Below are 72,089 nucleotides of genomic sequence, written 5' to 3' on the forward strand. Positions count from 1 at the left end.
AAAGCAATACCATTGCAAAGAAATGGTTCAAACTACCAGAATAAGTACTTAAATTCATCGAAAAGCCAGTTAGTATTGAAAGTGCCCCTGGACTGCTTTGAGACACGAACATTCTTGAAATTACATGTCGTATTTTTTCGCAAATAAATATGCTTTTATGATCATGAAAAATGTATATTGGAGTTTTCAGTACAACTCAGTGTCAGTTGTGAGGAATGGTAAATGATGGTTAGAGCTGTTACATTATTTTTGTTTATAGTGCGAAATTTTGATTCCTTATATCTTTATTTTCAATAATTCAACTGATAAATTTTCACTACAATTTTGTTATTCAAAAATACAGTTGCTCTTGGTGATGCTTCGAGTATAATATGAATATGAATTATATAAGAAATCTATTTTCTCACTACTAGGAGGATTACTTGATGTATTCATATACCATCCAACGTTTATCTCACGAGTGAACGCATTGCTCAATCCAACGGGTAAATACATCAACTCTGGACAATGAGGGTGGATGTAGCGTAGCTGGTGAATCGATTGCCTTGTACGCAGCGCACCTGGGTTCAAGTCCTGACCCCGCACATAGGGTTAGAAATTTTTCATAAGAGATTTTTCTAACCCGAAGAGGCAACCTTAAAATTAAAACCTCTTTAATCGAAATAAAAAAAAACTCTGGACAAATTTGCTTTTTGAAGTGAATTTACACATTATTTTGTCTTTGAAATGAACTTGCTTATTAATTTTTGAGAAATAGGTAATTGATTATTAAGTAAATTCACAAAATGTTTTCGGAATCAAAATCCTTGAATCACGCAGATGTGTTTGCATACCAGGATATTCAAAATCGTTTTAGTTTTGACCCTAAAAAATCAGTAAAGCAATACTCTGTATGGAACGGTCTCATTTTTAGTTAGCGGAAATTGGTAAGTGAAGAATGAAAATACAAAATGTTTAATATCTCCACCGCTCGTGAACGGATTTTGACAATCTATAGCTTGTTAGAAAGGTATTTTCATAAGATTTTTGTTTCTGTTTATTTCACGCGATATAGTTGCCTTGTTCGAATGTTATTCGCTTCAAACCAGCCCTGTTTTGACAAAATTACCCATATCTCAGAAAGTAAACAACATATCGAAAAACAAAAATAATAGTGTCAAATGGGAGTGTTGGGCCTTTCATTTGAAACTAGTTTCATTAAGATCGGTTCAGCCATTGCTGAGATAATTACATGACATTTTGTACATACATACATACACACATACACACACACATACAGACATTGTCTCAATTTGTCGAGCTGAGTCGATTGGTATATGAAACTCGGCCCTCCGGGCCTCGGAAAACGTTTTCAAAGTTTGAGCGAATCCTATACATTTCTTTTGTAAGAAATGTAAAACATTTTCATTTGTAAAAATATGGTTTGCATTATTTTAACAGTGTGCTCAGAAGAACCTGAATGAGGTGTGCGCCGATGCATTTTTAATCGGCGGCGGCGTAAGCGAAATATTTGGCCGGCGGCGGCGGCGTTGGCGGCGTCATGCCGTTGGACCCTATCGGCGGCGTGTGACAGCGTGACGCCTATGTAACTAAAAAAAATTCTTGGCAGTACAATTCCTTTCCCAAATTTTTGGTTTCTATTGTATCAGGCACATACAAGCAGACGTTACAGCTTGAAGAAAATTCTAAAAAAATTATCGCCCGCAATGTACTAGCGACATCTGTTGAACACATTGCACAAAATGTAATTCTCGCAACCACATCATTTGTTTAACTGAAGCTCTAATAGTGCCCACCCTGCTTGCGAAATGCAAGATAATAAATGAAAGGTGGAACTATTTTTACAGTTGTTAAATTTGAAGAACGAAATAGAAAAATTGTCGATGTCGCATACTACGACTTCGCATGAAATAATGATTGCAATGGACAAATTTGAAGAATGCATAATTATTTATTGTTCTATATTTGGGAAATTAAGCAACAGTAAAACAGATTTTGTTTTGCTTGAGGAAATTAATTCTTGTTGTCGTTTCATTGATTTTTGTTTCTATTTAGTCTTCTTTACCGTCGCTCTTTTAGAATCCCGCATATATCAGGTACCCTAACACGATGCGTTATTAATAGCATTACTGCGCAGAAATGTCACTTTTAATGATCGTGTAAGGACACCTTTCAAGACATCCCATTTAAGCTCAGCCGGAATTGAACCGGGATTCTGGCTGGTTCCAGTTCGTATTCCTGCTCCAGTGACACAACCGATTGTAGTTAGAATCGGTTGTGCCACTGGATCCCGTGTACGAACTGGAACCACCCAAGTAACCAATAAGCATTATAACGTAGCCTAATATCTGCTTTAGATCCACATATAAAGCTGTCCTAAAAAGCCATGAAGCCCTAAATACTTATTTAATGCCGATATTATTCCAGAAAAGGCGAAATATAGTGCTATTACTGTGCGGAGTTTGACAGCTCGTTTCTGCAGTACTAGTGCTATTATATAGCAAAAGCGCACAAATGTCAAATTTGAAAGCCTTATATTGGCACTACTAATGCTATTAAAAAGCTTCAGTTGGTTGTCATTGTCCGCCATGGTTTTAAAACCATTTCTTATGTTTCCTTTCGGTATGATGAGCAAAAAAGAAAAATTTTAAAATGAAATATTCTGTTTAAAACCGTAATTGACTCTGTTCTAATGCATTGTAATGAATATCCTTAATGGGTTTTCGTTCTCACATGATATGAATGTTTACGAAAATTACCTTTAGTAAGTCTCGAACTGAGGTACCTTGCCTCGTCCTTCACGGTAAGTGCGCTGCGTTTGCTTCCTGGACTATATTGCATATGTTCGATTGAAATGAAATATGCCGAAAATAATCTTCAAGAAGAGTTGCATAACAAATAAACCCACAGCATTACAATAGCATTATATCAGCTTTTTATATGCTCTATAATGGCATTAAATGCACTTGTAAAGCTTACATGCTTTAAAGATACTTGAAGCATGTACGCGTTATATCAGCTTTATATACGCATATAGAGCAAGCTATAATGCTATATGTCGGCTGTGCAGTTATTCATTATTGATGCTAATAAAGAGCTTTATTGCGTTGTTAATGCTGTAATGGAGTTTCAATGCAACATTAGTGCAAATGTATAGCCAATATAGTGCAACGGCTTAATGCTTATGGTTACTTGGGCAGCCAGATTTCCAGTTCAATTCCGGCTGAACTTTACTGGGATTACTTCATTTTCCAGGCTGGTGTTTACTTTTACTTCTTGTAAGTACAAAATCACCGCGATGATAAAGCATATATGATTCCATGGCACTACATTTTTTTCAACGTAAGATTTGCTTCTATCTTGAATGCAAAGTATGCTCGATGTGCTGGAATCATACAGATCTACACCCTGACGAAACCTAAATATACAGTTACTATCATTCATAATTCCACGACTTGATGTTTTAGCTCCTGTTGGGTTGAAACTGATCACTAAACAAGCCTGATTGAAAATGGTCTGAGCGTATCTCTAGTTTTCGTTACACCTGCACCCCGCCAATTTCTCCAGCAGTTCCGGGGACCAACAAGTTCTAATCCATTGCATACATCTAGTTAGATTCGATACACCGAATCAATTAAAGTACTAACATCCTATTATGTGCTTACTCACAGATCGGCATCGTGTTGTAACTTAAGAAGTGGTTGTAAACAACTCCCGCCTTGGGCACTTCGACAAGAATGAGTTTCACATTTCCAGCCCCATTTTATTTGTTTTGGTGTGTATGAGATTAAAAAGACGGTAACGTTTTCGGGTGGGTGCAGAAACTAAGTAACGCATTTAGCTCTGTGCCAAAATCTCGCTGATATGGCGCATTTTTGTAATTTAAATCGACCGTTTTACCTACGAGTGGTGAAAATTCATCTCGTGTTACGTCCTATTTGTCTGTGATACTGGGCCGATGAAACTGACACTGAAAAGCTGTCCTGAGTGGGGCTAGATCACACGATGAATAATTTATGAGACCAGAAATCTTACCCTCTACATCGTCACATCAGTGCACCAACGTCGCGAAAAGTCAAGATCACTCTGCCCAACTATTCTTTAAGAAAAAAATCAAAATAAGTCACGATTCAATCAATGATAAATGAACCTCGTATTGAAAATATTTTTTGTGTTTTTACAAAATTAGTTATCGCAAAAAAATCCATTATACTCAAATGTTTAGTAGGTTGTATCTGAATATGTTTAATATTTTCATGATTCTAGTTCATAACTTGATGATACATTGATTTATATTAACTTTATTGACTAAAAAAGTCCAGAATTGAACGATGTGCACTAGGGGCAGATCACTTGTGATGCATTTTTAAAAATCAGCTAAATTAAATGCATTTCTTTCCATCAAAATAGAGATTCATAATGTATTTTGCGTTGCGTGTATGACGTCAAAACCCTACAAAAAATTAGCCCTACGTTCAACAAAACGTCGAACAAAGTGAATCAGCGTAGGACATTTGTCAAACAAACTTTTCTGCGAGGGAGTGCAAAGTTGATGCAAAAATGATAATTAATTGCATTTTTTATAATTTGATGCAAATTTATTATACATTTCTAGAGTGATCTGCCCCTATGATGTGCAACGATTTTCGTAAATTCTCTTCGTGTTATCGTGATATTTTAGTCTTGAGCTTACCGTCGGATTTTTTACACAGAATCACGCGTCTTATAGTTTTCTTAATTATTTCACGGACATGAATTGTGGCTAGGTAATGTATTTTTGGTGCTCAGTGCAGTTTCATTTAATTTCGAAAATTACACTATATCTTAACAAAAGAATAACAGGGTTACAGGTCTTAGCGTTTCCTTGTATCTAATCCCCGCGCCTATGAGACTGGTTGTTACCAGTTGTACACAATAGCTCACATAGAAATTTCAAAACCAAAGAGTAGAGTGAATAGTCCATAAATAATAATCCGAGTTCCTTGAAACTGTTTACGTAAGTATATTAAGATTATGTGAAAGATTTATTACTTTATGAACTATATCATGAACAGTTTCACGAGCTCCACTGGTGAATCGTGTCTAACATATTAGGAATCAACTATATCTTGAAAGCGGCAGTATTTTTTTTTGAATTTGTGAACCATTCCACGAATGGTGAATTGTAACTTATATGCTCGCAACCAGTTGAAGCAAGAATGTCTCCATGAATTATATTCCGAGTATGGTGTAATGATTTTCGAGAAAATATCAAGACTTTGTTAATTTTGTGATCTAATTCACAACCACTAATACCAAATAAAGATCAATGTGATAAATCATGAATCAGTTAACGTCGTATGTTCGGACCATAGTGTTCATAGATTAGTGGATAAAATTATGAGTCAATGATTTTCGAGTTCGCGAATTGTCGGCGTGAGAAAAAAGCGTCGGCGGCGCGCCGCCGCACAGTGATTCCACTCCATACAGAAGTTGGCAATAACCCAAAAGGTGTACAAAAACATTTATTTGATAACTTTTTTCCATGATTTCAGGTCTCTGAATCGATTTCCAACATAATCTTATTCGAGAAATGTATGATTTTAATCATGCTGAATGAGCAAACAATTAAACGCATGCTCTCTTTATGAAAATGGATGTTGCATTTTCGATGCAATAATCGCTATCTGTGGCAATCAGAAATTTTAATTCCGGTAGTCGATAACGATACGAAACTCACCAAAACAAATAGCTGTGGAATTTTTTTGGATAATTAGGAATCAATCTTTCATAAATATTAATGCAGTACAGTAAAACCCGATATTATTAACTAACCGTAACTTCTTTGTAAATCTAATGGAAAAATTAATAAAATCGAAATATATATGATTTTTTTTTCAAACAATCAGTGAATAACTTCAAACTGGTTGGTTGCAGAAAATAGGAACCCCAATTTTCAATAAATGCAGATATTTTAATTTTGCAGAACCCTGCGATAACTTGTTGTCCCACAAAAAATATTTTTTCATAAGAAACTTTTTTGAAGGTACTTTACCTCGTACAGACTTCAAAGCAATTAAACTATTAATATATTTTGACGAAAAGATATTACAGGGTATAAATCAAGATATTCAAGATATTCAAGAAATTCATTATATATTGAACATTATTGTCACAAAAATTAGTTTTATTTGGCTATTTGCCCTAGTTAAAACGCGAAATAAGAATAATTGTGTACCATATTCAAAATTATCGAAACCATCACTTTTAACATTTGCCATATTTCAAAACTGTTCCAAGCAATAAAAAAACTATTGAAATTCGAGATCAGCTTAGGCTAAGCTTTAAAAATTAATAAAAGATTATAGTAATATTCTTGATACCTACACCTTATCACACAGTTACCAACCATAAAAATGGGGATTTGGCGAAAAACGGATTTGGCGAAGATATTTTTTTTTCGAGAATGATGACGACTTTTCTTAAAAAACTGTTTTTGGGAGCTTTCATATTTGGACAAGTGTAAATGGTTAAAATTGAAATTGTGTAATTATAAACAGTCTCTGAAAATTTCAGATCGATTGGTTCAGCGGTATTTAGAATATTCTAGTCATCACGCGGTCACTTTTCGAAAAGTCGCCTCGAGATAATCACGTTGTGTAATTTATTCACATTTCAATGAAAACGTACCCGAACGTAGAGCACAGAAGACTATTATTTGTTTGATCCCGTTGATTTGAAACACGGCACAACAATACTTAAAGTTTGAAACAGGTCTCCGGAAATACACTGTGATATAGCTTGCACCCATGTATACCCCATGAACTTCAGAGTGCTCAGTTCGCCATGAAAAGTTCACCAAACGCTATTGAGGATATGATACTCACAAATATATGAAATTTATTTTCGGTTTTTGGCCAAGCACAACATATATAAATCCTTAAGGTAAAATAGTAAAAGTATGTATTTATCGAGCAATTTTTGATGAAATGATCATCTGACTGTAATGCAACAGTCTGCGTTTTGGCTCATATAAATGTCGAATTTTGATTGCATTAATCGTAATTCTCAGCGGTCAGTAATCATAAAAAAACTCAACAAAACTACCGACTGTAAAAATGTTAATAGAAAATTTTCATTCTCAGCAAAGTTACAATCTAAACAATCTTTTTTGAAGACATTAATTCTCTACCTTGAATAGACTTCCAAATTTATCGCAATATTTATTAAAGTCTCCAAAAATAAGTTTGCACAATATTTTAATACAACATAATGTTTCTGAATAAAGTATCCCTATATCACTAACCGTTTTCTTTGTGATAAATTCGTGTACACACAAGCATTTCAAGCACTTTTGAATAATAGAAAAATAATGAATTTGATAAATTATTTCGTATTAATCCCATTTCTGTACAGACTCCTAATAGTGTTACCCAAAAAGTGCCGAAATGTACTTAATGAAAGGACAATGTGACTGCCATTCATGCGATTGATATTTCCCTCTGGATTTAATTATTGTATAGGAATAACAAATAGAAATATGCTAGTTTAGGATTAAACACATAATTGAGCTATTTTTGTAAATGACAAGTTTAAATGATTAAATTATAAACAAACTATGAAATTATAAAGTAAAATAAAAATAAGAATGTGGAAAAGAATGGAATGGAAGTACCGGCAGGCTTTTTGGTACTTTATGTAACCACTTTTCCAAAAACTTGTAAACAAACTTTCAAAAAGACGAATTTTGCGCTAAATCGTATTCAGAGTTGGCAGCACCCTCTCAGATTTTAATTAAATTTTCTGTACATAAAGACTTTGTCACAAAAAGCCACTTTGCATACTTTGTTTTTCCAAAAATGATCTAGACTGTATTTTGAAAAAACTTTTTTTACCATTTTTTTCAAATGGCTATAGTCTAAAAATGACAAGTCCTACAAAAAAATGTTAAACAAGTGATTTTCACAAAATTAGTCAAATAAGAAATAAAAAGATTGAAAAAATTCTTCATTGGCTCCTACACTGAAAAAATCGATTTTAAAAATTTAAAGTCGGTTTGCAAATAAAAACCCATTTTTGATTTGGATGAAATTTTGTTCCAAGATAGGTAATTATATTCCCTACTTACCGTCAAAAATTCAAGTTTGTCACTTTTAAGGAAAAAAGTTAATAAAAAAACTTTTCCTTGACCAAACTGATTTTTTTCTTCAGTATATTTTTATCTAAAACTAAATCAATGAAAGCCATAATCATCTCAGACTCCAATAAAACTTGGTTTGTGAGAAGATGTTGTTTAATTTAGCAACAAAGCATATTTTTATTCAGGGGTTAAGTACTTTTTCATTTTTCATAAGATCGAATTTTTTTTATTACTTTATCTGAAAGTACAACTCCTTGAGAATGTTTTCCCATATTTTTATAGAGATCCGAGAAATAGATCGAAAGTTACAGTGCTTCCAAGCGCGCTTCGTCTGCCAAGAGCAGTGGTAATTTGAAATTTTAAACTCGATTATCTCGAAATGTATTTTACTAAAAATGGTTTTTTCGCGATCACGATTGTCGAAAAACTACTGAATCAATTTTCTTATTTTTTCAGTTGATCGTAATAAATTTTTCGCGTACCTTAACGATTCTTTTTTCATTCATAAATTTTTGTTTCATGGATAAGAATTTTTTAATACAATTTTTAGAGCTTAAAACAGCGTTTTTTACTAAAAACGTTCTCGAATCCAGGAAAAAGTTATTTTTTATTATTTTATTAATTTGAATCGTTTGATCAAGAACAGAAATATATATATATGATGTTTAAATTTATTGGTTTTTATGAAATTTATTCATGTAATCATTTTTATTCCTATCACTTATGAATTCATTTTAATCATTTTGTTTATTTTTTTCATTGTTTATTTAAATTGTTCTTTAATTTTTTCCATCATTTTATTTATTTGTGTTATTCTTTTTAATTTATTTTGATGTAATTTCCTTGTTTTATTTAATTAATTTTATTAAATTTCCTCATATTATTCATTTTGTTCATATTGCTAATTTTATTTGCTTAATTCATATCATTAGTTCTTTTTACTTTAATTATTTTATTCGATTAATTCATTTTATTTGTTATATAAATTTTATTCATAAGGGATCATCCATAAATGACGTAGCATTATATGGGGGAAGGGGGAGTATTGTATTTTGTGATGATGTGTGACGACAGGGGGGTAGGGGGTCATGTCATGCTACGTAGCTTTTTTAAAGGGGAATAACTAACATCGTTTTCTATTTTTTTTTAATTTTACTGTGACAAGGGGGGGGGGGGGAGAATTACCGTCAAGCTAAGTAATTACCAAGGGGGGTATTTAGAGGTTTGTGACGAAATGCTACGATGGGGGAGGAGGGTTTTTAAAATCACTCAAAAAATGCTACGTCATTTATGGATCGTCCCTAAATTCATTTGGTTGGTTCTACTCCTTATATTTATATGCTATTCATTTCCCTGTCTTCTAGCCGTGAGGTCGAATTTCGAGCATCGTTTTCCAGGATGTATTTATTGCGGTTTTTTTTTATTTCGCTGATCAAAAAAATTAACTGTTTCTTTTACCTAGAATCCCAAATAGCTCGTGTCTGGCCATAGTAACACTTTTTAAATCAAAACTCGTAAACACACGATATACTAAAAATTTTAGAACGGAACATGCCTACACAAACGAAAACACGACTTTATAGAAAACGCATAATAAAATAAAAGCTTAAATAGAATATTATTATTGAAACTTACGATTTATTCGGTTTTGCCAGGGTGATAGATATTCCATACATTTATAGATATTATATAGGTATAGATTACAAATATGTAAAACAAAAAAAAAATTTGAGATCGCCCAACCAGAATTTGTTCATTTTATTCATTTAATACAATTTATTTATTTTATTCTATTCTTTTATTTCGTTCATTATATTCATGTAATTCATTACATTTTATTGTTCATTTTATTCACTTCATTCATTCTCACTTCTAGGTGCAATAAATGGTGTTTTTTTCGGTGTATTTTGTCAATAATTACCACTTACTATGCAATGATATTTACTCATTCGTCATTTCGATCAAACTTTCTTTTATAATTCACAATGTTCTTAAATTGTTTTGATACGCCATTTTAAAAACTATGTCTGAAAAAAAACATTTGAACGAAAAAAAAGATTCTAGGGTGGAAACCAACATATTAATAAGGTTTAATGTAAATTGAACATTGTCGATACAAAAAACCCATTTTATTCGTTAGTTGGCCTGGTTAATGTGAGAAGTACTGTTATGGGCCAAGTGCAAAATGATCAAAATATCACTTTTAACATTGGACGGTTTATTTCACAATAGTTCTTAATAATCAAAATAAGACATCAAAATTTGAGATCAGCTTGGATTATTTTCTGGAAATCAAAAAAAAAATTTTTTTTGCGATTATCAACTTCATACCACTTGATACCTAGCCCTTGCGTAGTTTCTACAGTCAACGGTGAACAAATTAATCATAACTCTTTTGTCGCAGATTTGCGCAAGATCGCACTAAGATTTCCTTAAAGTACACAAAAATTGCCACAAATTAAAGTTGGAGTGATCCGTTTCTGCCTTTTCCTTCCTATTTAAAAACCTAGTTGTATTATTGCATTATAGCGCCATATGTTTTCCATGAAAGGAATGAAAAACATCTTTCAACACCCCTAGTTCAAAATGCTCTGGAGAGCTTATTTGTCATACGATAATCAAGAAAATTGGAAGTATGATGTCTGAAGTGCCGTAGAATTGGGAAAAAATAATATGGCATATGAATTAAATAAAAACTTTTTGGGGGTTTTTGCCATCGCGGCATCACTGTGCGCCGGTCTACCTTTCGGCATCGGCGTTTGTTGAAATTTACCGGCGGCGGCGGCGTGGCGCGGCGGCGCACAGGTCTAAATGCTAGTAAAGTCCCATCTTTAAGCGGAAAAAAATTCCAGATACCACCGTTTTATATGCACCAACGATATTTTAGGATCAAGGAGATATAGAGAAGAGTAGATACAATTTGAACGAAATTAAGACCCTTTTGAAAGATGCTTGGTAATGCAGCAAGATGAAACAGTTTTTTTCTGTCATAGATATATTTGTTTCTTCTTTGTTATTTCTTCACTCATTCTGGACTATGCTTGATGTAATCTTAAATCAACCTTTTTGCTCGTTAGCATCTTGTGGGATATATTTGGCCTAAATTTTAACATTATATTTGATGAAACTCGATTTGATATTCAGTCATGTGATTTGATTTCGATTGAGATTCCTTATTGACAGCTTCATGACGGATAGCAAAATAATTCGATGAGTTTTATGTTCAAGTTTGTTAACTTTTGGGAATCGCTGTACATTGAACAGAAATCGCAATAGTAAAAGTGAAATAAAGGTTTTGTCTATTGTACGTAGATAGCGATCTAAATATAAAAGTAGATATAGAAAGTATCACCTTTACCCGAAAGACGTGTTGCTGTTAGTGTCTTCAGATTCTGAACTGAACTGGCAACTCTGTCTTCTTGATATGTTATCTTTGCTCTTATCCCATATTAGGGTAAACGCTCCCTTATTCATCTCATTAGTAGCATGCTTGCGGAAAAGTATGATTATCTTCATATATCCTCAACAACAAATAAATGTTTTAATGAAACATATCTTGTTCAATATCGACAATCGACCTGCATGACTGAAATACTGAATCTTTCATATTAAACTCACGAAATGATGCTTTTAATTTGCCTCCGCCATGCCCCTTATTTCATCTTAATGCGCCGTTGTTCATCTCATCCTTGTTCTTGATATCATCCAATTTTTTTTAACACAAAAAAAATAGCAATACATCGACCTACTAACACACGTGTCTGTGAAACGTCAAAATAATTTTCGAAAGGGCGTATGATTTTTTTTAGTTGCGTCAAGTGAAGACAAGTTGCGACTGATCAGGTCCAAAAATAACGTCAATGCGGAACCAGTTCAATTGGCAGCGGAAAATTGCAGTACTCCCACCTCACGATCCACGGATAGTGAGGTGGGAGTACTGCAAATGTCCACAGGGTCAAGGCTATAATTTTTCCTTAAAAAAGAGGTAAAACATCGTATCGGTCGGTATCGTCATTGAAATGCTTGAGTTTGAGCTTGGCAGTTTTGACATTGAAAATTCTTTAGTCAACTGTGTGGAGCTGGGGCTAGATGTAAGAATAAAATTTGAAATTTAACCCGCGTCACAAAAATTTGACATAATTTCAATCTGCATCTCTGGTAATTGTTGACACTATCAAAAATTCCTTATTATTGGGAAAACATTGTGAAAATGTGAGAAAACAAAGTTTTCGCTTGCATTTTTTTTTGCATTTGCATTATTTGATCACAAATTGATTTAGACAATTGCCAATAAAAACACTAGTTTACAATAATTTGTATCCCCACAATATTTTTATCATTTCCGTAGTAAAATGACCCGCTGAAAACGAAAATGCGATTAAAAAATTCTGTATGGAACAGATTTTGAGATATTGCGAAAAAGCCCGTTTTTGAAATTAAAAAAATTAGCCCTTCACTTCATCACAAATATCTCCAGTTGTATTGTGCCGATTTTAATGATTTTAATATCATTTGATCGAGAATTGCAGTACCTATCGATTATTCCTACGACATGTTTTGGTCACTATTACAGTTACATCACTATTCAGTAATTAATTAAAAAATAGTTGCCATTTTCGGCAAAATTTTGATTTTTTTTTTGATTTGACTGTAAATTACTCAAAGAAGAACGATTTTTTAAATTTTTTTTTATTCATGGGTATTGAAGTATGATCAATTACAAAAGTGATAAGAATTTGTTCATTGGAATCGAAATACAAATATAGAAGTTATGAGTATTTTTGTAAAACATACAGAAAGTCAATTTTTCAGAGTTTTATAATTTACTGTATCTGGCTTAGTATTAGTGTATTTGGATACAAAAGCTAAATGCTCATAGTGCATCAATATGCACACCAAATCATTCGCGGGATTTAATAGAAAGGATAACAAACTATATGATGTAAGTAATTACCTATCACACGAACTTTGCACAGGGTGAAAAAAATATTGCCTACGTATTCAGTTCGAAACTCTTTTCTTGCTTGCTACGGATTAACAGTAAACACCGAACGCGGCACGAACTCAGTTTCTGCATCGTTTGCAGAGCGTGGGTACAAGCAGGTTTTGTATTTTGTTTAGTACTCAGTGGTTTGTAGATAGGATTCATTTACGTTCGCCAAATCAACATTTGTAAAAATGAGTGTCACAAAACGTGTATATAAGTGCAAAAAAGATCCGAACAAATTTTGCTATGCTTGTGCAAAGTATATATTCGCGACACCACGAAATTTCACGGACAAATTGAAAACTGCGTATAGTTTATATTTCAATATATCTCCTGAAAATCATGATAAGCCATGGACGCCAAGTTTTTTGTGCAACACATGCAGATCAAATTTGACTCAATGGATGGCAGGTGGCAAGTACGGATAAATTAGTATCGACTTCTTTTTTATTGCTTTATTAATACATTTTTTTCTTAGTCGTCATTTGTCATTTGATTCGCCGGCAATTTGGCGACAACCAATGTGTCACGAGGTTGACTGTTATTTTTGCTTGTCTAACATAACACATCGAGGATGGCACCGTACAGTTGAATACGCACAGGTATCCTCAGTAACAAGACCAGTTCCACATTCAACTGAAACTCCGTATCCTGTTTGCCCAAAGAGAAAACGAGAAAAATCTTCAGAATCAAATGAATTCGATGTGAATGAAATAGAGTATAGAGTAGAAGGAGGTCCAAAGCTTTTTGGGCAATTTGCTCTTAATGATTTGATGAGAGATTTAGATCTGGGAAAAGAAAATTCAGAGATATTGGCGTCGCGGTTACAAGAACGGAATTTATTGACTTCAGGCGTAAATGTGACGTTCTACAGAATCGTCACAAGAGATTTGCTCAATTCTTTTCTAGAAAAGCTAATGTTTGTTATTGTCATGACATTCCTGGTCTATTTAATGAATTTAGCGTGACATATGATGCAAATGAATGGCGTCTATTCATCGACAGCAGCAAGTTAAGCTTGAAAGCTGTTTTGCTACACCAAGGAAACAGAAAGCCCTCCATTCCATTAGTCCATGCTGTTAATACGAAGGAATCGTACGAGTCCATGGCCACATTACTTCACTTAATTAAATACAATGATCATGAGTGGAAAATTTGTGCTGATCTCAAAGTTGTTGCCATGGTAACTGGTTTGTTTGCAGCAAGATTACACCAAATACTGCTGTTTTTTATGCAAATGGGACAGTAGAGCACGTAGCGACCATTATGTGAAAAAGGATTGGCCGAAGAGAATAAATTTCACTATAGGACAAGATAATGTGAAATTCAATCCTCTAGTCAAAACAGACAAAATTACACTTCCATCGTTGCATATAAAACTTGGGCGCTTCAAGAACTTTGTTAAAGCTTTACAAAAAGATGGCATTTCTTTCGACTATCTGAAATCCGTGTTCCCGAATTTATCTGATGCCAAGATAAAAGAAGGCGTTTTCGTGGGGCCTCAAATAAAAAAACTTCTCTGCGACTCCAAATTCCTTTCAACTTTGACAGTGGACGAGGTGAAAGCATGGAATTCATTTCGTTCTGTTGTTCATGGCTTCCTGGGTAACTCAAGAAGCCCAAATTATAAGAAAATCATCAAAAATTTGCTAGTGAATTATAAGAAGATAGGCATGGTTTCGATAAAATTTCTTATTCAACTTTTTCATATTTATAAAAATATTTTATTTTGTGAACAGGTGCAAACATGTCTTTGCAAATTCATTTTCTACATTCTCATTTGGACTTTTTTCCTGAAAATCTTGGAGATGAAAGTGATGAGCATGGCGAGCGCTTTCACCAGCAGATGAAAACAATGGAAAGACGATATCAAGGATTTTGGAATGAAGCAATGATGGGCGACTATTGTTGGTTTTTAATTCGAGTAACTGATGATGAACACAAGCGACAAAAGACAACAGATGTATAACACTTTTGAAAAAATCAAAATGTATATTGTACAACATTTCTTAGAATAACACTTGACATTATTTGGAAACTTACGAAAAATTGACTTTTTGTAAGTTTTACAAAAATACTCATAACTTCTATATTTGTATTTCGATTCCAATGAACAAACGCTTATTATTTTTGCAATTGATCATACTTCAATACCCATGAAAATTTTTTTTTTAAAATATCGTTCTTCTTTGAGTAATGTACAGTCAAATAAAAAAAATTCAAAATTTTGCGGAAAATGGCAACTATTTCTTAATTAATTACTGAATAGTGATGTAACTGTAATAGTGACCAAAAAATGTCGTAGGAATAATCGATAGGTACTGCAATTCTCGATCAAATGATATTAAAATCATTAAAATCAGCACAGTACAACTGGAGATATTTATGATGAAGTGAAGGGTCAATTTTTTAAAATTCAAAAGTGGGTTTTTTTGCAATATCTCAAAATTTGTTCCATACAGAATTTTTTTAATCGCATTTTCGTTTTCAGCGGGCCATTTTACTATGGAAAAGATAAAAAAAGTTGAGGATATCACAACTTTTTGAAATTTGTAAACTAGTGAAATTGCTATCAAATTTATTTACGTGACCGAATCCCTTCATTGTCATGTCCACTCCGTTGGCAGAATGAGTAATAGTATTGCTACTGCTGGCAGGATTTCGCAGCGATGATTGCACAAAACATTACAAGCTGCAGGGATGCGTTTATGTCGGATTTATCTGGCACGAATAGCGTTTTTTTCAACTTCCGGATAAAAAGATTAATTACCCATTTTGCTAGACTTCTATATTCTAGAAATTGTTACTTACAAATTTTAATGTAACCAAAATGGATTGGAAATTCGGGTTATAGTTGATATTTAAGCAACATGGGGGACATGCCATTTGAGCCAGACGCTACTGATTCCTGATTCTCGAAGTTCACTTCAGAAACAAAATAATGCGTAAGTTCACTTCAAAAGGAAATTTTTCTCAGGGTTGATGTATTTATTCCTTGGATGAAGCGTTGCATTCAGCCGCAAGGTAGAAGTTGTATAGTATATGTTACCTGTTATAAATTTCTGCTATTTTAACTACTAACGAGACCTTATTTATAACACAATACGTTACGAAAATTGCATTCTGTTATAATCTTATTTCCTTCTGATCGGGTACCAGTAAACCCGGTTAAAAATTTAAGTGAGGGCGAAGAATCTATCCTAAGTCGGTTTTGTTATTATAGTTATTCGGAAAAGGAACAAGCAGTGGTATCATATATTTCATTTCTGGTGGGATTTAAATTTCATGATTTTGTCAAGGGATTAGTTTGAACAGCTCGCACGCCAACTAAGCGTAATAACACTAATAACGAATAATATCGACTTTCACCTACCTTCAGTGGACAGTTTGCTAACGTTTGTAGATGATTCTTGTTCCATCTTTTCAGCCAGGATTCTACATTATCTGAGCCGAAAACTGATGGAATGCGCTTAAGATGGAGTCGTGACCAAATTCCTAAAAATACAGTTCAATAACAAAACTGTCGTGAATAATATAAAATACTCTTGTTTGAGTAAAGCGAAAATTCAAATCAAGCGCCCAAATTTGCATCCTATCAGATTGACTGATGTTGGTTTGGATAATGTATCCAAATTGGTAGGATGATTAGTGGGTCTAAGATGAAGTAGGGAATAGTAACTTTGCCATTCCTTTCCTTCATCACTTTGTTCGGATTTTTAGTACAGAAATTCTACCTTTTTGAAGAGGTTCCTGCTGCAACGCTGCTTTCTGCTATCGTGCTGAGAGCTATTCTGAAGGAGTCCGGGCATCCGATACCTGGCGTTGCACGGCAATACGATCTGTATTCGGCCGCAAGTTTCGCAATTCTATGTCCAGAAAGCAAGGAAATGGATACGATGCTTCAAACCTGGGCGAATAACAAAACACAGACGTATCTTGTATGAAAAGAGCAAAAATTCAATTCAAGCGCCCATTTTTTATCCTTTTATTTGGAGCAATGCGTTGACAAGAGAGTTGATTTTGCTCTATATTATGCATCCAAATTAATAGGATAAATAGTGGGCCTAAGATGAAGTAGGGAACAGTAACTCGATCGTTCCATTCCTCCATCAATTTGGTCGATTAGTGCAAAAATCCTACCTTTTTGAAGAGGCTCCTGGAAACGCTGCTTTCCTGAATTCCGTGGTTCCTTTTGATCCTGATCGTTTAACGGGATCTGATGGCGTTCTGGCCGGAAGAACGATGCTTTAAACATTAAAAAACAACGAACAGTAGGGAACACGGCAACCACACAAGAAAAATATTACCAGCCGCTTAAAATCAGTATATTGATGACGTCGTGAAATATTTATTCAGTACAAAACAAATAGGATTGATGGCTTGCTTCTTTGTCATTATTATATTGACATTATTTTAGGCTCGTGTTAGGTCGGCTTGACAGTTCAATAGAATATTTTGGCTACACGCTCGTAAAAAGTTACTCAGATTCTGAGTACTTTTAACTCAGTTTTGAATGATGTTCGTAAACGTCAAAAATTGAGTTGTCATGTATAATATCTCTGAGTAACTCTGACTCTATTTTTGGGTATTACACAAGAAACCGTTTTGGAGTTACCAAACGGAAAAGCCGTTTCTCGCCAAGTTAAAAATTCCAAGCGTCATCCGCCATTTTCCATTAGTAGGTACACGCTCGTTTAGTTATCGCTCATCACTTTTTCACAAATAAAAATTTGTTCAAATATTTATAATAGTTGAAGCTAGAGTTGTAGTGTGTAAAATACATTTTAATTGAAAGAGTGGATTTGAACAACCAGCATGCAGAAGATTTCGGAAGAGGTGGATGCTGAAACTGCAATGAAGTTGCGAGGTAATATTCACGTTATATATATATATATATATATATATATATATATATATATATATATATATATATATATATATATATATATATATATATATATATATATATATATATATATATATATATATATATATATATATATATATATATATATATATATATATATATATATATATATATATATATATATATATATATATATATATATATATATATATATATATATATATATATATATATATATATATACTGGAAAAAAGTGTAAGGTTTCAGGTTTCTCATGCCATGTGCCAAATTGTGGGAAGATGATTCCTGGACACGTGGATGAATTGAAGGAACACTTCCGGTTGGTACACAATTTGAACACCAGCAAAGCAGCCGCTCAACCTTTCCTTTGTTCAGAATGTGGTTCACTGTACCAGAGGTTTAAGAGCTTGAAACGGCACATAGAGAGTGTTCATCCACTAATTACAGAAAATTCTACAAATATTTCATACGACCATGACGCTGTTGAACAAATTCAAAATAATCATCCGGAAAATATGCTCGTAGATGATGATTATCTGTTGAGAATAACGAATACCATATTCTTTAAAACGGCGCCGTCGTTGGATGAAATTACTAAGAAAATTAGTAAATTCGCCACAGATTTGCGAAAAGATGTATCTCTTCCCGAGACAAAAATCAAAAAGTTCTTACAGGTTACCTCGAATCTTATAGAAGATTACGAGTGTTACATGTTGAATCTATTCAGAGAATTTTTGAAATCGAAGTCGATCCCATTAAACGATACCGACGCTTTGAAATTTATAAACGACGCATCTTTGGATGGAATTTTTGCAGACGTAGCTTCTCCAAAAGACAACCTAGCATATTTGTCTGGAGTTGCGGGTTGTGCTGTGCCAAACCCTAGGGAAGAAGTCTTGGGAAGAACTAGAATCACTAAAACTGTCCCTGCGATTACCAAACTAGGCAAAAGAAAAAGTGTACAAATAGTGAAAGACGTTGCTCACTATATTCCACTAACCAGCATTTTAGCACTGGTTATGAAGAATCCCGGAGCTCGCAAGATGATAGCAGAAGAAGCAGTGAATGACGATATCTTGTGCGGTTTCAAAGATGGTCAACGTTTCAAAACACACCCGTTCCTGACACGGTTTCCCGATGCATTACGACTCTCGCTTCATCTGGACGATGTCGAATATCTGAACCCTTTGGGATCACGCAAATCAAAAAAAAAAACTTACCAATTTCAGTGTTAAAATTGAGAATCTCCACCCCGCAATTAATTCATCCTCCAACAGGATATATCTAACGCTTACAGTTCGCTCAAGAGATGTAAAAAAATATGGCTACAATAACGTTATGAAACCGCTGATTCAAGATTTGCGTGAGCTTGAATCAGATGATGGTGTTGTAGTACAATATGGGAGTGAAAAGTTTACGATGAGGGCAGTTCTAGTGCATGTTTTGGGGGACACGCTGGTAATTCATGAAATTTTCGAGTTAATGGGGCCCCAATCAAGTCTATTCTGTAGAATGTGCTATGCGACGCGTACTGCACTTCATTGTGGAAACATTGGTGATACCTTCCCTCATCGCACTGAAGAAAGCATACAAGGTGATTTAAATGCTCTTCAAAGCGGAACTAAAACACCTTCACAATGCGGAATCATTCGAAAATCAGCACTGAATGAAGTTAAATATTTCAACATAGCGGAAAATAACACGTTTGATCCAATGCATGAGCTTTTGGAAGGCGTCGTCATGGTCGTAATCAAATGTGTTTTGAACGAAGCTGTAAATATCCATAAAGTGATAACGATTAGTCAAGTCAACCAAATTATACAGCATTACGAATACGGTATAACTGAATCGGCTGATAAACCTACCGCTAATTTTACTTGCGAGAAGTTAAAAGCACGTGGACATGCTATTCCTCAGTCAGCTTCGCAATGTTGGCTTCTCCTTCGAGCATTCCCTTTTATGTTCAACCAGATTCTCGGATTTAATTCAAATTTATCATCATTGCTTAGAGCTCTCATGAAAATAACTTATTATAGTTTCTCCAATAAGCTAACATTGAATCAGATTAACGATCTGGAAAACGAAATCGAATGTTTTTACAAGTTGTTCAAATCCTGCTTCCCTGCCATCAACCCTACCAATAAATTCCATCACATCTCTCATTATCCCTACATAATTCGTCAGGATGGGCCAGTTGTTAATCATAGTTGCTTACGCTTCGAAGCGAAATTCAAGGAGTCGAAATCCCAAGCGAAGACATGCAACAATTTCATCAATTTAACAAACAGCTTTGCTAAGCGCCTGAATCTAGCACAGATAACCACTATTCTTGACCATTCATACGAAATTGGTACGGTAGATATCGTTTCGTCAAAGCACATACACAAAAAATCTCTAAATAATTTACTCCTGATCCGGGATCTACCAGATTCAATCAAATATATAAACCATATGAAAATAAATAACACAAGCTTTCGGCCGGGACTGATAGCGAAATACCAAGTATGCAACGAAATGTCCTATGGTTTGATAATAGATATATTGCAATCGGATAATCAAATTGTTTGCCTAATACAGCATCTCGAATGCGAATATTGTTTACAATACAACAGTTACAAACTCAAAACTGACAGTCAAGTTATTCGCATATCACACAAGAACTTGCAAACGAAAAAAACATACAACTTATGGAGTATATACGGAGATTCAGAAGAAAACTACTATATAAGTTTGAAATATGTAGATAGTTAGTAGGGAAATAAACTTGGAAATAAATTTATAATAAAATAAACAACAATCAAGAAGGTAGTGCAAACAACTTGAGATGTCACTTTAAACCTTTATATATACTTATTCGCTCTTTTCAGCCCAAAAAATAAACGATCAGAACCTAGTTCTGCTCAACGATGCCGACCTAGTTGAAATGGGGATAATCGAAAAAGGATCCCGTCTAACAATTCTTAACATAATAAAAAACTATAGTTCTGAAGCTAATCCGACCAAAGATAAAATTGATGAGACTTCCACTAATGTTCAAAATTTGGTAAACTTTCTACTATAATTACTGTAAGCGCTTGTCGTACTATACATATTTAACGTTTTCAGATTAACCGTTCGACATTCGAAGATGACGCAAAACTCCGAATGAAAATTTTGTATCCAATTTTGGATCAAGGGATCGTACCAGATAAGGACGGTTTAAATCATCTTACACGAGTCGCATGCAAGCAAATGGAGACTCAAATAATGGACGGTCAAAGGCAAGTAGAAAGTTTTATTTGTTACTCTACTAGTGCATCAAACTATGAACACTCCTTAAAGTGTGATAGAATGAATTGTTTACATTGAACCGCACGAGTCTCTCCGCTAGAGCAAGCTTGCGGCGAAATGCGCAATGCCTATACATATTTATAGGGCTTACGGCCAATTTCTTTATCCTCGCTTAAATTTTAAACCGGGTTCACCAGTACGTTTAAACCTGGTTAAGACGTTAAGCGAGAATGAAGAAATCGGCCCTTAGTAGTCCTTCGAGCAAATATGCAGGTGATCTAACACTGTCTATGAGCAGAGAAAAGCAATGCCTTTCGTTGTGAAGCTTCTATTTCAAAAAACATCGTAGTCAATCAGTATCATGCATTATTACTTCATTGAGCCTATGAAACTATGAAGTATGCATAGTAATGAAGCACGGCCAAACAACTTCACTTCTGATTATAAATGTAAAGAAATGTATGAAACACAGTACAAACTGCTAGAGGAAACCACATAGTTATCAGTTCTTCGCATCCTGATTTCAATATTGACCATTCTTTTCACATCTTCAATCTGGTTCGATTTATAAACTTCGGCATAAGAACGTACATGCGTCTTTGACGGTGGTACTTAGAAAAAGTAATTCGTCATGTTCCGGCACAAAATTATAAAGACGACCGACGACGACGAATTATAATAACTTAAACATTTAAACCAACAGAATTTAAAGGTATACAATTTCTGTTTATAGCGAGCGTGTTTATTTGTTTACATATACAGTTCAATCGTAAATCGACCAAAGGGTCTAACTAAGCCGCAATGTCGTTGAATCGAGCAACAGCGATGCCAGATTTACAGACTGTGGACAGATTTGCTGCACTGAGAAACAAAAATATGCAGAATTAGCATACTTTCATTCCCGTCTCTTTTGCTGTAATTCTCGACGAACATATGATTACGGCCTAAAAGCCAACCGTCAAAATCCACTTTGAATGGAAATTCCAGACAAACCGTTACTAGTCGAACACAGCTCACAACAGTTTATGAAAGAGAAAACTTTTCTCTTTCGTTTACTACCAACATCTGTGATTGGCGTGTAACGGTTTGTCCGGAATTTCCATTCAAAGTGGATTTTGACAGTTGGCTTTTAGGCCGTAATCATATGTTTGTCGAGAATTTTCATGCATTTTCTAGCATATACTTCTAGTAAATATTCAATTAGTGGATAGACCGAATACGTCCAATGCACAAAATTTGCAGCAGAAGAAACGAGAGGCAGATCAAAAAGTATGATATCGGTGATTAAAAAAAAGTTCTGCGTATGCCTGGTCCAGACATTTACAGACTTTTAAAACAGTAATAAACTGACCGATTTTCTTCAGAAAATAGATGTGTCCCAGCATGCAAAGAATTACGAATCAAATACCGTTCATACTTTTACCATTTAGATTTTTTTTAAGAAATTTAGAACTTAATCTTTCACGGAATCTTTTTGGTCTTTTTCGGAGTAACGAACCAATGATCTCTAAATGCGCAGGTATCCTTCTGTTGATCAACAGCATGCGGCAGCTGTTCAAATCGTAAAATTATTTCCACAACTTAGTAATACGCGAGTCACACCAACTGCTCCTGATGAGGTTTGTTATTCTATGCTTATTTAATTTCTCTAATATAATTATAATTATTTTCATGCTAGTCATTTTTCTTTTGGCGCAACGGAGGCAAGGAAAAGGGTGCTCATACTGGCATGATATTTCATCGCATCCGGAATGTCATCAAACAGCTACCTGCAGAAAAACATAAATATAATCGAGGAACTATGCCTGTAGAAGAGTCCGTTTCAACTGAACTTGTAGAGCGGGCTCAATTGCTCCGAGTAATGCTTGCATCGGCATCAGTAGCAGAACATATTTGTGATGAAATGGACCGATGCTTTCCAGTCCTCAAACTGTTATTAAAAGAAAAGAAACCCGTTAATGATATCTTGGATATGTTTCCACACCTGTGTTCATATGAAAGATTGGTGGTAACATGTTTATTTTTTATTATTTACTATTTCACTTTATGGTATTCACGGAACATATGAATATTTATATCATATCACTTTTTCTAGATTCGTCAAATGTTTGAGAGATTGTATCCTAACAGAACAGAAGGTCTCAAAATCGAGGATGTCTTCTCTCAGTGTCTATCTTATTCACCGTCCAGATTCTCTAGAGTAGAAGATGGTGAGATATAATTTTTTTTAATTTAGCCCAAAGGTCTGTCATAAAATTTTAAATTTGTAAAACTATTCACAGATCACATTCGAGGATGCTTGAGAATAATTTCTCATATGCCAATTCGCGGACAAAAAAGAACGCTGGTAGGCTGTCCAACTGTAGGCGAAGAACATTCGGCTTCAATTTTAATTCGTTGGATTGGGGTAAATGCAATATAATATACATAAGGTTAGATGTAATGATTTTATATCATCATTAGGAGTGCTTAGATACATACATGGCATCCCCCGCAACTGATTCCAAACTACACATGGTGTGCGTAGCAAGCCCGATGAAAAGAGGAAATTATGCCGTCATTTGTGAGAAAAAAGTTATATTCGAGACTAACAATTCTATTCATGCAGTGGAAATTTTATTCAAATGCCACGCAGTTCTCGGAGTGGAGGTGCCACCTAATTTTAGAATGTTTTGGGACTTTCTGGCATGTGCCATATATAATATAATTCCGCACAGTCAGAGGACAACTGTGAATAGACTCGTCCAAACTTTTATTGAAGTTTCCCGCGCACGTATTGACAACAAATAAAAGGACAACTTTTTTATACAATACTTACTAAAAACCATAAAATTTAATAAACAGAAGTTTCTTTAATTATTATTGTAAAAATATTCCATAAGAAAAGAAAGACTGCATTGTGTTGTATCCAAAACAAAATTTTGACGGCCAATTTCTTCACTGGATGTAAACCGGTTTAGTTCCAGTTCAAATGCAACAATCGATCATGAACCAATTTAAATAGGAATCGGTTGTTGCATTTCTTCTTACAGAAACCATTCAGAATTGCAAGTCATAATCCGGATGGCTCCAGTCAGTATTCCGGCTCCAGTGACACAACCTATTCTAACTAGAATCGATTGTGTCACTGGAGCCGGAATACTGACTGGAAACAGCTGCAATTCCGGCTCATTTCCGGCTCATTTCCGGCTGAACTTTACTGGGTTTTAATGAAATCCCACTGAGACGTCCAAAAAATTGTTTCAAAATCGTTCAACACGGGTCCAACGATGGACGTTCGTTGAACGGTTATTTGGACGATGCCCAAATTGGTCCAACGAACGTCCTTCATTGGACGATTTTGAAACCAACCGTTCTTAGAGGAATATTGCACTCATAAATTGGGTAATATTCTACCCAAAAACTGAGGAATTACAACTGGCTTTGTTGTCTACTCAAAAATTGGGTAAGCTTCTGCTCATAATATGAGTAAAAATCGATCAATTTTTGGTTTTGTTGAAGTTCTACTGAACCCAAAATTTGTTTAATGTTCAACTCAAAGTCTGCGTAATAATTACTTAATTTTTGGTTTTGTTAAATTTGTACTGAACTCAAAATTTGAGCAATGTTGAACTCAAAATCTGAGTACTAGTGAAGCACTTTTGGGTTTAGTGTAGATAATATTGTACTCAAAAACCGAGTAATAATTACTCAGTTTTTGGTTCAGGCTGGCTTACTCAAATTTGAGTAACTCCGGAATTACTCAATTTAAGGGTTGTTCCACTTTATCTGGAAATGGGTGGGATTAAACTCATTTTTGAGTAACTTTTTACGAGCGTGTAGGCCCTTTTTATGAAAATCTCTGCATGTCAAAACGCACATCCCAGATCATTTTATATCGACTGGTTATGTTGTTTTGTGTGGTTTGACACATCAGGCAAGTTGCCAAATATATAATTTCAACTTGCCGGCAAGCATTTCAAATGACCTATTTGGCATTCTAGATTCAGGGTGTACTGAAATACGCACACTGTATAGCAAATGTGTTTACACGTGCAACAAGACGAATTCAGTGCGTCCAAACGTATCGGAGTAAAGTTTGTTCAATTTAATTAAACATAATTATTTCGTTCTATTAATTGATAATATGGATTGAATCAAGAAAACTTATCTATTAAGCATTCCTATAAAATTTATCGTTACAATCAACCCAAAACTGGATCATTTTAACTATTTCTGTTTAATAATCCACCGCTTGCAACATTTTTGCAAACTTTTAACACTATGTATCGATTTGGCAACCTTAGGCGATGTGTTTCGAGATTAATAAAGGAACAATCGAAGGAATATTTAGAAAATTTTAATCTTATACTTATTTAAATTAAAAAAAAGAGGTTTTTTTTCTGAATCGAGCAATTTTCTTTAAAATAAGTGCAAAATTCTTCGCTGCAATATTAGTTACGCTTTAATGGTGTATCGTATTGTGAGAAGGTGAAAAGTTTTGCTACGTATCGAGTTGATTGAGCTAGTAGCAAAGACGAAATGAATCGCATACTTAATTTCAAGGTAAAAAATCGGAAAAAAAAGGACTGATTGCCTTATTTTTCAATTTATTAAAAGTTTATTGCACCAATTTTGATAGTTTGATAAATGCTAAAGTCTTAGTAGAACTCATAAGAATTAACTGCATTACTCGAAATGTTGATCCTGTGAAAGCGCATTGCTATATTCCTTTTTGAAGTTTAGCGATCCGGAAATAAGTTGAATAGATATGCTCAGATGAATTTGGGAGCGTCTACCCTATAAGGGAAATCTTCAATAAACAGACTTGTATTACTTTGAGAATTTACTGAATGTATGGTCCAGCCTGATGTTTTCTTGTTCGTTTTCTGTTGTGATCCGTGTTCAACGAGTAACGACGAAATTATGAAACATGATTTTCTTCTTTTTTTCTAAGATTATGCGAAGTGTGCTCGATTTGGAAATAAAAAATCAAGCAAAAATCTGCATCTATAAATTCTGATGAAATTGTACCTCAAAAGATAACAAACATGGATACAAAACTCGTAGAGCTTTTTTCTTTTTCAATCATCTTTCTTTTAATGTTGATAAAGACAAACAGGATTCTCAACCCAGATTTGCAATAAAATCCGTCGGATATTACAATGACTTGAACTGTCTACTTTAGTTCATTCAAATATAAAGCTTTGAATTTAAGCCTATTGTATTTTACCAGGCAGGATAGGATCAGGAAGAAGTGTCATTCTAGTTTATATTAGCTATCCCCTAGAGCGAGAAAAGAAATGAAAAAGGCATGATAAAACTCGTTACTACATTAATCAACAAGATGTAAGATTATCGAATAAATTTGGTCAACACCTTTCCACACCTCCTTGTTCATTAAATGTCATTTTCGCCCAAGAACCGGAGAAATCTGAAAATATATTTTTTTTCTGCTAAGAATGGAACTTTGTATACATTGAAATTTATCTGAATTTACTGTTCATTTAAACCCAACATTTTTTTTGTGAGTCCTTGGTAATCGACTTCTTAATCCATAGGTCCCACGCACAACTAAAAACTGAATTGGACGCGCTCCAAGATATTTGGGCTGCTTATTGTTCAGTGCACAAAAGAATTTTAGATGCTAGTACGAACGACGAAATGTATGATGACGCCATTGAGCGACTGTGCCAATTCGAAGAGGCGTATATCACGCTATGTCTATAGTAGAGATGGTCGGGTTTTAATTTTTTCGAACCCGAACCCGACCCGAACCCGAGAGCTTGAAAATTGAGAAACCCGAACCCGACCCGAGCCCGAAAATTTTAAAATTGAAAAGCCCGAACCCGAGAATGAAAATTTTGTAAAATCCGAACCCGACCCGAACCCGAGAATTTCAAAATTCGAAAAACCCGAGCCCGACCCGAACCAGAAAATTTATAATTTGAAGAAATCCGATCCGAACCCATCTTATCAACCAAAGATCCCGAATCAACCAAAGATCCCGAATATTTCAAATTTTAAGCACCGAGTTGGATCATAGGTTCATCTAAGAATTATAGAATCACTCGAACTTGAAGTAGCACCTTACACGATAGTTATATCTGCATATGGCAAAACTCTTAATGAGCTTCGAATTTGTAATGTTCTAAGAAATCTTTAAATCGTCGAAATCTTAACCGGAAAGTAGGAAAAAATGGCGGCTAACTCACGGGGAAACAAAAAGTTTAATGGTGACAGTTTCAAACAACCTTGCCCGTCGTACTTAACCAAAATTTCTAATTTGAACCATTCCTGCAAGAGTAGTTTTGTATAATTTATAGCATGTAATAAATAAGCCTTGTTTGACACTATCGGTTTTCCTTGATAGTAGATTTAGCGACACGGATTAGAGCTTTTAAAGTAATTCTAGTAAAAGGATAGTGATCAAGGTAGTTCGAAGGATTTGTAATTTTGCGTATGAAAAAGTGAAAAAAAATCGACTACGTATCTTTAACGTCAAATGCATCGGAACAAATCAAAAACAGCTTTATGACCCAATCGGAAATTCGTATTCGACAGTTTACACAACGTCGTCCTCGTTACTGGTTGGTCACCGGGCTACATCGGCGTCCAAAGTATGTCGAAATTTATATTCCGTATTTGAAAGTTGAACCAATATTTTCTGACAAATTTCCTTTGATTTGGTTTTTTATTGATTATTATGAAAAATAAATCGTAAACAGATATTGGATGCGAAACACTTATTGTTGAATGCTTTCTCATGAGTGCTCGCCTAAAAAATAAAATAAGAGAAGAAATTTTGTACATAATAAAAGTAATAAAAAATACAATATTTTAGGATCAGTAAATGACGATTAGTTAATGGAAAAAGAGACAGGGTGTTGTGTATAGACATAAACAGTGTCAAGAAATGTGGTAGGTGTTAACTCAGACCGGACTAAGTCGCAAAACATCAAAAAATGAGATAACGATAACACCGGATAAAGAATTTCTTCAGCTACATTCGACTTTTGCCAGATTTGAAATACGTAACCATAAACAAAAATTATTGCAAAAAATAGTTTCCAATTATAACGTAGAGGATGCTGCGATTCAAACTTCAAACCCGTTTTTCTCGAAATCAATATTTTGTCACTTAGTCCGGTCTGACTTAACACCGACAATGTGATCTGTTCAAAACCCGAACCCGACCCGAATCCAAAAATTTCAAATTCGAATAAACCGAATCCGACCCGAACCCGAAAATTTAAAATTTCAAAAACCCGAACCCGACCCGAACCCGAGAAATTCAAATTTGAAAACCCGGAATCCGACCCGAACCCGAGAAGTTTTAATTTATAGTACCCGAACCCGACCCGAAACCGGTCGGGTTCGGGTCGGGTCCGGGTTTCGGGTCCAAAAACCCGAACCCGACCATCTCTAGTCTATAGTACCAATTAGTAGCAAAAATGCGGCAGAACATTTTAATTTTACTTTCAAATGACAGGGAAAAATCCATTCTTTCATATTCCGAAGCTTTACAGATGCCGAATTTTTTTTAATAAAGTTGTTCGACAAAGACACCGTGACAGTGTTTCAAAATTCCGTTTTCACGATCAAAATTCAACAACTCCTGAACCGTTGGATTTGGAGATTAGACTTCTTCAAAGATGTTTCTGGATATAAATAGATGCATCTTTTGATATAATGAGTTAAGTGATTAATTCACCTAGAAGTGAGATAGAAAATTTATTTCCCCAAATAATTTAGCTAGAAGCTTGCTGTCTTTAGCAATGTCCTAGGAAATATTGTTGTGAAGAACTTTGCTGAAGATACTAAAGCTCCATATAGCAAGGATAGCGAGATATGGAGCGTTACTTGCGGTAGACTCATTAAAAACAGTTTTTCTAATATAACTTCTTACGATTATTTTTTATATTAAAAATATTTTCTACAAAGTTGTTCAGAGCGATAAAATACACATTTTTGGTGAAGACGATGAGTCTGTAGCTCTTGAAACAAAAAAGTTATTGCCATTTTTCGAATATTTTTAGGTCAACTTGCACCTTAAGCAACTCCCTTGATTGCAAAAATTCGCAGATAGCTTTGATTACAATGGAAAGTAATAACGTTTTGCTTTCCATACAATATGAAAACCTTTGTCTGGTGGAGTCTGCTAGGTAGATTATGTATGAAAACAATACTCAATATTACCATCTCGCACTGAACAAGAAAATAACTCAACATACGACGAATATAAGTAGTCCTTCGAATCACAGCAAACAAAAGTCATACAGAAGGATTAGCAATCAATCGTATTGGGCAACTCTTCAAATTTTTCTCTAATCAAGTGAAAGGAAATATTTGTGATACTTCAGTTTTTATTGAACCTGTAACTAAAATTATCTCCGAAAGTAAGCAATGGTTGAGTGCAGACGTATGACTTTTAACGTTTCACGTTCAAGGCGGTATTTGTATTAGTATTTGAAGTTTTGTGATCATTCGGAAGAATTGTGGAAGTTGCTCCTGATGGAACTCTCTGAAAGGATACCAAGAATAGCAGATGAAGCCATCTTGAACAAGCTTAAGACGTCTGTTTTATAAGGGAGCTTTTTCTGTTTGAATTTTATATCATGAATCTAGTATTCTGATGCTGTTTTTTCTAACCAACACCGAGTCCCTTTAACCCATACATTTTGACAACAGATCTTTTTTTCTCCTGTTGGATATATATTCCACTGCGACCAGTGTTTTGATCTACTCTGGCAGACCCTTTTTATTGTATGTCACGTATCACTATTAATCTAAGTGATTCCCAATTGTTGACTATAGGCATGGTCCCAGTAAGGTAGTATAGAACGTATGAAGTTTATTGTCTTACTGGGTGCAGTCGTCCATAAGAGCGAGTAAAGGTGCTATAACCCAGGCTCATTAGCCAAGGTGTAAAGTGTAAATACCTATGTCGCATCCTAAAGGACCAAAGGAGTGACATTAACCTTCTTAGCCTATTCACTCCCAACCATTTATCATATCCCTTTTACACTGAAATGGTCGGTACGGTTGTCCTCGTTTCTTCCTCCTTTAAGATTCAAAATGATTCTTTAGTTAGATTATTGATTAATTGAATAATTTAATTGCCATATAATTTTGAGACATCCTTTAACCAAACTATGCACAGTAGGCCTGGTCGTTTTAATAATTGCGACATATTACACATAATATGCTTCAAATATTAATGTTGACAAGAAAAACACTAAAGAATATCTGCAGTGTTTTCAGGATGCTTTTCAATACTGGCTGTATAAGGGTTAGAATAGAATAGAAATCGAATAAAATTATCTCCATTCAGTTTCGCTATCTGATGTATCGTCAATATTTATATCAGCTAGTAGAGATTTTGCGTCTTCTGAAAACGAATTAATTGCTTTTTTTGACCATCCATTGGCCACCCCTTCAGACACCATTGGCCACCCCCGTAGGAAAATATAAGTTTAAGCATAAATTTGAAAAAAAAAACAGTTATGCTGTACATCGCCATATCAGACATAGGGATTTCAAAGCCGTGGTTTAAGCCTAGCGGTCTGGCCATCAATCACAAGTGTAGCAAGAGGAGCGCTTTGAGACAACTCTTCTGCTGTTCTTAAAGGAGCATCATGCGGATGGGAAGTACATCTTCTGGCCGAACATGGCGTCTTCCCATTACGGCAAGAAGATGCTTGCGCACAAAAAGATACCGTACGTGCCGAAATAAAGGAACCCGACCCGGCTCCCTCAGTACCCTAGTGTACAAAAGTAATTGGCGGGCCAAGGATACTAAGCAGTTGACCACCAGGATCCGGAATTGCACCCGGAAGATGAACGTCGTACAATATTCATTGGCATTTTTTTTGAGGAATAAATATGTTATGTTAAAAATACTGAATTCGTTGATTTTTTTTTGTTTTTAACTACACGACTGAAAAAATTCTCATTTTTTATTCAATACCCATTAGTTAGAGATGTATACCAACAGCAGCAATTTGTAATCTGGAAGACGAACGACATTTCGAATCTGCGAAAAAGATAGTTAATTAGCCACCGAGGCTATCGTCGACGAAAGTGCAAAAAAACAAAACTCGAATAAATTATCGTGTAGAGTACAAGACGGCAACGTTGCATATCCCACGACAGCCTTCCTGCGGACTGTCATGGATATTTCAATCTTATGGCTTTCATGGTTAAAAGGAGTCGACAGTTTTAAAAATACTGACATGATGAAGCACTTTTAGAATTCCTGGCAGTAACAGATGTCCCACAATGGTCGAACTTGTTCTGAGCCAAGAAAGCATAATATTTTGTAGTTATGAATGATATCTTAAGCTATCTTAAATTTTCCTGCCTGAAAAAGAGTGCAAAATGATCAGATGAACTCTCGCCACTCTTCAGCATAACTAAAACTAAGTTTAACAGCTCTGACCAAAAAATCCGCACACCTGTGTGCTTGACCGTGGTGAACGATCGCGCTTCGTTGGAGAATCGTGTGCGAATTTTTTCTTCAATGTTAATCAGCTTAAACATATCCAATGCAAGAATCATCCTAAAGATTATCTGCGCAATCGCCATATCGGGCATTTATTGTTCAAAATCTTCGCTCACTAGAGCAAGCGGTCCTTGAAACAGCAAACGACATGCTTCATTAGATCTACGCCAGACAAACTAGAATCGGTCCTACGCCGACGATCTCAACTCTGTGGGCTGGCATATAGACGCGGTAGATTTTTACGAAATACATGTCGCCAGTAATGTCACTATTTTGTCTCGATATATGGCTGGTAAAAAGAATATGTAAACAAATTTAACAGCTGCAAATCATGAAAGCATCGTTGTTTTACTCGCTCGTGTAAAATAAATGTCGTAATGGCATTTGGGCTGGTAATTCAAAGCTAATGATATACACCGTAATCAGCCAAACATCTAGCGTCAAACGATTTTACGAATGTACAGTTCAAAATTAGCGGCAGGAAAAGACGAATCTTTTTTAGATTCGCTTATTTGATACGGATCAAGGCGTTAGCTTCACGGAACCGTAATCTTTCATATATTTGCCTTGTTCTGTTTTTTCGTTATATCGGTCTCTGAATAATACTGTTTTTTTCTGGTCCCTCCCAATTTGAATGAGCCAAGCCATCCGAATAAGCTCTAATGAGGGGTTTGACAGGGTACGGGACAGGGAACTGGATATCTTGTGTTTACGCGGCTCTACAATTTGTGGAATCTCAGATGAGGTTGATATTGAGAGAAGTGAAGCACTTAACGAAGACGAGTGAAGTTCAGGAGGAAGGAGGAAGGGATGGGCAGGGAGATGGATGAGTTCATTGAATCATCCATCTCCAAAGCCGGAATGTCAGATGGGACGCTATTTGACTGAGATCGAGCAGAGCAATGCCCAGGCACGTAACCAGAGGGGGGGGGGGCTAGCTAGTTACCGGTCAAAATTCCTAATTGTTAGTTTGAAACATTTTTGTGACATAAAAGGTTCATTTGCACCACTCATTGGCAACGCAAGGCCACGATTTTCAAACCTCTACGTTTTTCCATCCTTTTACAATGTAGGAGTAATTCGGACCTCCCTACGGGGCAGTTCAGACCGTCATTTTTCTTTAATTTTTTTGCAATGGAATTATGTTCGCCTATGAATTAGTTACAAGAGATACTCCTTAAGATGCAAAAAATAAATAAATAGCTTTACAAAAACTTAATCTGGTGTGTCACAGCTGTCGATTGGCGGCCCATGTATTTTCTTTGCAGTGGCGTGTGCAATGGTGAACGCAACCGCAAGCCGCTTAACGGTGATTGACGGAATAGGGGGTCCGAATAGCCCCGTACGCTCATATCGCACAAAAGTTGTGAGCTTCTCGAAAATATCTCTGTTTTCACCTAAACAAAAATCATTCCATAAAGTAGGAGCTTCAAGCTTTCCAAAACACTTGCCTTTTATTTTTTCACTTTTATTTGTTGCTTTAATCACGGTTTTCCATTATAATGATTTTTGTTTTGAGAATGGCAAAACAACGAAACATGTTGTATCTCCTTTCTACAAAGAACAAAGAATCAATTTCAGCTCTCAAAATTAATGTTTCAGAATAGCAGTTCCATGAATATGTAGGATAGTCAGAAAGTTTTGCTATTATGGGGGTCCGAATTACCCTCACTGTCTTAATAGCCCCGGGTTCCCCTATGTATCTGAGAATACGCCACAGAAAGGATTTGGTGAAAATCATATTTCTTGGCATGTTCCTGGGAACCGAAAGGTACCCATCTCCAGCAGTTTCTGAGATACTAAGCGCAGCGCACCACGGTGGCGCTTGTCTATGGAAAAATCATTGTTTAAAGAATTCACCGGTCTATTCTTGACGGTTTATGTATATGTGAGCGTATGTGAATGGTTCCGTTTCCTTTTTTTGGGATGAGATTATCGTACGGAAGAAAGAATGCGTCGGACATGTTGAGAAGCGTATGGGAACGAGATTACGAAAACTGAAAAAGGAAAACAAAGGTATCGGTGAGAAGTTGACGGACAAATCAATTGCTCAGCTAACAAAATTTTATGGGCTGGCATTTCGGAGAAACTCAAATTCTGTAGAACATATGCGAAATGCAATCTGGGCTTCTCTCGAACACTGTTCGTCATCGAACGAAAATCCTCAACACTCAAAGTGTTCACCCGACGAGGACAGTTGGTGCAAGTGGCGTCAGGGTGAGTCTTTAGAATTTTAGAATCTTTCGAGCATGTCACGATCTACGAAAGTCTATCATCTAAGGATGTATTAGAAAGATGCTTTGGAACTCACACCCAAAACATCAATGAGTCTCTAAATAGTGGAATCTGTTCCTTAGCACTAAAACACATGCACTAATTCTGGCAGGCAGGTGGTCAATGTTGTGACTTATTTGGCAGTCAATATCTTCAACCAAGGATTTTCATCGATCTTACAAGCTATGGAGGTGATGGGAATTATCTTGGTGACTGAAGCTGAAAGATGTGCTACTCGACTCGAGAGTGAACGTATAACTCGTTCTGAGCGCAAAGTGAGTGTCGCGGCAAATAAAGCCCGAATTCAACAAAGAGAGCACAATGTGCATAGCCAAGAACATTTTCGTGATGAGGAAGGTGAGCTCTGCGGACCCGGTATAGTAGACTATCTAGTAAGTTACTACTATCGAGTTATACACCGTACTTTATCTATAAATGCGCTTTTCCGAAAGTAATGTTTTTTAAGCGGCCAAGTCAAGACTTTTGATAGAAGTGCTGGTCCGATTTCAATAATTTTTTCTCCAGAGAACATACCGCTATATTTGCTCGAGAGAGATTTGCAAAATGTCAATTTGTTCCATTTTTATGGCCCCTAATAGTCCAAAAAATAACGAAAATATTGGAAATGTTCACAAATAGTTACATAACTTTTACAATTTGTAACATAAAAGAAATCCCTCTCGTCTAAACATTGTAAGTAGGGGTTTGCCCGCTGCTCGGGTTCTTATTTGCCCGGCGTACCCTTCGTTTCAGGGCGGCCTAAGTGCCTCTACAGAATTTCGGATTTTCGTAACAAAAAAGGGTAAACAAAACAAAATAAATTACTAAATTTACCGACTTTATTGTCCTCAAACTCTCCACTTCACTGCTGCTGCTGGTGGCTCACTGCGGAAAGGCGGGCGGTTTCCTCCGACCGGCCGGGACAACAACGGCCGCGTTCTCCTTTGGTCGTTGGCTGCTCCGGCAGCGGTCCTTGGCGTTTAGCTAGGAAGGTGAGCTTGGCTCCTTTGTTGGAACCTCCCTAGCGACGTTGGCGACGAATCGCCGGATCGTCTACTCGCCGTAAACGATCCCGGAAGTTACCGCAGTAAACTTCCCAGGAGGAACCTTTGTCCGCCCTGCTTCGTTCTCCTTGGCTATTAGCTATAGAGGAGAGCTAGGCTCGTTCGACTTATCCTCTATAGCGAGAACGGTTGATGTTCGGTTCCTTGTCAATTAGCCGGGGTAGCGAAAGAACTCCTTTGCAATTAGCTAACCCCTTTTGGCGAACCGACACCACACTATGCACTGTGCCCGAACCACAAACCGGCACTTTTCGACAGGGATTTTACTGTCACATGCGCGCACTAAACTCCACAGTTACGGTGGCGCAAAACTGTCCCGAAAGCAAAATACTCTGGACGTCTGTTTTTGTTCGTGGTCCGTCACTTTCTGTCCACTCTAACACGATGGCCGCCTTCCGCACTCGACTATCACAAACCGCCAACCGCCTTGTCGCACAGCTGTCAACGATGAGCAGCATAACCAGTACACACGAATTTTTGCAAGAGGAGAGCGGTAGCCTACCTAAGCCCTATGTTACTAATTCACAAACATAAAACAAAAATTATCTAACCTATCTGTACGAATAAAACCGTTCACAAACGCGGAAATGAACAAAAATTTACAACTAAATGTGAACGGTACTGAACAGCGGTAAGCATAATTTTCCGTAAACAATACACTCTACGGAGTGTATACGCAAAAAAGGGTATATTTCCACCCAGTGCAAAATTGTTACCCTGACGGGTTACAACATAGCCAACGTGATTATGATTCTAAAAACGTGTTTAATCCACCTAACAGTGTGATGAGACATTTCTTATAACCCTTATCACTCTCTTCGGATATTATATCGTTTGAGAACATTTAGAACTTGATGCTTCGCGATGTTTTTGATAACACATACTACATGGGAAAGTGGCAGGGCTCAGAGAATCGCTCAAATCAGCATAGGACAACATCAGCGCTAGAAATCTCAAATCAAATCAATGGGAAGCGAAAAATGGCCCATAAAATAGACATAGCTACGAATTATTGTTAATGCTCTGTTAATAAAATATCTAAATTGTGGTGGGAAAATTGAATTTTCCTAAAGGACACCATTCAAAGAAAATCAACAGTGAATATTTCCAGACTTTTATTTCCTATTTAAAAACTATTGTGTTTCTTATATCCTAGATTGCATGATTCAGTGATCGAAACCCAAAACTTCATAAAGTATTTGAAATTATTAAATTAAAATTTGTTTTTGCTATTGAAATTTACAAAATGATAGTATCGCCCCTTTGGCGATTGTTTACCTTTTCGGTCCCACCTATCAGCATTGAAGTATCGTTCTTACGTTTTTTACAATAACTGCACATAACTACCGTTCTACACCACCGATTTCGTCCGGGTTTTTTTTTCAATAGCGATCATTGTTACTATTTACAGCTGGTATCAGCTTGATAATCCTAAAAAATACGAAAATGACAGTTTCGCTTCTAAACTGCTAGCAAAAAAAGTATCGCCCTGTTTGTTTGTATGGAGCGTGGAGGGCGAAACTTTAAATAAACAAACTAAAATACAGTTTCGCCCTGTATTTTTTGCTGTAGTTTAAGAAAGCAATATCGTAGAATCCAAATTTTTAGGTTAATTGGTTGCGTTTCAAAGCCCTCATTCGCATGTATGAAAAAAGCCTTATGTTTACATTTGTAAGTATCGCCATTTTTACAAAAAAGGGTTGAAATGAAATCGCAGCTCCGGATATCACGCTATCTCTGAAGTGCATGCGTGCATAGTTCCAAATTTTACTTCGACATCGACTTTTTCTAAAGGTGACTTCCCAATAGTATCCTTGATTTGAATTATTATCGCTAATCCTAATGCCAAAGAACAAATAAAAACAAACAAATGTTGTAGCTCGATTCAATAAGAAATCCCCAAAAATGAAATGTACCTATTAATGTGAAACACAGTGAATAATACATACAATAAAGATCCATTTTTATCAGTCTCATGGTGTATTTTAGGCTGACAAAATGGGGACATTGACAAAATCGGGCATTTTTTTTTTCTTTATAATAAACTGAAGCTGTTAAAATACTGTTGAAATATGCTTGATGTAGTCTAATAACTATTTCTGATTATGATGAACTTTTTATTTTTGCATATTTCCATCTTCATGATAAGGAAAACATGCTCAAGAAAGGATTTACTCGAATTCAGTCTTGTTCGTCTGCTAGAGCCCATCAAACATATGTTCATATTTGGCTGATAAAATCAGGGTTTCAATGTATTATAATAGATATTCAGCATTCGAAGAAGTTTCTTGTGAACGAGTGTAGAACGACTTTGTTTCTACTTACTTGAAGTCAGCAGCGTATCCAGAAATTCGGTTTTGTGGGGGTTTGGTGAAAATCGATCATACTGTCCAAACGGCATAATTCCGAAACCGTAATTCTTGAACTTTTAAAATTATGCAGAATTAATTTTTCAGAAATAGTAACAGAGTTCGTGTCTAGCGAATTTGTTGAGACTTTATTGTAGTCATGAATATTAACCTGAGAAAAATCACCATAAATACTTCTTGGACGATATACCGTCAAAATTATTTTATCAAATGATGCGCTGTTTAACGTTTGTAAAACTCATCGAAGATACTAAACCTCCGAAGTTGGCGGTTTCAAAATGATGCTATCTTGACCTTAAATTACTGATTTTAAACATTTGACCTATACATATAATTGGTCATACAACAAAAATCAAATGCTTATCAAAATCGATCAGAACCTGCTAGTATCGAATGGAAATCGTTATTTTTCATAAATTTCTCTCTACATTCGGAAAGTGTTATCCTCGTTATTAATCATATTACGTTTTCGTCTCAACTCGACGCATTCCTAAAATAAAAACCTGTTTTAATCCATCTAGTGGTGCAATTGTGCTTGTCTCATTTGTCCAGACTACGATTCCATGGCTGGTTATGTTCAATACAATGGTGGAAATGAATATTACATGTTCAGTACGATTTGCACATACATACAATGGATCGACAGCCACGATCTTGAGATAATATGTGATACTGAAACATCGCTTGAAACCAGCGGCGGATCATGGAGAAAGATCCGGGAGGTCCAGATCCTGCCGAAAATTTTCAACTTGCTAAGAAATTTTAAACTAGTTTTAATTTTAAAGTAGCAACCCCTTACTGCATACTCTCTCCGGGCCGGTATGATTGACGATTTTTAGAGTGATTGCATAACCTTTCTATATGAGAAAGACAAAAATGTACCAAAGTCCAAAAAAAGTCAATTTTTGTCAAACATCTCAATGTTTCATGCATTTTAAAGTCATTTGGTATCAAAAATACAAATTTGATTTTGAATATTTTTCATTTCAGTTTATATGGGAATTTGCTGTGTGATTGCACTTTTCAACTCGTAACTCCGGAACCGGAAGTCCAATCAATAAAAAAATTCAATAGCAGCCGATGGGAAGGTTGTACCTTTCATTTGAGACTAACTTTGTGCAAATCGGTCCAGCCATCTCTGAGAAACAGAGGTCACATTTTTTCCACATACACACACATACACACACAGACATTTTCCGATCTCGACGAACTCAGTCGATTGGCATATGACACTCGGCCCTCCGGGTCGGGATTGGATTGACGAATTTTAGAGTGAATGAGAAAGGCAAGAACATTTTTAGCAAATGTTGAAAGTTATGCATTTTTTTGGTGAGCAGTTCTATGTTTCATAGACATTAAATCAATTTTAACTTCTCTTCCAATTAAATAAAGACCCTTATTACAGTACATCTCTACAAAAACGAGCTCAATTTGAAAAGAAATCTGAGGACTATGATTGATTACAGAACTCTGTAATTTTCTATTGGAATGTTTTCAGGCAGGAATTTGATATTGATGCTATTAGACAACTGTGAAATCAAGACCAATAGAGCAGTTACATATCAGGACCCCATTCCGACAATTTATCAAAAGTCCTCATGATGTTTACAACAACAGGTTATCAATCTACGGATCAGATAATTGTTATTGTAATATTGAATTAAATCAGTCTGCATCAATAAATTTTCAACTTCAATCCAATATTTTTTTTGTGTGTGGTGGGGGGGGGGGGGGTTGGTGGCGTTGTATGGTGTTAAACCCCAAAAACTTCTCTGGGCTACGCCGTTGCTTGGAGTTATTTATTTCGCTTTTCATTTTCCGATATGTTTCAGATCGATCCGATGGTCATTAGAAAAATTGCAGTCAGAAGGTTCGCACAAATGAACATTTTTGCACTGATAAGTTATCAAGTTCCTTCCAGACAACTTGGAAGTGTTCGGTGATTATTCCTAGCGGTTGTAGATAGAAAAATGAAATACAAAATTCGATTTGTCGAAATAATGTTTGGCTTATTTCAATGGATTATTTCTATATTGAACAATAAATAGGCGACAAAGAGTAATCAACAAACAACTAGCCATAACTTTTAAAGTATTCAAAATAGTTATTTGAAGTCTTCAGTAAAGTTATTCGCAAAAGTAAGAGCTACAAATTTGTAGAAGGCATTATTTCGATATAATCACTTCCAAGAAAATTTGTGAAAATATCTCACTCATAGGGGGATTAATCAGCAAAAGCACAATACCAAAAGAAAGGACATATTTCCTCCATTAAATTCTCCGAAGATACTATTGACCTAAAATAAGCCGTTTTGGCGTTAATAATAGATTACATGTTTTTGGTAATATTTCTGGCAATGGGAAATGATAAAAATCTTTCGTCCGCATTTAATGTTAAATATCTCTTTTAATAATAGTCCGATTTCAACAATCTATAGCTTGTTCGAAAGGTATTCGTTAAAGCTGTCTAAAAACATATAAATTGTTAATCTATGCTGTCAATTTCGGCAGATAATTTAAAAAAACTGCAAAAAACGCCATTTTTACGCATTCAAACATTCATATCTTGGAAACTAAACATCAGAATCAAAAACAAATTAATAGCGTTCATACTGTTTTTTAGTTCTTTCATTTAAAATTGGTTTGGATAAGATCGGTTCAGCCATTGCTGAGAAACACGAATGAGAATTTGTCCGTTACATACACACACACACACACACACACACACACACACACAGACACACACACACAGACATTGTCCCAAATCGTCGAGCTGAGTCGATTGGTATATAAGACTCGGCCCTCCGGGCCTCGGAAAAAATCTTGAAAGTTTGAGTGAATTCTATACATTTCTTTTATAAGAAATGTAAAAATATGAGTTTTCTGATAACAGATTTCCCAATTTGCTTAAGCGGGACCCATGCAGTTTCAACATCAATGTCATCAATGAAGTTTCAAGGTCGCGAGAGATTTTTCTTTTAATCTTCAGAAGTAAAATTAAAAAGTCAAAACATGTACCTCTAAAAAAAATGTTTATTCCATTGAGTAGATGCTTAACAATTTGTTCCCAAAAAAGTGCTCAATTTTAGGCATCGCGAGTAGAAGACCCCTTAAGCGGTTTGCGAATCTAGTGATGAGAGCCTAGGGTGTTTTCATGTTAGCAAGAATTGCGTACCTAAATAGTAGTATAAGACAAAATGTTTAAGGGGAGGTTCTCATTCAAAATTTGCAAAAATTTGATTTTTTCCGTTTCTGGAAAGGTATTAGTGTCCACTATATTTTGTTAAACGGCGCATCAAAAAAGTTCCTAAAGGCCATTGCTCGAAGCGGCGTCCTGGCCGTCATGGAACACTCACGGGTCGATACGCGCTCTTCAGGTAGAAGAGTACAGTGTACAGGTCTCGAGAACATCGTTCACGGCTTGATCTGTAGAGGCACCGCAGACTAAACTAGGTTATTCCACCGTCACCACGGGCGCCATTTGGTCTTTTTCGTTTTGAAAAATCTGCAAATGAAGACGAAAATATAAGCTTGCTAACTTTTTGGTCAGGTGTATGAAAACCTACCCTTAAAGTAAGCTACGTGATTCAGTCGTCTCTTTTGGTCGGATGCAGATCACATATAGATTTATTAAACACGTCAATATGTATCAATTTTTGCTTCTCTCATTCGGTCTTTGATAATTTTATCATGAGGAACCTAATGTGGTTATCAGTAGCAACATTTTAGTCGCTTTACATGATTGTATACATACACACATGCGCAATGTATGATGCAATAGCAGAGACACCAAAACGTAATCAGTCTAAAACCAGCGGTGCTCATATCAAAGACAAACATATTAGTCAAAAGCTGCGTCCGGTACCCCCGAATAAACTGCCAGCAGGAAGCTAATATCAAAGATGGCTTGTGATCCAGGAGCTGAACCAAGGAAGAAGATCTGAACAAAATACCATCACAGCATTAACGATGCTGATAACGGCATCTAGAGTGATTTGGAGCCCTTGTTTCTCCCAGATGAAAGATCTCCACGCAAAATAGCGGGTTGCGTGTGCGTGATCTGTCGGACATCCACTTAAAATTATGATAGATCCAAGGCTTCGATAAGCTAGCGCTTTGAGCCGTGTTGCGAGTGGTTAAGTCTTCAAGTGGCTTGCAAATACATAGGCTTAGACAGTGATGATACTCTTCAAAGATTTAACTCTTTGCGAAACATGGCAACTTGGCTTTAAAGTTGTTTAAAATTACTATTAGGGGTTATGAGACATTAAAATTTGCAGATTGTCGATAGATTGTGTTTTTTATGCACTAACCGAATCAGAATCATCTGACAAAAATACTTTTAAAAATTTGGTGTATGTACTATTTACAAATAAACCGTTTATTTTTAATTGTGGTTGTGCATTGTTCGTATTGTAGACTAGGGGCAGATCACTTGTGAAGCATTTTCAAATATATCAGCGAAATGAAAGGCACTTCTTTTCATCAACATAGAACTTCCACGGTGTCTTTGTCGAACAACTTTATTCAAAAAAATTCGGCATCTGTAAAACTTTGGAATATAAAAGAATGGACTTTTCCCTTTCATTTGAAAGTAAAATTAAAATATTCTGTCGGGGGGTCTAGAACAACTTTTTATTTTAAAGTTTTTTGATTGAAAACTTAAGCTTATTAATTAAATTAATTCGCATTTTTGCTACTAATTGGTACTATAGACATTCAAAAAATACTAAAAGTGAGAATCTGATGAACAATCCCATTGTCTACAACTTTGTAGAATGCTATAAATCGATATAAAAACACCCGAGAAAGTTATTAAAATTTAATCAGTTTTTAGGTGTGCGCGGGGCATATGGATTAAGAAGTCGATTAACAAGGACTTACAAAAAAATGTTGGGTTTAAATGAACAGTAAATTCAGATAAATTTTAATGTATACAAAGTCCCATTCTCAGCAGAAAAAATATATTTTCAGATTTCTCCGGGTCTTGGGCGAAAATGACACTTTATGAGGTGTGGTAAGGTGTTAACCAAATTTATTCGATAATCTTATACTTTTTCAAGATGTTGATTAATGTAGAAACGGATTTTATCATGCCCTTTTCATTACTTTTCTCGCTTTAGGGGATAGCTAATGTAAACTAGAATGACCCTTCTTCCTGATCCTATCCTGCCTGGTAAAATACAATTGGCTTAAATTCAAAGCTTTATATTTGAATGAACTTAAGTAGACAGTTCGAGTCATTGTAATAAACGACGGATTTTATTGCAATTTTGGGTTGAGAATCCTGTTTGTCTTTATCAACATTAAAAGAAAGATGATTGAAAAAGAAAAAAAGCTCTTCGAGTTTTGAATCCATGTTTGTTATCTTTTGGGGTAGATTCATTTCATCAGAATTTATAGATGCAGATTTTAGCTTGTCCTCAAATTTTATTTCCAAATCGAGCACATAATCTCAGAAAAAAGAAGAAGAAGGAAGGAAGAAATTCCGGAGTCGTTACTCGTCGTACACGGATCACAACAGAAAACAAATAAAAGTCTGTTTATTGAAGATTTCCCTCATAATACGGGATAAGCGCAAAGACAACATATCAAGAAGACAGAGTTGCCAGTTCAGTTCAGTGTCAATCAGGATTCTCAATCGAAATCAAATCAAATGACTGAATATATAATTGAGTTTGATCAAATATAAAGTTAAAATTTGGGCCAAATGTATCCCACAAGATGCTAACGAGCAAAAAGATGGATTCAAGGTTACATCAAGCATACTCCAGAATGAGTGAAGAAAAAAAAAGAAGAAACAAATACAGTGGAGACCCGATTTTATCAGCACCCGATTTTATCCGCCCCCGATTTTATCAGCTTCATATGAAAATTGATAGTTGGTAGTTTAATGGGCTCTAGCCAATGAACCAAGTTGAATTCGAATAAATCCTTTCTTAGGCATATATTTCTTATCTTAGATATCCGAAAAATGCAAAAATAAAAATATTATTTTTTTTTTTAATTTTGTACTGTTAATTAAGACCCCCTTAAGGGGTAAATAATCAAAAAAGGTTGCAAGGCTATATCCAAGGAACAAGGAAGAATATTTTAAGAGTTTCAGTTTATTAAAAAGACAGAAAAATATATGTCCCGATTTTATCAATGTCCCTGTTTATCAGTTTAAAATTCATTACTGTATATCTGTGACAGAAAAAAATTGTTTCATTTTGCTGCATTTCCCAGCATTTTTGAAAAGAGTACTAATTTCGTTCAAATTTTATCTACTCTTCTCTATATCTCCATGCTCCTAAAATTTCATTGATGCGCATAAAACGGTGGAATCTGGAATTATGTTTTTTACGCTTAAAGGTGGGACTTTGCTAGCATTCAAGTTCTTCTGAGCACACTGTTATAATTAGGCAATCCATTTTTTTACAAATAAAAATGTTTTTGTATTTGTATTTTGTTGGCCTTCAGATTCTCACTTTTGGTAATATTTGAATGTCTATAGTACTACCTATTTATTGAGCAGATTAGTTTCGTTTGTCTTTTAGTATTTCCCACCCCCATTTTTGATATTGTCGAATGAATTGAGTTGGAAGTCTATCGGTCTAGGCAATCATTCAAACATTTACTTGTTCTAATTCAAGCAAAATTTAAAAAAATAGAAGATTTATTCTCGTAATGGGAATATAAAATGTTCTGTTGCATTAGTTGTGACAAGTAGAATTCAATGCCAGCTTTACCACACCTGTAAATCGGCTGCCAGATAAGAATTTTTTTGGGAAATTTCAAAATTTAATTCTTTTGAAATTACTCTGAAATGCATTTACATTGGCCCGCTGAAATATTCTTGTTCACGAAGAAAACTGAATTTAATTTTTACGTAAATTTTGTCATCGATCGTGATGTACATCGAATTGCATTTCCGAACACGAACTTCTGAGATGACAATTCGGTTCGTTGTCTCCTGCAACTTGTACGGTCTAATCGTAAATACTTTAAAAATTGCATACTTTTAGCCCCACCCTAAACAAAATCCTGGCTACGGGCCTGGCAATGCCACACAAATCAAAATTTTAATATTAATGATTTTCTGTTATCTCAATTCACAGTTGGCCGTACAACTTAGCAGTAGTCGTTTCGCACCGCCTAAAATTAATTGTCTGTAAAACAAGGGATTGATCCTGGCTTTCGATTTACAAAATTAATTACAACTGGCTTTTGAAAATCACCCATGAAGTCAGCAACCTCTATCCAAAGTAGGTCAATGAGAAATTTTTAAAATTTCGTTGAAAAAATTATATTCCCGAAGATATATGTAGATCTGCAGAAAAGCCCAAATCGGTGAATTCGGACGTACGGTCTGTCCGAGGAACCTTTTAGAAATTTTCATGGTTTTCCTAGCGTCTCGCATGAGCGTGGCATGATTGTTAATGGCAAAGACAAACCACATAAAGAGCGGGTTCAAAATCGTAACCCGTAGGATGACTCAAAAGCAAAACAACATCCAACTCCTACACTATTGATTAATGACTGATTGGTTAGTTTCTATGCAAATTTCCTAAGCGGGAACATTTTTGGTTAACACAAAATTTTTTGCACATAAGGGTACAAGACCCTACATAAAGTATGTTTTTTTTGGTGTTTCGGATTCTCCTCGTCAGTAACTAACACCAACTTAGTGCCAGTTAGATAAGTTCAAATAAGCACCAAATTCACGCTAGTTAGACACTATCGAGACATCACTCGATACTAACGAGTTATTTAGTGTTCATACAAGATGTGTCACTTTTTGGATTTTAGTGTATAACTAGCGCCAATTTGGTGCTTGTTTGGACTTATCTAATTGTTGCATTAAGTTGGTTTTAGTTACTGACGAGGAGAATCCGAAACACCCAGAAACATACTATAGTTATTTACGTTACATTGAACATCACGGATGGAGATGACACCTATAAAATAAAAGAATCAAGATGTACTCCATGCATTTTCTTCAGTTGTCTTCTTTTTATTCATTTCTTGGATTTGTTATATTGCATTCGAAAAGAAGTCGTATGCTTCATCTCGCACGAACATACTTTTACTAAACGAACAAGGAGTTTATTAAAGCTGTTCAAGTAACTTTCCCCACTCAAAAGTTGCATAGCAAAAATCCTTACCCTCAACTCGTTGTCGCTAACTTCGATTAGTTTCTCCTTTAAACAAGATCAAGGTCGCAGTTTAAAACTTGGAATTAGATGACTCACCATAAAAAAACCCCACCACCAACGGAACCCACCTCTTCGCACAAAAAAAAACTCGTTATCTCAATATAACCCTAAGTTTCGTGGAAAAGAAATGAAAACTTAATTCATGCTGGGTGAATTCGCCAGCTATGATGCGCTTACCGAAAGCAAACAAAGCTGGGCGATGAATACGTGGAAAACGAAACAACAACACCCAGTAGGCCGCGACAGTCGCGTCGCCTCACGAAAATGTACACGTGTACGTACGAGCAAACACAAAAATTACGATGTAGGTGGTGTACCTACTGCATACTGAAATGAGGCGTTTTCGGTGACTGAATTTTTAAAGACTTATTTTGAAAAGTTATTTTTTGCGTCTATTTTTTGCAGAGAGTTTTTCAGCTGATAAAACGCCCGGTTGCCGGGTAAAGATCGCAACGCTAAAATGAGATAGTTAATTATTTAGCAAAAAAGCCCCGACATGTTATGGCAGTCTCTGCAGGAACTTTTTCAATGATAACATGATGTTCAATGTTTCACATCGAGATCACAGTAAAAGAATGGTCTAACGGTAATGTACATACTTGAACTCGTGTTTTCAGGTTGATGAATTTGGCGATTGCGAATTTTAAATGAGTTTTGCACTCATTCCGATTCCATATAGCAGGTTTAATATAACCCATTCAGTCGTGCTAATCTTGAAGTATTTATTAGATTATCATAATTTATCGCCAACGTCGCCTACTGGAGTTTCCGATTAAACTACCGAGAACTGTTCCCAAATCTGCTTACTACGGCTAAAAAAAAACAAACAAAATCTCAGCATAACATTCATTAAAAATAATGAGACGTATCATAATCCACCCTTCCACTACGCGTAATTCTTTCCGAAAAACCTATGCTCAAATATCCTCTTCCTTTTCCGGTCGTCTCTTGTCGGCCCCCCTCTGAAAGTATATACATAACCCGCTGCCTTTGAAGCTGAGCTGGAACAGAACAAACGACAGAATGTCGAAAATGAAACAACATAAACACGGATATTTACGAGGATGAGAAAATAATATTCATTTCGGCGTCTTTTCCGCCCATTTGTGTCTAATGGTTCCTGCGATTATGATTATTATTACCCCCTCATCTTTTTTTGGCTTGCTTCGTGAGTTTTTAAGATACTGTGTTGGCCGGGAATGTTCACTACCGCTCGGTTTCCGCTCCTTCTCAGTCAGCAGAAGGATTACTCGAATATGAGATTGTGTCTGGATCTGTGATTATGTGCGTTGCAGACTTCAAAGCAAATTGGGCTTCCGGTTCGGTGATTCGATTCGTAGGATTACGGGTGTGCTGATTTATGTGTGATGACGCGGAAAAGTATCCTGCTTGATTGATTGGCTTGCGAAGGCAGTGTTTTATGTCGTGAATCGAATTCAATTTAAGCTGTTTTGGAAACTGTCAACTTTCCTGCTCAGTTCCATACCCGTAGTGGAGTAACTGAAATATTTAATTCGAATCGTTTCAAGAAGAATTGAGTGGGAGGGTAAGTGTGACTTCTAAAAACCCGCAGCCGCCAATTAATCTGTCTCATGTTAGGGCGGTAAGCTCGTTACGGTTCGTGGTCTGACAGTGTGCTCGTTCAAAATTCATCGCCTTTCGAATGTCGAATCGTTTCACACTGTTCCAACCGTAGCAGGCGCTGATGTTTGGGTTTCCCAAGAAAAATATAACTCACGTGGGTTTTATATTTTGCTCACTCTCACGGAATAAGTTTTGCATTCGTAAATAGCAGTTTCATTTGAAATTCCTACATACATGAATTGTGATATGATATTTAACAGAGAAAATATGCATGTTATAGCAACAGCTTACTTGGATGTTTTATTGACTACAGCTGTACACACGAGCCTTCATCTCGCTCTTCAACTGTTTCACCTTGTCATTCACCCAGAAAGCCGATGCACTCCTACCTGGGATTCTACATTTTGAAGCTGCTAGAACAGGTCACTTCATAGAGATTGATGCATATGTATGTTTTTATACCATTCGACTCAGTTCGTTGAGTTCGGCAAATTTCTGCGTGACCGCGTAAATGTGTGTTTGTGCATGTGACCAAAAATTGCATATCGGTTATCGAACGGATTTTATCAAACTTAGTCTCAAATGAAAGGTACAACGTTCCCATAAACTTATTTTGAAGAGTGTGGTCACGCATGAAATGCCCAAATAAAGCGTTATCATCATGTTACCTAAAAGATGCAAAACTTTATAAAATGTGTTCTAAATTGCTTGGATTTGTAGTTTTAGCTCACTAATGTCCAATCAAACCCATATCCAGTTATTAGGGAAGTGTCACTTCCAGGTACACACTAATGCTGATTTCGCGTTTGGAATCGAGTATCACTAGGTTCGCTCTGAGCCGTCACTTTTGTATGGATTTTGTAAATATTAGAGCGAACCTAGGGCGACTCTGTTCTAAATCCGAAATCAGCATAAATTATTGCTCGAAAATCGAACAATTTCCTTAAAGCCTCGATGTCACTCGATGGAGTTCCACAAAGCTGCCGGTGCCCAATGAGTCCTGCACTAAGTTGCATTTCTGATTGAAATGTCATATAAGATTTTTGGTGTTCTTGGAAGCACTGGAAACTCCTTGTTTTATCTCAAATTTCCAAGACAAAGAGCTGTACTTCAGTTTGTATCAGAGCGTCGTCGAGCTAGTATATTTGGCGGACTCTAGAAGGAAAAATTGAAGCCTTCACAAGTAATCTCATCTGCCTATAATTTTAGACAGCAGTAAAAGATGTCCTCACGTGGAGGATCATTAGAGTATCTCTCCTGAGCACAAAGAACATAATTATTTGTCCTGGTGAGTGGCCTAGCTCTTTTAAGTATTTCTGCAAAAGTGAGTTAAGACTGTGTTTCAAGGAAATGCTTGGAAAGATTCCTCGGACGCTGATTTGGATAGCAATTATTGTTCACCGGAGCAAGGGACTTTGAAACAACTTACCCCGTGCTTCAGTAGACAATCTAGAATCGGTAACTACATCGTCGATCTCAACTTTGCGAGCGGGCATGTAGATGCAGTAGTCCTTCATAAAGGGCTTGTCAGCAGTACCGTAATTTGCTTATTTCAGACAGAATATCATAATTCTGAGCTTATGTTTGATCTGAATGAAGATCGAATACTGTCCGATCGAGTTCAATGTGATTGATTTTATACGAAATATTGGAATTTTTGTTGACGAATCTTATTTTCTTCAAAGTTTGTAAAAAACTTAACCAAAAATAGATTTTAAAAGAATTTTTTGCATGTACAAAAAGACGGTAGGATAATGTCTGGGATATCACCGGAAAGTCGTGACGGCACTTGGACTCGTGATTCAAGTCTAGTGATGTACAACAAGACACCAACCAGGTTACACCTCCTGAAAACTGCCTTCTCAATATACTGGTCTTGATACTTGATCTTGATACAAATATAGTACATTTAAATTAAAAGCTGCTTTTCCAAATCCAAGTCTCAACACAACTCCAAAATTATCCAAATCCCATACAGGGAATACATGAAAAAATTCGTGGTGCACTAGATCTTGACGATTCATAGTATTCTAGGACATTTAGTATCAAAAATACGAATTCGAGTTTTGAATATTCAAATGATGCTTGGTGTTTATTTGCAGGTGAAATTTTGTAAATTTTGACCGTTTTGCGTGACCTCTTAATCATGTCTGTTTGAGGTGAAATTTTGCATTGAATTTTTTCTTTCAAGATGCTTATGTTTTTAAGGCGATGGTTTTCGATGGTTACTTCTTTCCCGTCCATGCCATTGGCACCCTGATATACAGTCTCCTGAATAGATGCTCCTTCTGTCGTGTTCAAACATCGTCGTGACTTGCGGCTGGAAATTAGCTACAGTCAAACACAAACGTATTTCAGTACAATCAAATTTTTCAAATATTGAATTGACAAATAATTAATCAGCTCAAAAGAAACCGATTTACATACACTGCTGGTCAATAAAATAGGTGTGAGATAAAAATACATGAAATTTTGAGTTTTCTCTAAAAATATTTCTATATTCAAATATTTTATAGTTATGCACAGTCGTAAATATGAAAAAGAACACTTTTATTTGTAAATTAAATGTTATGCTTTATCGTAACTCTTTCTTCTCTATGAAATCCAAAAAAGTACCTGGTCAATGAAATAGGTGTATTGTAATCCATTGCATTAAAATTTTTCAAATTCAATGATTTTAAGACTTCAACATTTTTAGCAACTAGTAACCTGTGTAAGCTCCCTTATTCATTTATTTTATCCATTTGTCTTGACATTGAGTCATTCAAACGCTGATAAGTTTCCGTTGGTATAGGGTAGCATTCCTTTTAAGCTGCTTCCCACAAACGATCCTTATTTGTGAAATTTCGATCGAATAACTTCTTTTTAAGTACATTCCGTAAATTTTCTACGGGATTTATGACAGGAGATTGGCATGGTCCGAAATTATAGTCAATTTACTATCCCGAAATCAATCCTTTACATACTTCGATGTGTGTTTTTGGTCAATATCTTGCAGAAACTGTCATGTAAAGGCACATTATCTTTGGCATAGGACTGCATGACATCCTTTAGGATGTCCATCCTTTAGCCTTGCATTCGAATCTTGTCATTATAGTGGCGTTGCGAAGAATAGGACCTGCGCCATTCCACGAGAAGCAAGCTCCAAACCTCATTGTTCTCGTCTCCGTGCTTTACCATATTTTGCGTGGGTCGCAGATCAAACTGTTTGCACTTTGGACGTTTAACGTTTCGTTGTGCATCGGAGGAAAACAGGTTTACCTTTGATTCGTCCCTCCGAAGGATATGTCGCCATTTTTTGATTCCTTTTGAACCAGGCCTATTAACGCTGTTGAAAAGCAAATTGCATTTTTCTTCAAAGGCTTTGGCTTCGAAATAGTGGAACCTTCTTAGCAATTCTTTCTGGAAGATTGGAATTTTACGGCCTACAGCGAACTGTTCTCGGACCTGCCACTTTTCCGATTTGTGCTGAATTGGTTTTGGATGACGCGAATAGATCAGATTTCGCTAAAATTGCAATACGATGGTCAGCTGCTGTAGATGTTTTCTTGGGTTTTTTGCGTGTTTCCGTTTTTCAAAGGTTTTAAGGCATTTGTAACGAAGTTTTCGGAACGCCGCAGTGAATTCGCGATTTATTTATACGTCTTATCTTCTTGAACAAAATTTCTTAGCACTGTACTTCGTTCCACTTGAGTACAGTGAGATGCTCGACCCATTCTATAACAAATCTTTGACTTATTCAACATTTGAATACATTTATTAACACGCAGAATTCAAACTTCACCAAATAAAACGTATAATGGCATCATGTAAAATAATAACACGTTAATATATTTCACACACCTATTATATTGACCACACGAAAAAGCCTGCGGTAGTTTTGTTTTGCATCTTTACAAAGATTGCAAATATAATCTGCGCCAACAACCCACTAGTAACTTGACAGATCCCAAGGCTTCTGTGTGCGGTAGGTGTGATTGAGACTGCTGCAACTTGGTATGCGTAATTGAGAGAAAAACAAAATAATCTATCACACACCTATTTTATTGGCCAGCAGTGTATGGGCGATCGAAAATAAAAGTCGCAAGGATAGAACATGCTTTGCAAAACCCGTTTCAAACATATTAGAATATAAAAATCGGAAATAAACTTCAAGCATAAAAATCGGACAGAAATCCTTCAGCTTAAGAATCGCTTAAAAAGCTCTCACCCGTAAAACTCGGCAAGGATGAACCTCCAGTATAAAAATCGTTTAAAAATAAATAAATCGCTCGTAGGAGCATCCGTATATCTTGATGTTCAAGATCAAAAGTCGGCTAACTAAAACTACTTTGTAAGAATCGGATATATTTTTCCGGTTTTTTTACTCAAGGTTTTTTTATCCGACTCTTATAAAGGAATGTCCCAGCCCGATTTTTATGCTTGAAGTTTATATCTGGTTGTTATACACTGAAGTTTTTTTATGCGGGGGATACGTACTGCATAAAAAAATCCGCATAAAAAAACTGCATAACTTTGAAAATCCGCATAAAAAACACATAAGGTGTGAAATATTTTTCAATATTAAGAGCCATAGTACTCAAGGAAGAGTAAGGATTTGAAGGAAGAAAGTTTAGAGAAAAGCGTGGAGTAGGGTCATATGAGCAAGCTTAGAGTTTCACGGCTACTTAACTCTTTTTCTTCTGCAACGCAGGAGTCAGGATCTTTTGGCATTAAATGCGAATAACCTGAGTCTGCGGCATGTTCAGACAAGCGTAAAGTCACTTAATGACTTATGCTGTCGGAACCGTGACTCCTCGGAATCGCAAGACTAACCTCGGCACCTAACCGACCAGCATCGAGATAACGATTTCGAGAGAAATTTCAACGTCGGGAAATTTTTCCGTCGGAGTAGACTAGGCTTACCGCCGGGGACTAATAGAATAGATCGGGAAGTAGCTCCGGCAGATGTTCGTCGGGGCGCCTGTCAACTGAAAGACACCCGCCACCCAGAATCGCAGGACCGACCTCGGCATCTGCCCGGGTAGTATCGGTTTTGGAAGATCTTCCACTGCTAGGGGACTCTTCGTCGGAGTAGGAAAGATCCACCGTCGGGGACTATTCCGAGTAGCCTCGGTCATATGGTGGAAGTCGTCGACGACACATCGAGCGGTATAGAGTATTATTTACCTCATCATGCAGTCCTGAAGCCGGACAGCACAACTACGAAGCTGCGAGTAGTGTTTGACGCATCTTGCAAAACGAGTACAGGTGTGTCTCTCAACGACGCCTTGATGGTGGGTCCGGTAGTGCAAGACGATTTGCTGGACATCATTCTACGATTTCGGTTGCATCGGTACGCGATAGTGGCAGACGTCGCAAAGATGTATCGCATGGTGAATGTTACAGCAGATGATCAACGACTTCAAATAATTCTATGGCGAAGATCGGTAGAAGAGCAGTTACGTACGTACGAACTAACAACAGTAACGTACGGTACAGCGTCTGCACCGTATCTAGCGACGAAGTGCCTGCAGAAGTTAGCGGAAGAAGGAAGACAAACGCACCCGGTAGCTGCTAAGGTGCTTAAGCAGGACTTCTACGTCGATGATATGTTGACAGGTGTAGACAACATTGAAAGAGGGAACCAGTTCGTCGGTGATATGCTTGCGTTGACTAAATCGGCAGGATTTATGCTGCGTAAATGGAACTCTAACTGTAAGGAGATTCTAATGAACGTGCCGGAGAGATTGCGTGATGATCGTACGATTTTAAAGCTAGACTCGGCGAGTTGCGCAGTAAAGACTTTGGGTTTGGTTTGGGAACCCAGTACGGACACATTCCGGTTCAGTACACCGAAGTGGAGCACAGGTGTCATCACGAAGCGAGCTGTTCTCGCTAATGTGAGTTAATGCACATCCTATTTCAACATAATATTGGTCGCCGACACTGTACCTAGAAAATTGTCTACGCGCAATATGGTCGGTGTTAAGTCAGACCGGACCAAGTCACAAAACATTAAAAAATGAGTTAATGATAGCACTGGATAAAGAATTTCTTCATCTACATTCCACTTGTACCAGATTTGATATATGAAACAATAAACAAGAATAATGGTAAAAATTATGTTCCAATTATAATGTAAAAGATGCAGCGATTCAAACTTTAAACGCGTTTTTCTCGAAATCAATGCACTGTCACTTAGTCCGGTCTGACCTAACACCGACCATATGTTATTCGTGATAATCGTACCAGCCAACAGATGTTTTCCTGAGAAGCCGGTCGACGCAAATCTAAACAACAGTCACTGAAGCCACTGCAGAGGAACACCCAGGGCCGCCGAGAGGGGGGGACCGGGGTGTTTCCCCCCGGGCCCGGAGTTTTGAAGGGGGCCCGGATTTTTAACAGAAACTTAAATTTTGACAAATACTTTTTCGACAAAATATTATTTGAGAATACGATTAAAAATTCAACATATTGTGTATGAGGTAACTAGAATAACGAAAATTCTAAACTATTGCATATTTGCTATCAACTATATTTATACCAACCTAATTCTCGCATCGAAACATTGTACATTGAATGTAATATACGCAGCTCGTCTGGGTTCGAATCCCAATCCCGCACGCAGGAATAGAGATATGTAATAGCAAAAACTCCCAACCTGAATGAAGAAGCGAATGACCTTAAAGTTAAAACGTCTATAATCGAAACAAAAATATCAGACTTGTAAGGGTTAAACAATTAAATGGTTTGATTAGAAGTCATGAGGTTGTCTTCAAATTTCGCCTGTTTGAAATCGATTTTTTTGATTTATTGAATTTCCAATCTTCGAACGCGCTGGATTAGTATTGAAAGTAATTATTGAAAGAAAAAACCCTGCTTAGGGTTGCCACACCGGTTTTTGGAGGCGAGTTCCGGTAAATCCGAAGTTGCCCGGAAGAATCCATTGGATTATTTTGCAATATTGCGTTACCCTTTTCTTTACCAGGAATCGCGCAGCACCCAGTCCTCATAAACATCATCCTCGGGTTGCAGGCCCCAATTGTTAAGCCCCTCTTGGCGTTGACAAATATTATTTTAAAAGTGCCATTTGGGTTTTCTTTAACCCATTGAACCTTCGCTTCAATGGTTTAATGTTCCTCACAAAGATTCTCGAAAGAAACTGAAGTGTGATTTCACACCCCATATTTGTTTATTGAGGAGCAGAACAAAGCTCGCTCGGGTTATCCTTCACTGCGAGAGTGGTTGGTGCTTTTGGATTCTTTGTGAATATTCGAGAAAGCAAATCACTACATCCAACTAAATCAACAAATCTGTTAAAAAGTGCAAAAACATACAGCTAAATGTGAACGGCACATTTAGAGTCCCGATCAGAAACACATAACAATAATATTTCAAAACTAAATCTCCCGTTGTTACTTGTTATAATTTTCGGTTATTTTAACTACTAACGAGACCAAATTCATAACACAATATGTTACGAAAATTGCATTCTGTTATAATCTTGTTATTTCATTCAGATCGGGCGTGCTTTACCAAAACATTACACTCTACGGTGAATGTGAAGAAAATAAGATATTTTTCCTCCTAGTGCTAAGAGCTATATAAGAAATAAAACAGTGCATATTGATTTCAACCAGGGGGTGTCACTCCTGTCATCAGCTATGGCGATATACAGACTTTGACAGTAGTCAACATATGATGGGCCTAGCCGCTTCTAGGCCTATGTCGCCAGTGCAATAGCATTAAGTTGTTTTGATTTTAACAAATGGTGATGTTGGCTAGGACAAAATGGCTGCCTAGCAGGAGGTTGTGTCTCTTGAAGTCTATCTTCTGCTCAGTAAAATTCTGCTGGTCAAAGTACCACTAGAGGTAGCCCTACCTCTATTTGAGAGCACAAATGGTCAAATGAGTCATCAATAACTCTTGATATACCACAAGAATTTGAAATTAATCCAAAAATTTAAATTTAAAATTTAATATATTTGGTTTGCCGTTCATTGATACAAAATCTATAAAAAATCATATTCAGATACGAGATAATACCGAAACATTTTTGTAAAGGGGTCAAACTCAAATGACGTAGCTTTTTTCGCGATTTTGGACTACCAATTCGCCCCAGCAAAGAGGCCAGGCGACGCAAAAAATAAATAAATACGTTTTACAATTCCTTCAAATACGGCCGTTTATCAACATTTTAATTATAACAGCAAATTGCGTACACAACAAGCCGAGTATAGTGTTAATAATTTTGTTTAAAATTTTAGATGTCATGGAGCATGAAGAATCTCTCAGTTCACAATCCCTAGCTGCAGGGTTGCCACTTCTCCGGATTTGACCCGGAGACTCTGGTTTTCAGGAGCGATCTCCGGGTCTCCGGGTTTTACATCAATTTCTCCAGTTTTGGTGGGAAGAAGCATAGGTTCAATTTTTTTGGAATTAATTCTTTACAAACTATTTTAAAAGTCTAAATTAACTATTACTCTCTTTCAGATTTATTTTTCCCGACTAACCCTTCGTTTCAAGGTGGCGAAAAGTTCACCAAATATTGCTAATTTCTTTCATAAAGCAATGAAAATGAAAAACAAATAAAATTTACTACAAATTAACCTTCCGGAAGTCGCGCTAGTGAACTGAGTGCACGCTGCTCAGAAAATCTAGCGAAATCGTCTTAGGGGACCAGCGGCTGCTCGTTCGGTAAGCCATATGCGCGACTTCCGGAGGGTTAAGAAAGTAATATTTCGCTATGTGCTACAATTGAAACTAAGTTGCTCAAAATGGTGTAAAAAAGTTATTTTACTGCAATTTTACCAAATCATTTCACTCTTAGTGGTGCTTATCAGCAGCTGCACTAAGGTCTGGCAGATTTGTTTTAATCCAACTGACTAGGTCAACATCAAACGAGTTTTTGCGGTGTTGTTGCTCCTCGAGCAGCGATCCTTAACTGGGCTAGGGAGGTGAGTTTTGCCCCTTTGTTGCGAAATTAAAATTTGTTGGTGATGAATAACCGACACCACATAGTGTGATGTCACAGCTCTGCCTCGTTTGCTCACCTTCTCCTGTTAGTTGTGGAGGAGAGCAATGCTCGTTCGACCTCCACAGTGAGAGTAGCTGGTGCTTTTGTATTCTTGGCACTTAGTCGGAGAAGTGTAATACTACACCACATTAAACCGATAAAACCGTTCTCAATCGTGAAAAATTTACAGTTTTACTTTAACGTGGTAATAAAAAGCGATTAAAGTGCTCTAAAATGCCTAGTAATCGCTTTGATTCCAATTTCTGTCTCGTTCCACTCAAAATCCACCACCCCCCAGATCAGTGAAAATCTCCGGGTCAAAGCCTCTCCAGAGGTGGCAACCCTGCCTGCAGCTGCCAATGATTCTAAGAAGCATTCGTTCAACCAAATTGCTAAATTGTGTTTGGTTGATTTCGAAGAGAACATTTAACTCTGCTACCAAACAAAATCATCTAGTTAGCAAGATTAGATAACTAATGTAGCAAGTTAAATCCGCATACAAAATCTTTTCGTATTAGAGAAGTGAGCGTGAGATTTTGAACGTTGCTTCCTGAACGTAATGATTTTATTTCTATTTTTGAACTATTTACTAGAAATCCGTTACAACATTCTTGTAAATTATTTTAAGGTGTGCTAACACACCAACACAAATAAAAGACAATTCATATTTTTATAGGATTATGAATGTTTTCGAAACCAGCATAGCGTAAAATCCAACCAAAACCCTTATTTGAAATTTGATCCATGTTTCTCATTTTTACCAATTTTTTATTCTTACATGGATTTTTTTTAATTTGTTAAAATTTCATTGATCTATTTTTTGAAGTTGTGGATTGTATTTGTATTTCTACAATTGTAATTTATTTGCATACTTTTATTTTATCCATCTTTTTACGATGCTTAATTTTGCTTTTTTTCTATTGCTATCACTATCACTTACTTTAATTTATAGTTTTTTTCTGTTATTTAATTTTATTCGCAATTTTTTGAGAACATTCTCCTTTTTTCATATTGTTTCATATTTTAATACCCTGCTTTTTAATTTGTTTCTTTTGTCATTCCATCTAATTTTTAGAATTTGTCTATTTACTACATTTATTCTTGTCATAGACTTTTTCTATTTCCTTTCTTTTCTTTTTTTTGCATTTCCAAAAGCAATTTTACTTATTCAAATTTATTCCAATTTGTCTTATTGTTTAATTTTTTACCTTTCTCCTATTTTCGTCCTCATTTTCTAGTTTTTAGCTTTTCGTTTATCGTAGTTTTATTTTTTCCCATTGCTTATTTAATTTAATTTAATTTTTTTTTTAATGTTTTATACCTTTTTCTTAAGATTTAATTCGTTATTGTTATTTCTTCATGTTTTCGATTTATTTTCCTATACGTTAACATTGATTTTTTTATTTTCCTAAAAAACATTTGATTTATCTTTTCTTGACACTAGGCCCACTTTTTCTTAATTTTACATTTAGTTCGTTGTTTGAATTTATTTTTGCTTTTTTAATTCTTTAAATAATATCCATTTTATTCGTTTTTTCGTGTTAATATCTTCATTTTTGTGATTCTATAGTATACCATGTTGGCTTTTTTCTACTATTTTTTGTTTTCCATTTTGTCTGTTTGCTCCGTTTTTGATCAATACTTCCAATTTTCTTCTTTTTCGTCTTTTCATCGTTTCAGTTTTCCAGTTTTTAAAAATTTTCTGGATCGTCCATTTTTTTAAATTTCTCTATGGTTATTTTATTCTTGTCTTTTATATATACTCCTCTTGTTTTATGCTTGCTTAACGTTTTATTTATTTTTTTTCTATTGCTTTAAATATGTCTTGTTTTTAATGTTTAATAAATTTTATTATTCTTGATTTATCGAGTTTTTCAGTTTTATACATTTTTATGGTAATGTTTGTATTCTTTTAAGTAGCTTTTTTTTCATTTTCATTAATTCTAAAAAAATTTCCTACTTTCCTATCGATTTTTCATTATTTTCACCATTTGTTCAATAATATTCGACTTTTTTAATCTTCGCAATATGTTTTTCTAGTTTCCTGTTTTCTTTTATCAATTTTTTATAGTTTTGTTTTGGTTTTTCTCGATTAAACATTTTTGACTATTGACATTAATTTGTTTATTTGGTTAATTTTGTAGTTTTTAGCTCTTTTGTACATACTTTTAATATTTAGTTCTCCTATTGTTTTTTATCTTTTGACGTTAATCGCCGTTTAGATATTTTAGATTTTGTAATTACTACATTTATAATCTTGCCATTTCCTTACTTTTATAAATACTATTAACAAAAATGGCGCTTTTCAAAGTCACCAAAACTGCGAAAGAGGTATTACACACTCCCAAAGTATAAAAAACTCTACATTTTTTCCTTCATAGGCACTACAAACTACTAGAGCAAAAAATGGAACACAAATATAAAATTTCAGTGTACTATACATTATATCAGTGAACTCCAATGGATTTCAAACATTGATTTTTTGTACTCAGGCAATACACAGTATTGGGGGCCCGTACGTTGGACCCCCCGGGCCCGTATTTTCTCTCTGCGGCCCTGGGAACACCTCAGTCAGTCCAAGTTAGAACTTCAAGCAAATTAGACGTGTATAGTTTAAGTATAGTGTGTAAGGGAATAAAGTGTATGTTTTTTTAAAAATTACATAGTGAATTATATTTATTAACTTGTGTCCCGTTTATTCGATCCGTTGGGATTAATCGGTCCCGTAGTAATTCAGGCCAAGATCTTTATACAAGATTTGTGGAAGCAAGAATGCGGATGGGATGAGCCACTGGGCGAAGGCTGCAAGAACAGTGGCAAGGGTTTAGGCGGAATTTGGCTGGCCTGGGAGGATAACCCGTACCACGGTGGACGGGAATCGGCAGCCACGTTGTATCAGTAGAAATCTACGGATTTTGCGATGCTTCCGAGAAGGCCTATGGGGCATGCATCTACATTCGAACCGTCGCCGATGAAGGAGCGGTCGATGTACACCTTTTAACGTCGAAGTCCCGTGTAGCCCATTTGGAAAATTTGAAGAAGAAGAAGAAGAAACAATCGATTCCACGCTTGGAACTTTCGTCTGCATTGTTGTTGGCATACGTTTATGAAAGGGTGGTGAGCAGCATTCGCATCATTGCGAAGGCATACTTTTGGACGGACTCGATGATCGTCAAGTGCTGGCTTGAATCGCCACCATCTAGGTGGAAGGAATTTGTAGCAAACCGTGTGTCAGAAATCCAGCACATTACGAAGAATGGAACCTGAAATCATATCGCTGGCATCGAGAATCCAGCAGACATAATTTCGCGGGGTATGACTCCAGCGCAATTGCAGTATCAATCCCACTGGTTCAGAGGACCCAACTGCACCTTTCAGGAGAGGGTACACTGGCCGATAAGCCAGCAGATCCACGAAGAAGAAATCGAGTCGTCAGTGTTGGAAGAAAAGGAAACGGTGACAGTGGTTCTTCAAGCAGCACTGCCCAGCGAAGTTTTCAGTCTGCGATCATCGATGGTGGACCTGACCAGACTAGTTGCTTTAATCCGTCGATTCCGCTTTAATGCTCAAGTTGTTAATCGAAACTGTCGCAAACTAGGAACCATTTCGTCCGAAGAGCTCGACGATGCTGTTCGGTTATTAGTTCGTTTGTCGCAGGAAGAATCTTATCCGCAAGAGCTGATAGATATCGCACAGGCACACCACGTTCGTTCTTCGTCTAGAATCGCATCATTGAACCTTCGACTACGACGAAGGGATACTTTGTGTCGGCGGCCGGTTACGACACGCTTCTGCTTCAGCTGACCGCAAACATCCATTCATCGTAGACCACCGACACCCGCTCGCCATAGTAATCGCCAGATACTACCACCAGAAATTGTTTCACGCCGGACAGCAGCTGACGATTTCAACCATACGAGAGCGATTCTGACCTACGAGCGTCCGGAATCTGGTCTGGAAAGTCATTCACAGTTGCGTGGCGTGTTTTCGAACGAAACCTAAGGTTCATGAACAGCTGATGGCAGATGTACCACCAGAACGTGTCACCCCGTGTGCTCCACTTACTTCAATTGTAAAAACTTCAACTTAAAAAACTAACGAAAATTATTGAAGCTTTATCACTCGTTTGCTAAGTTTCATAGACATACAAGTAGCATAGGGAGATATGTGGTCATGAGCAATAAAGTAGCCCACTTTCTTAAAGCTGTAGTGAAGATCGTGGAGTTAGCTAGATAAAATGTCATCGAGAAGAAAACCCTATCCATGAGAAATGAAGTTGCCGATGTCCCCATGAGTCCTGTACTAGATTGAATTTCTGGTTGAAATACCACATAAGATTTTTGGTGTTCCTGGAACAGGGGCGGATCCAGAAAAAATTTCGGAGGGGTCCGAAATTTCGCTTTTGAAATGTTCATTGTACAATAAGTAATATGTAATAAACTCATTTAATTTTTGGTGGTCTAATATTGTTTGGAATGATTTTGAGTTTAGAACGAACTAAAATAAAAATTATTTTAAAATTTCTCAACAAGTTAAAAAATTTCGGGAGGGGTCCGGACCCCCAGGACCCTCCCCCTGAATCCGCCATTGTCCTGGAAGCACGGAAAACTCCTTGTTTTATAACAAATTTCTAAGAGCACGAGTTGTGTTCTTCGGTTTTGTGTCATATCGTCCTCTAGCTGGTATATGTGGAGGCTTCTTATGAGGAAAATTGAAGCCTTCATAAGGAATCCCGTCTGCCTATAACTTTAGATAGCAGTAAAAGATATCCACACATAGAAGATCATTACAGTACCGCTCCTGAGCACAAAGAACATAATGATTTGTCATGGTGAGTGGCGTAGCTCTTTCATGTATTGCTGCAAAAGAGACCGTTAAGACCGTGTTTCAAGGAAAAACTCGTGAAGATTCCTCGGACGCTGATTGTACGCAAGGCACACAACCAACCCCGTGCTTCAGTAGATCCATGCATAACAATCTAGAATCGATAACTACACAGTCGATCTCAACTTTGTGGGCGGGCATGTAGATGCTGTAGTCTTTCATAAAAGGCTTGTCAACAGTACCGTAATTTGCTTTCTTTATCCACAATCTAACAATTTTGAGCTTATGCTTGATTTGAAAGAAGATCGGATATTGTTCGACCGAGTTCAATGTGATTGATTTTAAGCGGAATGTTGGAGTCTTTGATAACGAATCTTGTTCGACATCCATTTTACCATGAACGGGGTTTTTGGGGAGAGTTTACTTATGTGCGGGTCTGGAGACCGGTGCAAAGGTAAAGTTGAAAATATATGAAGGAAGAAACAGAAATGACGTATGATTGGAGGCTACCGATTTTCTTCGAGATTTCCGTAATGCCTTGAATTTTCAAAAAATAATACATTTAATGGAAGAGTTTGGGAACGCCGCAGATGGTTTTATCAACACTAATTCCACAGAAATGTTCCGAAGACGAAGAGATCAGCGTTATAAGCCAGAGACGAAGCATTCAATTAAGCTCGGTAAAGGCAGGAGCTGACTGGGCGGCCACAGTGCCGATTGGGAGATGATTAGAAAGGTGCAAAGTGTTGATGATGGGCGGGAGGGGACCTGGAAGAGGAGTGCAACGAAGTTAATTGCATGACAGAATTTGATGCAAACAAGATAAGATAGTGTCTTGTGTGAAGAAACTGAAAAAAGGGATAAGTTGATTGCGTTTAGTTTGTGGAGTAAAGTTCGAGAGATTTCCACAGCCCCTAGAGCTCGATGCGTTCGGACGAGATTCTTGTTCTCTTAGCTAATTTTAATGATGTAGCTAAACTGTATGATTTTAACATAACTAAGACTACTTGTTCGGCACATAAGTTAAGTTTTGTAAACATGTAATACTAAGATTAAGAATATTGTAATTCAAATCAATTTTTCATCTCACGAACTGTAAACAGCTCGAATTCGAATATTATGCCAGTTACTCAGTCTGTGCAAATCAAAACGAACGCTACTTTGAACCCTCTCCAGTGTAGCAGGTAGAAACTTTGGTGAGAGAGAGAGGAAGATGAAACCATCGTCGCGATCACTGCTGATCCCGGCTGGATATATGTAATTATAAATGTATATAGTTAGTTGAAATTAAATCTCGTGGAAGAAGGTCGATCTGCTCGTTTGTTCTGTCGGAAGAAAGAAAGCCGTCGGTGTTGGAAATTAGCTAGTCGGTAGGCAAAAAAAGTTCAAAGTCTCCAACGAAGTGGTGGACTTAGTGTTTCGGTGCTGTGAGCCGTGATACAATATCAGCGAACATTCGCTATTTGTTTGGTTTTTGCGGAGGCGATCTATTATCTAAGTTTGCCTTGTTCGCGGTGGATTCTTGCGGTGGAATTTCGCGGTGTGTGCGACGATCGCATTGGAAGAGCGATCTGTGGAACCAAGTTCAAGGAAAAAGAACATTGCATTCCGTGTTTTGGCGATTGCTCGAGACGCACTTTCGGTGCTAGTTTGTGAAACAACTAGGAAGTAAGTCCTTCGGTGACCGGCAAAAGTTCGTGCTCGAACACTACTTTTAAACATAGAATTAGTAATAATTAAGCAACTGTCTGTACGAATACTTCGAAGACTAGTACAAATAAATAAAATAAAAAAATAAAAAATACAAGTTAGCTGTGGAGAAGGTAGATGCAAATGTGCATTAATGGTTTCGTGCGATCTTGAAGTGAAGTGAAAATACAGGAGCGATTCCAGATTTTTCGTGTGGAATGGTCAATGACCAGTAGAGTCAGGAGCAGAATTCGCGGCCATGGTCTCTGTTGCGTTGCGTTGCGTTGTGACGATGATTTTGGCGGATTGCACACTGACTTCATCATGTTTGACTGCTGATTATCTAATAAGAGTTGCTTAGAAAGTTAGTAGGAATTCATACCAATCCGACCCATATTAAAACCTCAACACATGATAGCCATCATTGCCGGCCGCCCCCATCTCCATCGTTCACGGGGAAGGATAAAGGATAAGGTAGACGGGAAGTGTTGATGCTCCACCTACTTAACGCAAGGACGACGATTCATCAGACTCTTCCATAGGTGTCGCGGAGTTAGTGGTTTGGAAGGGTATAAGGTCTAGAATTCGCTCCGAGCAAGCGATGCGACCTGTAAAGATTACTTTATTATGTAGTTGTTTAGTTAGTCTTCGAGTAAACGATTACTCGAAACAAAAAAAGATCTTGTTTAGTATTTGGTTCTTTTTAAACTCTGGGCAACCGGCTACCGAGAGAAATCTATGTTTCCTAAACAAAAGCAATTTGAACTCCACACAGCCGACCGAGGGAGTATTACCTAGAAAAGCTAATCTTATCTGCGTAATGGGCCGGATCACTATCTATTGTAACAGTATTTAAACAGAATTCGCTACTTCTTCTCTACGATATATTTATTTGGTTGAAAACTACCGAGTGATCACACGTTATACAGACGAAGAGTTATGATAGCGCGAGATGTTATAAATCAAGGTATGGATTTCCTATTTTACGTATCGGATGATTTGTAAAATACACGTATACGAGCGATAATAACGACCATTGAAGAGAAATACAAAGAATTGCTAACCTGAAACACGGGCTGGCTAGCAATAACGGAACTTGAAATTAGATTCATAAAAGAAGACGCGGAGAATTTTCAGTAAGTGTTGACCCGCGATCATCGATACTAGTCAGATTAAAGTCTTGTTGCGGCTGATTTCCGATCAGATATTCGGCCTAAGGAACAAATGTCATCAATAGACTTAGACTCGCGTGGAGGCATGAGATAGGAGACTTGTGAGAACTAAAGAGATTAAAAAAAGCAAAGAAACGACATGATCCGTCCTGAATCCGGACTCAGCTATAAGCTTCTACAACTGAATTGAAACTTCGAACGAAATGTGGCGTTTCTTCGCCATTCTAATCCATTTAGTGAAGACTATGTTATCTCACCGTTTGCCGACTAAATCTCGTATAGCCCCAAGAATTCGCGGCTATGGTGTCTATTGGTGCTTAAGGCCATCGTAACTCACGTCGCAAAACAGTAGGAAAAAGTTAGTTTTTCGAGAAAATAGACGAGAAAATTAACTAAAATCCCAAAACAAAAAACATACGTCCCTGCAGAATTTATTCAGCTATCATCTGGTTAAAGTTTTGCGTGAAAATTCTCCCGATTTTCCGAATGCATTACCTTAGACCGGAAAAACTTTTGCTTTTTTTGCATTTCCAGGCTAATATCTTCGAAAATAAAGCGATGACATACTGTTTTTAGTATTTCAGTGTGTTTCTATTTCTCTAAAGCACACATTGGAACTTTAGTTTGATAGAATTTTCCGACTTTTCCATGAAAATTTTACGATTTTCCTAATTTTATTCATAACCTATCTATGCATTGTGCATACGCTCTAATCGATTCAAAAAATATACTGGAGCATTCTACGTAATATTTACATCTAATGTATATTCAGTTTTCACGAAAAGTCTAAGATTTTCATTGGGAAATTCCATATTTTCCATCGATTGCATATCAAATCGCAAACTCCGCGGATGCTTGTTTGTATGCGTATACATGAACCGGCAGTAGATGGACAACACAAATAATAAACGTTAGTAGGCGTTTGCGTTAGTTTCACAAGTTGCAGCATTTCAGGGATTACATCTTGACTACGATGTTGCGAACAATGAATAACGAATATTTGTTTTCCATTCAAATATAGGTACTTAGTTGATTGTAACATTAATTTCAACATAATTACTGAATTGAATTGTGCTTTTCATAAATAACATCAGTTTTTTTCTGAGCTAGAATATGGTTTTGATATCGGTGTACAATTGATGAAATTTTTGAAGATAACGTCCTACACATGAACAAAACTAATTGAAAGAGATCAAATGTGACCTTGTAAAACATTATACTAACATGATAGCATATTTCGACTGGCTAAAAATCCCCTTTAGGAATCCGGAAGAAAATCGTGTGAGTCAGTGAGCTAATTTCATATGCAAGTGATCTACCCTAATTTTCCAAATCTATCATATAAAGCACACATGAGAAATTCCAACATCGTCAAGGAGTTGTGTGTTGGTGTAATATTGCGGACATTGAAAAAAACATGATCATAATTTATTTCACTTTTTGGAAATCAACCAGAATAGGTTGGCAAAGCTGTATTATTGTGCAATATGAGGTCACACTTTGTCACCATTTTCCTTTGATATAGAACTCCTATCCTTCACCTTCCCGCGATGTCAGTTCATACATTTTGGCAGCGGTTGGGGTTGGAGCCTGACTCAGATTTGTTTCGGATGGAAGCGGCATTAGCGACCACGGTGGGATCTGTGGTCGTATGCTGACAGGGAAGGGGAATAAACGACGCGCGCGGGTGTTACTAGTGGTCATTATTTTTTGCTTATTTTAGGCCGCTCATTTTTTTTTTTATTTTCTCTTCATGAATAAATTAGAAAGTTTTCTGTTGTGGCTTCATTTTGTTTACAACCTTCGATTACATTTTTTGCGATTATATTGTTCTTTTCATTTTGTTATTAGGGGCGGTCGCATGTACTCAAGCTAACTAAAAACTAATACAAAAAAAAACAAACTAAAAAATCTGAAAATGATCGGTGAAGTATAAATAAGAAGCAACACTCCCTATGGCCGGCATTCTAGAGTTCAAGTTGCTCGATAAAAAATTTCGGAAATGGATCGCACTCGACTTTCGTGCATATTGCTATGATCGTATTGTCTACATTCCTTTCAATCTCCGGTAGAACAGCATTGGAGGTGGCCAGCGTCGTTATTGGCCATTTGATGAAAATGTCGAGTCATTGAAACTGCCATAGTGTGAATTATTTGCTCCTCCCAAGTATCATTATTTGGTTCATTGTGCATTTGCACTTACTCGGTCAATCACGAAGTGAAACTATGTGCAGTCTACCTAAGCTAAGCTTTTTGGAAATCAACCAGAATAGTTTCTAATGCACACTCGCTAGCCAATAAATAATATAAAACGATTTTCAGTAAGCATTGCTGTCTTGAGCATAACCAATCAATAGATATTATAAATATTTAGAGGAACTAAGCACTGCGAAGACTGACTATTCACATAACCATTAGATCTTCAATGTCCCAACAATGCTATGTGGCGGGGACACTATACCGATGAAACGCAAACAGGACCCATTATACTGCTCACGATCGCACATTTGTCCCATTTTCTATGTGGTTTCTTATCTTTATGGGAGTGATTTGCGATCATGGGTAGTATATGTGTATATAAAAGCTATTCTGCTCTACCTAAGTATCAGTGATTTGTAATTTATGCTACGTAGATTCGCCAACATTGTTTGAAAAAAGCCATACGATTTTTTTTACTGATAGCGTATAAGTATAATACTTCGTATAAAAGGTACTATTTGATATAGCAATTAGATATGTATATGTATTTCAACCTGTGAACATACACTTCGGTGCGCTATGCCCCACTACCGTGCAACAGATCATAGACATCGTGAAAGAATCAATCAGACGTAAAAGTATAAGATTTCCATAGCGAAAAACAAGCCGAGAAAAACGCTGTTCAATATTTACATTTTCTTTGAGCCAAATGGATGGGACAACCATGGTTTGGTATTTTTTCGATATTTTCTAAACAAGCCTGGTAATCTTATTTGTGCATTGTGATTCAGTGGTGATACAGAATACAATCCAACAGATAACTCATTTACAATAAAAATTCATATGGGACTCTTATGCTTTTATGGGCAGTAAAGCTCAACGCAAAGACACTATGATATAGGTACCGGTGCCGGTTACAGATGGATTCAAAATAGATCATTTACCTACATTCTCTAAATATGATTTTGTAGTATCAAAGGCTGTGATTTTTCATTAGGATTTTAAACCGGTTCTACACTGTATCCAACCCATTTTCGGAATTTTGTTCTGATTCTTATGTCGGGGCAGTAGATTGCACTGGTTTTGCACTTTCTAGCAAAAGTGGGAATGAACCGCGTCTAGTGGCTTGCTCTACTGCTAGAAAATGCAACACCAGTGCAATCCACCGCCCCGGGGTTTTTCAATGAAAACCCCCATTAGTAATCATATCAGTGAACCTATTCTTCTGACATAGAATCATATCTGCATTAAATTCGAGCATTTCGGAATATGGCTTACCCACCCAGTCTAGGTTATCTATAGGTTGCCCTTATCACAAGTCTATGGATACCAAGCAGAATATCTAGTTATAAGAAATGGTTCAGAATGACCGCCAGTGTCTGATTGATTTGAATTGAGTTATGTGATGACATCTTCCAAGCAAAAGTTTATGAAGTCTAGGATGTCTTCGATTGATTTATTGTAGTTGTGTATCACAAATAATAGTTAGTACATTATTAATTGTGGTGCACAACTGGATATTGTTTTGCCTTTCTCATATAGAAAGGTTATGCAATCGGTCGGAATTTCGATCTTCCAATTCGACTCAGTTGTTCGAGATCGGTAAAAGTGTGTATTTTTTACTTGGTTCGACCATACTACCGTTACGTTCGACCATACTACCGATTTCGTCCATCGTGTGTTAGAGCGAAGGACTTTGAACAGAGAAGATAATTCTGAACACTACTCCTCTAAACTCCTCCAAGGAGTCCGACATTTGCCTGATCCCCCGGATTCCTAATTGCTAATGCACTTCACATGATTCCAGGTCTAGCTGTTCGCGCTAGATTTTGCTGGTCTCATAACCGCCATAACAGTCCTGCACGGCATGATATTCTACATGCCCTCCTCCCTACGTTGACCAGTTGGATGCCGTGGTCGATCGAGCGATTCCGGTTGAAGGGTGGCTTCCGGTACACTGGTGCCCTGACGACCCTATACTGGTGGCTTGTTGTGTTCGGTGCTACTCGGCGTAGTCCCCGACGGTGGAGCTAGCCTACCTCAGCGGAGAGTTCCTCGACGAAAGAATGTCTCCCGCAACCGTTGACGGACGCGTTATTCTTCTTTCGATGCAGTCCGGCAGAATGCCGAGGTCAGTCCAGCGATTCCGGGTGGAGGATTGCGACCGGTTCACTGGTGCCCCGACGATTCAAGCCGGCGATTCGCTACGGACTACTCGGAATAGTCCCCGACGGTGGATCTTTCCTGCTTCGACGATGAGTAAAAGTGTGTGCGTGTGTATGTGTGTGTATGTATGTATTTTTTTTTTACAATGGAGAAGACCTTTACGTCCTAGCCCAGTACACGTACTATTGGTAGGGTCCAATCTACCGCACGGGGTGCACTGGGGGCGTGTCGGGCTCGAATGGTGACGCTGCCATTAATACCGACTAAACTCCATTGGGCTCCGCCATCGTTCCTCCCAGGAACTACCTCTCGGTATTACTTCTGGGGGGATGGCTGTACTAGATGTACTCATTCACTCTCACTCACGCGTTCATACGTCCTGTATGAGGCTTACTTGGGTGCTCTCTCTATCGCACCTTGATTCACTCTCAAACACTCCACATGAGGCTGACTTTTGTGCTCACCTTTTTCGTTCCTTGCGAAGCTGACTTGTGTGCTCACCTTACTCATTCCTTGCTAGGCTTACTTTTGTGCTCGCCCCACCCATACAATGTGAGGCTGACTTGGGTGCTCACCCTATCACCTGATTCATTCTCGACCGTGCCACTCTATTGTACCTCTGTCACTCCCCCTGGCATCCCATGTGGGACATTTTTCTTAGGCCCCACTTCTGACATACTATGTGAGGCTGACTTTTGTGCTCACCCTTAACATGCCGCGTGAGACTGACTTGGATGCTCACCCTTTCACTCCTCTGCCACGCCATGAGGCATCGATAGCTAAGTCCCAACATACTACGCTACGACCCTCCCGTCTTGGCATGTGTATGTATGTATGCTTGTGTCAAACAATCTCACCGATTTTTCTCAGAGATGGCTGGACCGATTTGCAAATACTTAGTCTCAAATGAAAGGTACAACCTTCCTATCGGTTGCTATTGATTTTTTTAATTGATCCGACTTCCGGTTCCAGAGTTACGGGTTGAAGAGTACGATCACACAGCAAATTCCCTTATAAACTGGTACCATCATAATGTCCAAATGATGCAATACATATTAAAATGTGTGCAACATTACTTGGATTCGCGTGTCTAGATCACTAAAGACCCATCGAAGTCGCTTTGACCGCATTGGCCACCTATGACGGTTCTTGATGCCCCCGGGGAACTTCCCAAGTCTCTAAGTTAATGTCATACCTGTTTCTCAGCTAATTATTTACCGATTTTTCCAAACTTGGTCTCAAATGAAAGTTACTACGTTCCAATTGAATTTTGAATTGAAAAGTTACAACGCTGCTATTGAATTTCTAATTGAGCCGACATCCGGTTTCAGGATTACAGGGTGATGAGTACGAACACACAGTAAATCCCGATTTCAACCTATTCGGCGATGGATGTAATTTTTTTCCAAAAGGCGAAAATTTTTCAAATATGTGACCACAACTGTGTGGATTTGTAGTTCTAGGTCACAAACAGTCATTCAAAGCCTCTTTGGCCACATTGGCAACCATCGACGGTTCCAAAAGCCGCGGCGGAAGTATTCAAATTCAAAATAACAGTTACATCAATTTCTCAGTGTAACAGGACCGATTTGACCAAACTTAATCCCCAATGAACAGCGTTCCGTCACCAAAAACTGTTTCGCGGTGTTACGGGTTGTGGAATGTGGTCACAGAGAAAACTCCCATTCAAACCGATAGCGCTATGAATGCAAAGAGGATTTTTTTCCCTAAAATAGGAGCCAAACATCTTGCGTTTGTAGTTCTAGGTTACTGACGGCCCATAGAAATCTTGTTGGCCACATCAAGATCCATCCAAAAATATTTAAAATCGTGACCGACCATCTTAGATTCCTACGAAACTTTACACGTTTCACCGACATGGAAGACTGAACATTTTTCACAATCAGAAAAAATTTTCGACTCAAGAGGATGTTTTTAAAAGGGCGTAGACATTTCTACGTGCCATAATTTCAAAAATGTTTAATTCGATTACTGTATTTTATACAGCAAAACTTTCTAAAAATGAGTTGCAGAGAATAAATACTTCTGTACGAAAAAAATATACACTGAAAAAAATGTTGTGTCATTTTCACAAAAACAAAAAAATTGCGCTAAAAATTTTAATTGCAATGAAAACTCATTTTTTCTAATTTTTTATATATTGTTAACGAAAACTTAAAGTGAAAAGAAATATTTTGAATGTGATTGTATGATGGAGAACTTATCGCCAAAAAAGTTTTTCTAACAATAACTTTATACATGTTTTTTATGCCTTTTTGCCTTTCTCATATAAAGAAAGGCTATGCAATCACTGTAAAAATCGGCTTTTTAACGGAGGCCCGGAGGGCCGAGTGTCATACACCATTCGATTCAGTTCGTCGAGATCGGCAAATGTCTGTGTGTGTATGTATGTGTGTGTCATTTAAACTCACACAATTTTCTCAGAGATGGCTGAACCGATTTTCGCAAACTTAGTTTCATATGAAAGGTATAACGCTCCCATAAGCTGCTATTGAATTTTTAGTTGATCCGACTTCCGGTTCCGGAGTTACGGGTTGAAGAGTGCGGTCACACAGCAAATTGTGATTCACACCGATACTCCGATGAAAGCAAAAAAGGTAAAAATTTCACTAAAATGTCTCTCAAACAACTTAAATTTGCTGTTCTAGGTCACCGACGGCCAACCAAACTTTCGTTCACTACATTGACCACCATAGACGGTTTCGGAAGTGCCCGGGAAAAGCGGCCATCTTTCAAAATTTACGAACTCACATCAGTTTCCCGGAAATGGTTGGGCCGATTTTCACAAACTTAGTCCCAAATGATAGCTATAATATCCCCACAGATGTTTATAAAATTTCGTACGGATCGCTTATATGGGTCCGGAAATATAGACTAAATCGTCCGGTCACATATAAAATTCCCATATAAGCCGGAACTCAAATTTTTTTTTCAAAGGGGGGACCCCATGAAATTTCAGAAATCGAATTCGTATTTTTGATGCCAAACATCTTTAAAATGCATGAAACGTCGAAATTTTATGTTATCTCGAAAAAATTTTTTTTGTAAAGATCGACTTTTTGGGACTGCCGATTTCGCACCTTTTTTCAGTTCAATATTACCGTGGCTGTTTTTTCTTCTTCAAAATTTTAGAACTCGAATAATGATTTATTTTCCTGTATATAGTTGTCATGTGATGTACAATAATAAAATGTAATATATGCATTTAAAAGCTTTTAATGAATATAAACAACGCACACATTCTCGTGATTCATGATTGAGAAAGGCCCAATTGCACCGCTAGGTGGATTAAACTAGGTTTTTTAAATAGATATTTGCGTTACGCCATCATTAAATGCCAATAATCTAATGCTTATCCCTTTCAATGTATTTGGATCATGGATAAGCTTTCAAAAAAAAGTTTTCCTAACTACAACTTTTGACATATTTTCATGATTCATACTATTCGCAGTCAAAAATACAATTTTCTTTTTAAATATGATTCTAAACACCATTTTAAATCAAAATGCTCATAACAAAAATTTTCTGAAATGTAGTAGTTCTTGAGATGTTTTCAATTTTGTTTTAACTTCACGATCATTTTATTTCATTGAGACCATTTCGCGTTTGTCCATCAACAACAATAGGTTTTTCACAAGGCCCATAACATTTCCTGTAACTTCTTCTTTGAATTCAAGGCGATATTGTAACCCATTTGAAAGATACATGAAAAAAACAAAGTATGATCGAACTATTTAGTTTAATAATCAGAGCCTTTAATTGAATAGAATTTTGATTGTTTTCGT

The 72,089-nt window shown here is 36.6% G+C and overlaps 2 protein-coding genes across 2 annotated transcripts; both read left to right on the top strand.

The window, feature by feature from the left end:
* Positions 1–17,636: 17,636 nt before the first annotated feature.
* Positions 17,637–21,342, top strand: LOC131681122 (uncharacterized). The gene is made up of 3 exons (XM_058961832.1): positions 17,637–17,973; positions 20,862–21,037; positions 21,100–21,342. The coding sequence occupies exons 1-3, from the start codon at positions 17,922–17,924 to the stop codon at positions 21,340–21,342; spliced, it is 471 nt and encodes a 156-aa protein (XP_058817815.1). The 5' UTR covers positions 17,637–17,921.
* Positions 21,343–23,226: 1,884 nt separating this feature from the next.
* Positions 23,227–24,358, top strand: LOC131682188 (uncharacterized). Its single transcript, XM_058963485.1, has 4 exons — positions 23,227–23,272; positions 23,360–23,474; positions 23,547–23,671; positions 23,728–24,358. The coding sequence occupies exons 1-4, from the start codon at positions 23,237–23,239 to the stop codon at positions 24,052–24,054; spliced, it is 603 nt and encodes a 200-aa protein (XP_058819468.1). The 5' UTR covers positions 23,227–23,236; the 3' UTR covers positions 24,055–24,358.
* The last annotated feature ends 47,731 nt before the right edge of the window (positions 24,359–72,089 follow it).

The sequence above is a fragment of the Topomyia yanbarensis genome, chromosome 2 (genome assembly GCF_030247195.1).
Source record: "Topomyia yanbarensis strain Yona2022 chromosome 2, ASM3024719v1, whole genome shotgun sequence".
Taxonomy (NCBI): Eukaryota; Metazoa; Arthropoda; class Insecta; order Diptera; family Culicidae; genus Topomyia; species Topomyia yanbarensis.

Coding starts and splice junctions, on each gene's coding strand:
- LOC131681122 (XM_058961832.1), top strand. CDS start 17,922: ATGCAGAAGATTTCGGAAGAGGTGGATGCTGAAACTGCAATGAAGTTG. Junction 17,974..20,861: donor AACTGCAATGAAGTTGCGAG/GTAATATTCACG, acceptor CGCTCTTTTCAG/CCCAAAAAATAAACGATCAG. Junction 21,038..21,099: donor CCACTAATGTTCAAAATTTG/GTAAACTTTCTA, acceptor TAACGTTTTCAG/ATTAACCGTTCGACATTCGA.
- LOC131682188 (XM_058963485.1), top strand. CDS start 23,237: ATGTTTCCACACCTGTGTTCATATGAAAGATTGGTG. Junction 23,475..23,546: donor ATTCTCTAGAGTAGAAGATG/GTGAGATATAAT, acceptor AACTATTCACAG/ATCACATTCGAGGATGCTTG. Junction 23,672..23,727: donor TTTTAATTCGTTGGATTGGG/GTAAATGCAATA, acceptor TATCATCATTAG/GAGTGCTTAGATACATACAT.